General features: G+C 34.1%; 6 protein-coding genes across 11 annotated transcripts; 1 reads left to right on the top strand and 5 right to left on the bottom strand.

Annotated features, from left to right (window-relative positions):
* LOC18613499 (cullin-1) lies at positions 7,720-14,440 on the top strand. The gene is made up of 20 exons (XM_007050768.2): positions 7,720-7,948; positions 8,440-8,610; positions 8,728-8,827; positions 9,349-9,534; positions 9,673-9,720; positions 9,809-10,012; positions 10,123-10,200; positions 10,585-10,674; positions 10,780-10,860; positions 10,962-11,021; positions 11,487-11,516; positions 11,602-11,688; positions 11,783-11,932; positions 12,010-12,065; positions 12,210-12,330; positions 12,413-12,577; positions 12,678-12,821; positions 12,958-13,176; positions 13,268-13,435; positions 14,024-14,440. The coding sequence occupies exons 2-20, from the start codon at positions 8,480-8,482 to the stop codon at positions 14,123-14,125; spliced, it is 2,220 nt and encodes a 739-aa protein (XP_007050830.2). The 5' UTR covers positions 7,720-7,948; positions 8,440-8,479; the 3' UTR covers positions 14,126-14,440.
* On the bottom strand, positions 14,736-25,598 carry LOC18613498. 2 transcript variants are annotated; one of them, XM_018126552.1, is made up of 15 exons: positions 25,265-25,598; positions 24,969-25,129; positions 23,826-23,898; positions 23,589-23,719; positions 23,049-23,447; positions 21,631-22,907; positions 20,990-21,429; positions 18,966-20,899; positions 18,702-18,862; positions 18,342-18,502; positions 17,482-17,642; positions 16,201-17,045; positions 15,921-16,064; positions 15,714-15,832; positions 14,736-14,949 (listed from the first exon to the last, which is right to left on the bottom strand). In XM_018126552.1, the coding sequence occupies exons 2-12, from the start codon at positions 25,077-25,079 to the stop codon at positions 16,851-16,853; spliced, it is 5,043 nt and encodes a 1,680-aa protein (XP_017982041.1). In that variant the 5' UTR covers positions 25,080-25,129; positions 25,265-25,598; the 3' UTR covers positions 14,736-14,949; positions 15,714-15,832; positions 15,921-16,064; positions 16,201-16,850. The 2 variants fall into 2 exon arrangements, with proteins under 2 accessions (XP_017982041.1, XP_017982033.1); XM_018126544.1 differs by having other exon boundaries at positions 24,969-25,598.
* On the bottom strand, positions 34,047-41,391 carry LOC18613497 (peroxisome biogenesis protein 6). Of its 4 annotated transcripts, XM_018128261.1 has the most exons (16): positions 40,744-41,391; positions 39,651-40,286; positions 39,307-39,550; positions 38,862-39,003; positions 38,309-38,483; positions 37,499-37,690; positions 36,897-37,178; positions 36,660-36,731; positions 36,097-36,183; positions 35,864-35,986; positions 35,632-35,742; positions 35,503-35,541; positions 35,291-35,412; positions 35,037-35,181; positions 34,792-34,869; positions 34,047-34,347 (listed from the first exon to the last, which is right to left on the bottom strand). In XM_018128261.1, the coding sequence occupies exons 1-16, from the start codon at positions 40,999-41,001 to the stop codon at positions 34,258-34,260; spliced, it is 2,796 nt and encodes a 931-aa protein (XP_017983750.1). In that variant the 5' UTR covers positions 41,002-41,391; the 3' UTR covers positions 34,047-34,257. The 4 variants fall into 4 exon arrangements, 3 of the variants coding, with proteins under 3 accessions (XP_017983750.1, XP_017983752.1, XP_017983755.1); XR_001929589.1 differs by having other exon boundaries at positions 35,291-35,541; positions 35,632-35,750; XM_018128263.1 differs by lacking the exon at positions 35,864-35,986.
* On the bottom strand, positions 41,590-43,266 carry LOC18613496 (transcription termination factor MTERF8, chloroplastic). Its single transcript, XM_007050759.2, has one exon. It carries the CDS (start codon positions 43,145-43,147, stop codon positions 41,939-41,941), a length of 1,209 nt encoding a protein of 402 aa, XP_007050821.2. The 5' UTR covers positions 43,148-43,266; the 3' UTR covers positions 41,590-41,938.
* LOC18613495 (spermatogenesis-associated protein 20) lies at positions 44,246-50,578 on the bottom strand. Of its 2 annotated transcripts, XM_007050757.2 has the most exons (15): positions 50,089-50,574; positions 49,827-49,899; positions 49,691-49,712; positions 49,505-49,583; positions 49,314-49,346; positions 48,883-49,031; positions 48,491-48,647; positions 47,761-48,001; positions 47,274-47,515; positions 46,310-46,573; positions 46,105-46,215; positions 45,292-45,516; positions 44,995-45,198; positions 44,709-44,885; positions 44,246-44,626 (listed from the first exon to the last, which is right to left on the bottom strand). In XM_007050757.2, exons 1-15 carry the CDS (start codon positions 50,368-50,370, stop codon positions 44,423-44,425), a joined length of 2,463 nt encoding a protein of 820 aa, XP_007050819.2. In that variant the 5' UTR covers positions 50,371-50,574; the 3' UTR covers positions 44,246-44,422. The 2 variants fall into 2 exon arrangements, with proteins under 2 accessions (XP_007050819.2, XP_017985462.1); XM_018129973.1 differs by having other exon boundaries at positions 44,995-45,516; positions 50,089-50,578.
* Positions 50,849-56,608, bottom strand: LOC18613494 (peptide chain release factor APG3, chloroplastic). Its single transcript, XM_007050755.2, has 15 exons — positions 56,318-56,608; positions 56,159-56,215; positions 55,509-55,589; positions 55,338-55,395; positions 55,145-55,248; positions 54,659-54,710; positions 54,342-54,391; positions 53,923-53,988; positions 53,488-53,652; positions 53,162-53,234; positions 52,909-53,041; positions 52,591-52,648; positions 51,994-52,041; positions 51,648-51,731; positions 50,849-51,482 (listed from the first exon to the last, which is right to left on the bottom strand). The coding sequence occupies exons 1-15, from the start codon at positions 56,465-56,467 to the stop codon at positions 51,411-51,413; spliced, it is 1,251 nt and encodes a 416-aa protein (XP_007050817.2). The 5' UTR covers positions 56,468-56,608; the 3' UTR covers positions 50,849-51,410.

Below are 59,113 nucleotides of genomic sequence, written 5' to 3'. Positions count from 1 at the left end.
AATGCATCTCACATGAAAAAATCTACCTCCTAAAATACTAGTTCCGACAACATTAGATTTTGCCTTCAAATGTTCTAATGCAACATCATTTTAGCTAGCATTATCAACAGTGATAGAAAAAATCTTTTGGATCCACCAATCAAGCAAACATTTACTAATTGTTTTCCCAATGGCCTCACCTTTGTAACTAGTAATGGGACGAAAGTTCAAAATCTTTTTGTACAACTTTCAATCATTATCAATAAAATGGACAGTCAGACACATATAATCAATTCTTTGTACCAAAGTCCATGTGTTAGTGGTGAGACATATTTTACTAAGACATGATTTTAACAATTTTCTTATCCGAGTTTTTTCATTAGTATAAACTTTATAACAATCCCTAACAATAGTCTATCGTGACGGGATACGAAATCTAGGACATATTTTTTTATGTATTTCATATATCCTTGATTTTCCATAAACTTAAAAGGCAATTCATCTAAAATGATCATCTCTGCTAAACTCTTCCTAATTGCCTCTTGATCAAACTTCCAACTACCCAACCCATATCCTCCCAAAGTAAAAACTATTTACATTTGCTTATTCTCCTCACTAGCACAGACCAATTTCAACTTTGAACAAACTTTAATATAATTATTCAATGAAGATGTTTCATTTTTTTTTTTTGTATCAAGACACAATTCTTTATCACAATGAGTACATTTAGTCTTGTTATTACCTTTCTTATCAACAAATTTGATGAGTGATCCCACACAACCAATGTAAATTGAGGTGGTTCCCTTTGCTTAGCACTTTACTTACAATTTCATATATTTTGTTGGTTTCCGTAGAACTAGCACTAACATGAGGTGTAGATGTTGATGGTGTTGGTGTCTCACTAATTGCCAATTTTGTTTCCTTATTAGTTGACATCTACAACAAAAAATAATATCTAAATATTAATTCCAATCATTAATTCTAGCATATTATCAATCTTTTTAATTGAATACCCAAATATCAATTCTAAACATTAATTCCCTAATATAATTCCTAAACATTAAGCTCTTTAAAATGTTCAATGTCAAGCAAGGTTCTCTTGTCATTGGGTAATAAAACTTAATCTATGGTTGAGAAAAAATATTAATTCCCAAACATTAAAAACCAAACATATCATTAGGTAATAAAAATTACCTTGGTGCCAAGAATAACTAGAGGAAGCAATGGCTAACTAGCTACTCTCTAGAGCTACGTCATAGGTGACAAATGGTGCTGGTCAGGCTATGACAGGTAAGGGAGATGTTGATTAAGAGAGTTAGGGTTTAAAGAAAGGGGAAGGAAATTTGAATTAGGGGATTTTATTAGGAGAGTGGGTTGGCCGACTAGGGGAATGAATTGGAGGGGTTTAATGAAGGGTATAACAAATATTTCACCCCCCCCCCCAATTTAAATATATAGGTTGATCAATTGTTCAGTCAGTTCGGGGGAGAGAATCCCTCTTGGCGATTAAACCGATCAGCCAACAAGGCTGATGGTTGAAATTGTCGTTGCACAAGCCTAACTATTGTCTCTTGGATATGGGGTTTCAAGGACCAAAGTTTGCATGGCAGAGAAGTTTGGTTTCTTAAAGATTGGATAGAGCGTTGTGTAATTAGGATTTGAGGGTGAAGTTATAAGATGCTACTGTCCAACATCTCCCTTGTATTTACTCAAACCATCGCCCTTGCTGGTTCGACTGAATGATAATAGGACATCACAACAACATATGAGTTTTAGATTCCCAGCTACCTAGGTAATGCACAATGACTTTAGTTATATGGTTTAAAGCTCGTGGGATGGTTCAAGAAGCATTCGTGAAGCTTTGGAAAGTTTTGCGACTAAACTTAAACAGTGGAACAAATCAATGTTTGCCAATATCTTTTTTAGAAAAAAAAAGATTATTGGCACGGTTGGGACGTATTGAAGAAGCTTTTGAAAATAGATCCTCTAGATGGCTTATAAAAGCTTGAATTTAATCTTTGTTTGGAGTATGAAACAATGTTACAACAAGAAGAATTATTTTGGATGTAAAAATCCATATTAGATTAGTTGAAGTTTGGTGATCGAAATACCAAATATTTCCACCTTAAATCAACTTGTAAGAGCAATAAGCTCAAGATTCTTAGGTTACGGTTAGAAAATGGCGAATGGTGCAATGATAAGAACACACTTAAATTGCATGCCACTAACTTCTTTAGCAATTTGCATTCTAAATAAAGGGAGGTGATTCCTATGTACCCTATTAGAAATACTTGTCCACGACTTGATCAATTGGCTTGTGATGAAATGATTAAAGCTGTGGAATATAAGAAGGTATATGATGCTTTGTTTGAGATGAAACCTTTGAAGGCATCAAGGATTAACGATTTTCCTGCTTTATTCTTTCAATCCTAATGGAATACAGTAGGACCTAATATCGTTAAATACGTGAAGAATGTTTTTGAGAGAGCAAATGTGGGTAAAGAATTGTGTAGATCAATAGTAACTTTGATTCTTAAAAATAATGTTCATAAAAATATTTTACAATTTCAACCAATTAGTTTATTGCTTGTGGTATTTAAAATGCTAATGAAAGTTATTATCAATTGCTTAAAATCTCATATGAGTGATTTAGGTGTAGAAACATAGTTTAGCTTCATTCCTGAAAGGCATATTATAGATAACATTCTCATTGTACAAGAAGTAGTTCACTCTTTTCAAAAGAAACAAGGTTGATTATGGTGGATGATTAAAATTGATAGGGAGAAGGCCTATGATAAACTTCATTGGGAATTCATCTACTATACTTTAATGAAAGCTAGAATTCCTAACTCTTTGATTGAAATTATAATTCGAAGTTGGAATTGTAGTAAGTCGCAAATTATTTGGAATGGTGAATTTTCATATAACTTCATTTCTTCTAAAGGCGTATGAGAAGGAGATCCTTTTATCATTGTATCTCTTTGTCTTATGCATGAAACGTTTATCCCATGAAATTAAGAAGACAGTGTCCCAAGGGTTATGGAAACTTGTGCAGTTAAGTCGATAAGGGCCCCCATTTACTCATCTATTTTTCATAAATAACTTAATTCCTTTTGCAGAAGCATTAATTTCACAATTAGAGATTATAAAGGGAGCTCTTAAGGACTTTTATGTTTGTTCTAGTGGAAAAGTTAGCTTTGAAAAATCCCCTTTCTGTTGTTCCGAAAATGTATTTAAGAATCTTATTGATAGTGTTGCATTTAAATGTGGTGCGTCCACATGGCATGCAACTTTATTAATTATTTTTGGATAATTAACTAATATTCAATTGATTAATATTAGATATTGTTCTGATATAACTTAATTGAATAATTAATAATAAATGTTTGAGATAGGATAAATTTAAATTATCTATCCATTGTACTTAAATTTAATTTGTTTAAATTTAAATAATGATTAATTATTTTTAAATTTAATTTATTTAAATTTAAACATAATATCCTATCTCTATATCCCTAATACGTCTATAAATAGTGAATAGACATACTAGTTTCAACACATAGAAAAAGAGTGAATGCAAGTTCTTCTGTAAGTTAGAAAAACCAAAAAACTCTTTTCTCACTTTTTCTTTCTCTTCATTCTTGAGGCACCATCAAAAGTCAGAGGGTTTTGAAACGTGTAAGTCCTTGTGGAGGACTCTAATAGCCACTCCATAACAACGAGAGTGAAGAAATTGTTGTGTGCACGAAGGAAAATTTGTAAGGTAAGCTTTTTCGATCAGAAATGGAGTGGTATATTCTGTTGAAAAGGTAAGTCCACATCCCAACAGTGGTATCAGAACAGGTTTTGACTTGCTTTCATCCTATTAAGTTGTGTATATTTTGAAAGTTTGTTTTGATTATAATTACCGATACTGATTAATTTTGAAACTAATATGAAAAGGAGTAGGCTTTAATCCAATGTAAACAGGTGCATTGGTCTAAGGCCACGTGGTACCTTATGGATGGCAACAAAAAAAAAATTGAGAAAAGAAAATGCAACAAGCAAGATTCGAACCTACACTAAGAAAACGTCATTAAGACTTTAAAAATATCATTCAACCACTGCACCAAGAAAACATCCTTAAAATAAATGTGCAGCAAATAATAAAGACCAAAAGGGTTCAGATATTGCCATAAAAGGCCTCATGTGGTAACCACATGACACCAAATGATATATTTTTCTTAATTACATTTTTACCTCATGAGTTTTTGTTTTTACATAATGACCCCAAAAAAATTTTTTTGGTAAATTTAAAAAAAATCAAAATATTATTTATGCTTTTAGCATGTTACTATTTTATTAAATTCACATGCATTATAACTATAGTTAATTAATATGTTAATTAACCACATTTTTTTAATATGTTCTATATATTAGAAATTATTTTTCTTCCAAAACATATATATATATATGAGTTTAGCAAATGTTTGTTAATTCAATTATTTTACATATGTTGTAAAATGCTATGTACCATATAAATATATTTTGTATGATTTTACTTATTTGTTAGGCAAAATTTATGAAATGCATTGTGTAATTATTTTACTTATTTGTTAGGTAAAATTTATAAAATGCATGGTGTAATTATTTTACTTATTTGTTAGGTAAAATTTATAAAATGAATAGTGTAATTATTTTACTTATTTGTTAAGTAAACTTATATGCAAAAAGACAGCACAGTGATTATATATCTCAGTAGTTTTGTCAAAGGAGACTGAGTTTTAAGAGAGACAATCTACTAATGTGTCTACAAAAAAGGCTGCTTACAAATAAAAAGCATGTCAGGCATCATTTGTTTGTCAAATGACTCATTTTGTCCATAATGCAGCATAGAAGAGGAATCCACTTTGCATTTCTTAATAGACTGTCCTGCAACGAAAGTGATCAGGACCAAGTTACTTCTAAATGGTAACGTTGGGCAATTTAATATTTCTTCTATAGTTGAGTGGTTACTGCATAATTTAAGTAAGTACAATTGGTTAGTAGACAGAATACCAGGGAGTGTAATCTTTGGAACCATGTGTTGGTTTTTATGGAAATGGAGAAACATGTTTTTGTTTGAAGGTAGAAGAATACCAACGGAAGGTCGATTGACCTTGATTAAGAGTTTTTCATTGGCAGCTCATAATTCTTACTTGGTGGCAGCAGATTGTATCAATTCCTCCAACTCTAGACATAACGAAATTCTGGTAAGATGGTCGACTCCACAAGGGGTGTGGTGTGCTCTTAATATAAATGGTGTAATTAAAAGAAATGTAGGTCAAGCGGTATCAGGAGAAGGAAGCATAAAAATTCAACCAAAGAAAGGTTGGTGGCTTTGCAATGAAACTAAATATTTGCATTGCATACCACGAGGAACTGTGGGGTGTATATAAAGGATTGAGGTTGGCATGGGAGTTGGGATTTTGCAAGATTGATCTACAAATTGATCGCCTGTTAGTGGTTAATACCATTTCTTCATAGTTGACGAATCCATGTGTCAACTTGGACCTTATAAACTCTATCAAGATGCTTCTTCAAAGACAATGGGATGTTCATATAAAAGATGTATACAAAGAAAAGAATGCCTTAGCAAACTTTATGGCATATAGAAGGTTCTATTTGGAATAATCATTTTTTATTTTATAATGACCTTTCTACGAGTGTTAAAGAGATTATCACGTATGACATGTTAGGGGTTTGTCTCTTCAGATTGATTTTAATATAAATAATTTCTTTCAAAAAAAAAATTGCTATTTCATACAATTCAAAATGAGTTAAAATTTTTTTAGACAAAAATAGATTTTATTTTGTGAATTATCATTTGATATTATAAAATATAAATTATTAATATATTAAATAATTATAAAAAATTAACCTTTTAATTATAAATTTAAAAAATTATAAAATAAATTATTAAAAATATTAATAAGATAAATTATTAATATTTTCATTATAAATTATTGACAGTTAATACTAGTAAATTATTATTTAATAATTAATAAATTATTGAAAATTATTAAAAATTAATTTAATAAATTATTAATAGTTTATATAAGTTATAAGAAAATGAGATTTTAATTATAAAATAAAAAGTATAGGAATAAATTATTAATAATTAATTATAAAGCATTAAAACCATTAATAGTTTAAATAAATTATGACAAAAATAATATTTAAAATTAAAAATCAAATTAAAGTTTTAATGATAAATTATAAATTATTAACATTTGATATCTTTAAAAATTAACACAAAAGTAAATAATTGGACTAAATTTTTAATTAAAAATTATTAATATTTTTTTATAAATTATAAAAAATTAATATTTTATATAAAAAATCATAAATTATAATAAAATACATTTTTATAGTTTTATTACTAATTTCTTTATTATTCTAAAACTATTTTTATCAATTAAAATTTAAATATGTCATATTATCAATTTCAAGAATCAAGTTACCTAATATCTAATTTTATTTTATTTTATTTTTAAATATATAAAAATAAAAATACTTTATTTTATTTTCATAAAATAATTATCTTATTTTACTTTATTTTGTGTCGTGAACCACGCGTCACCATAGATTTCTTGGTTGACCGCGATTAGCTTGCCGGAACCCACAAGGTCACCTTGTTAAAGAAATTTCTGCCCCAATGCCACGTTGTAGAGCATGAGCATTAATTGGCGTGGATATCCAATAGTATTAAAAGATCGCCTAGATACAGACATCACACATGTAGTTTCATTCTACTAATTAAAGGAAATGAAAATTTACCTTAAAATTTGGATGTCACTGGATCTTCAAAAAGAAACAAAAAATATTCAGATAATATTTTTGTGGCACCTAATTTGGCTTTAATTCATTTTTTTTTACTATTTTTGTATACACATTGGAGTCAAGAAGTTCTTACCAGGGCACAATCTTTTAGCAGCAACTAATTTGACTTTAGCTAATTATTTTTTTAAAAGATTTATGGGAATGAAGAATTTAGTAAAACTCATTATAAAAAAAAGTAAAATTATATTAAAAAAAACGAAGAGATCGAACACCATTTAAAAATTTTGTTTAGATATTTGTAAAAAATAAATTTACATACATGGACATGTATATACACAAGTAATGTAACACAAACATAGATCACAGGTACAAACGTACATGCAATGTATACATCCACGAGGGACAATTATAGTTAATTAGTAATTTAATTTTATGATTGTCCATTGAAAACAGAAGAAGCATTTTCTATATAATAGACATCCTAATAGAAGAAAGAAAAAAAACAAAATACTTGATGCCTAAGACATATTGAGTCAAAAGGCTTAAACTTGATTATTATTTTTAGCTAAAGTTTGCTTTTATTTTTTGTGTTATTTTTCTGAAAAGGAAAGAATTAGCTTTTGTTATATTCAAGTAGAAAAAAGGATACAACTCAAAATGTGAAGCTAATCACATCCTAACCATAGTTAACCACCCTAGAAAAGAAGCAAAAGAGACTTTGAGATGGAATTGGACGTATCCCTACTTCCCTACTAGGATTAATGATAGGCAAGTCATGTGCATCCAACAACATTATTGTACCATATTTTATTTTTCATACTATTATTATACATATTTAGGAGTAAATAAAAGCAAAAAAAAATTAAACCTATATACTCTTTTAAGAGTCCATTCCATATGGAATTTTTCTTTGTGAAGTGAAGTAAAAGAGTCCTTGCTAGAATTTCATTACTCTTTTATTTAAAGCCACAACACAGGTCGCAGGCAAGAAAATCCCATCTCTCTCTCTCTCTCTCTCTTATTTTCCCATATTTCGCAGACTTTTTTTAACCTTTCCTCTCGTATATAATTATTTCCCCCCATTACCTTCTCCGATTCTCTACTCTTCTTTAGCGCTAGGTTTAGGGTTTCTTTTGCAGAAGTACTCTCAAATTCGATCATCTTTCTGGTACGTACTTTATGGTTTTTTTTGGTTCGTTAGGGTTTTGCTTATATCTCTTCGGCTTATTTTTTTTAATTTGTTGATGATTAATTAATAATTGGTTATATGTCACAACGGCATTGATCGTTGCGTGTTTGTTTATTATAATCGGTAATCTCAGTTCAGCATTTTTTTTATTGTTTCTTTCGAAAATCGTAATCAATTCTATTTTCTTTTCAATCTTTTGCGTGATCGACTGTTTGAGTATGTTATTCGGTGGATTGCCCTGACTTCTGATATTTTGACGTTGTTTTAAAATTATATGTATTTTCGCCTTTTTTTTTTCCTCCTACCGATTTCTTTGTAAGGGTTTTCATCAATGTTTGGCCTGTATGATATGAAAATTTTGGTTGCTGAATTTTTGTTTGCTAGTTTTCATGCTAGGGTTTTGTTAATTTATGTGGTTCGATTGTTTGATTTTGAGGTTTTGATGGTTTCCTTGTCATTTGCTTTTGCAGATTTTAATTTGAAGAAATCTTTAGCTCCTTCTTTACTGCAATGGAGCGCAAGACTATTGACTTAGATCAGGGATGGGATTATATGCAAAAGGGGATCACAAAGCTTAAGAGGATTTTGGAAGGTTTGCCAGAGCCGCCATTTAGCTCAGAAGAATATATGATGCTTTACACGTATCTCTTCTAACTTATTTTTAGTTTTCTTGATTTTTTTTGAGCTACTTACTTATTATTCTTAATTATCTGGCATTTTTTATCCTTCTCATCTTTTTTTGATTGGAACTACTGCAGGACTATCTACAACATGTGTACTCAAAAGCCACCTCATGATTATTCTCAACAGCTTTATGACAAGTACCGAGAGGCATTTGAAGAATATATTACTTCAACGGTAAGGAATTTGGTGTTGTGTCAGCCATCATTGGTTGCTGACTACTGGTCTGTGTAGATACAAGTGTTAAAAATTCAGTTTTATTTTGGAGGCATTATTTTACTGCTATGATTTCAAGGATGTTAATGTAATTGATACTCTCTCTGTGAAATCTTACTGAACCCTTGTATGTTTTACCTTACGACAAAGGGATTTGACCTGCATCTTTTACAATGCATATAACAAGGGCTGAAACGGCTGTTATGTTTCATATAAACTCTGATTCAGCTTTTATATTTAAAGAACTTTCATTGCATTTGTTTGATGTTTATAGATTATGTTGTTGTTTAAAGATTGGAGTTACTCGTTTTTTTTTTTTATTGTTTTTAAAGCTCTATGGTTTTATTGTTGGATACTTCTGTAAATTTCTTTTTTAATAGTTTTCTCCTTAATAGATTCAATATGAAAGCAATTTATGACTCCATCTACTTGTGGGAAATTTGCTTTTTGTTTTAATTTTCCTCCATTTTTTTCCAAACCAGGTGTTGCCATCTTTAAGGGAGAGGCATGATGAGTTCATGCTGAGGGAGCTTGTTAAAAGATGGGCGAACCATAAAATAATGGTTAGGTGGCTATCACGCTTCTTCCACTACCTTGACCGCTACTTCATTGCCCGTAGGTCACTTCCTGCTCTTAATGAAGTTGGGCTGACCTGCTTCCGTGATCTGGTTTGTTATTGGTTCTTATAATGACACCCTTATCCAATACTAATTATTCTGTAATGAGTTGGATTTTTAGAGTTTTGCTGCCCATTGTTTCAAATATACTTTTAACTAATTGTTCACTGTCTGTTTTACTAATTTCAGGTATATAATGATGTGCATGTCAAAGTCAGAGATGCTGTAATTACCCTTGTAAGTTTACATCATTGCTTCATGGTTAATTGTATTTTTAGGCCACATTTTGAATAAAGAACTAAGAGTAATGGTTACTTCTTACCAGATTGATAAAGAACGTGAGGGAGAGCAGATAGACCGAGCATTATTGAAGAATGTGTTAGATATTTTTGTTGAGATTGGCATGGGACTAATGGATCGTTATGAAGAAGATTTTGAAGCACACATGCTTCAGGATACTGGTGCTTACTATTCACGGAAGGCATCAAACTGGATTCTGGAAGATTCTTGTCCAGATTACATGTTAAAGGCAAGTGATTAAGTGCTTCTGCATTTTTTTTATAGGTTAAAATTTTTTAACCGTGATGGTTCTAATATAATGGTTCTAATATAATACTTTAATTTTAATGGCAATTGCAGTCTGAAGAGTGCTTGAAGAAGGAAAGGGACAGAGTGTCTCATTACCTGCATTCAAGCAGTGAGACAAAATTGTCTGAGGTTAGTTGAATGGTTGTAAATTTCTAGGATAAATGAATAGCTTGCTCTCTGAGCTTAAGTTTGGCTTGATGGTGCACCTTTTTTTCCTTTCCTTAGAGAAAATTCATTAAACTGATGCTATAAGAGGTGACTTAAATGAATAGTGTTTGATGTGTCAAAGTTGTTGCTAAGATATTACATTAGAACTTGTGTGAATTCTCTTTATATGGGAAGATCTGGTTATTTTATCTATTTTCATCAAGGTGATTGAGATTGCTTGATTTTAATATATTTGAAAGACATGAAATGATTTATGCTTGTGATAAGCATTTGCATAGTCATCCTATGAAGGCAGCTCTGTAATTCCTAGAGCATTCTACTTATATCTGTTTCTTCTTTATCTAGAAAGTGCAACATGAGTTGTTGGTCATGCATGCTAATCAGTTACTTGATAAGGAGCATTCTGGATGCAGGGCCTTGCTTAGAGATGACAAGGTATTGTTCAACCTTGTTCTTTGCTAGCAATGTTTACTCTTCTGGGTATTTCTTTGGCAAAATGTATGCATTAGATAGTTATTTAGCATTCTTTACACTCTGTAGGTGGAGGATCTTTCTAGAATGTACAGGCTTTATTGTAAAATACCTCGAGGCTTGGATCCTGTTGCTAATATATTCAAGCAGGTTTGACTTTTCTATTTACTCTATTCTGCAAGCTAAATGGCCATCTTTCTCATGTTATTTTATGATTTTACTGACTCTTTCTGAGTACTTCCTTTTTGCAGCATATTACTGCTGAGGGTACAGCCTTGGTTCAACAGGCAGAAGATGCTGCAAGTAACCAGGTTAATTTTGTTATTGTCCTTTCTGATAGAAAGTGTAATTGTTGGACACAGGATACATATATTGATTTCCTTCTGTAATAAGGATAATGCATGCAGATTTTTGCTGGATAGTAATTGTGTGCTTGTGAGGGGATGAAATCTTTTTATTTTGAACTAATTTAATGGGTGCAAGAGTAGTATTTAAGCATCAGTCAGGCATGGTGTTTTTTATCTTCATTTGTTATTGTGGTTGTGCGCTTCTCTTAACAGTTAAGTTTGATATGGCTTTGACATGCCAGTTGCAAACTTTCCCTTGTTATTTCTTGTTCTGAAAAAGAAAAGGGGAAAATGAACTAATCCCAACTAGTATGAGCTGAAGTTTTCAGCCATTTAGGGAAAAAATAGATGATAATCTACACAATTTATTTTGTTTCTAATTCTCACCTGTGTCCGGTTCTAAGTGCTGATAGTCACTCATTTCCACAGGCCTCAAATGCTGCAGGTGTGCAGGAACAGGTGAATTTCCCAACTTATACAGCTATATGGATTCTCTTGAAATCAGTATAGATGTTGAAAATTGATGTATTGTTGTTATTATCAGGTCCTTATCAGGAAAATAATTGAGCTGCACGACAAGTATATGACGTATGTGACTGATTGTTTTCAAAACCATACTCTGTTCCACAAGGTTTGTGTCGGAATACCTAAACTTGTAGTATGGATTGTTTTCAATCATTTCAACTAAAACATGTCTTTTTTTTTGTAAAAAAAATGTTTAATAGGCCTTGAAAGAGGCTTTTGAGGTATTTTGCAACAAAACTGTTGCTGGCAGCTCAAGTGCAGAGCTTTTGGCAACTTTCTGTGATAATATCCTCAAGAAGGGTGGAAGTGAGAAATTAAGTGATGAAGCCATTGAAGAAACACTTGAGAAGGTAGCTTTGTCAACCTTTTGATGCTAAATTTATTGTGATCTGAAATTGATTCTGAACTCTCTGTTTGGTTTCTGCAGGTAGTTAAGCTGCTTGCCTATATTAGTGATAAAGACCTCTTTGCTGAATTCTACAGGTGAAGGTTTTATTTTTGTGTCAATTAATTTCATGTTTTCTTGTTATCTTTTTTTTTTTATGATTATTATTTAAAAAAATTAAATTGTAAAGTCATTTCTGTGGTACATTTTGATCCTAACTTTTTGTGTTCAATCATTGACAGGAAGAAGCTTGCTCGGCGACTGCTTTTTGACCGAAGTGCTAATGACGATCACGAAAGGAGTATTCTGACTAAGCTAAAGCAGCAATGTGGTGGACAGTTCACTTCGAAGATGGAGGGCATGGTGAGTTGGATTGGGTTTTACCTAGTTAATTTGTCTGCATTGATTATGGTGTGATGTGAGTTGTCTTCTACCTTCCTAACAGGTCACAGATTTGACTTTGGCAAGGGAAAACCAGGCCAGCTTTGAGGACTATCTTAGAAGTAACTCAGCTGCTGCACATCCTGGGATTGATTTAACAGTTACTGTTCTTACCACAGGATTCTGGCCAAGTTATAAATCATTTGATCTCAATCTCCCTGCTGAGATGGTAATGACTTTAAATGTTATTGCATGATGACACTATTAAATTTCTTCTTCTGTCATGTGTTCAGAAATTTTATTTATATTTAATACTGTCATTGTTTCAGGTCAAGTGTGTAGAAGTTTTCAAAGGATTTTATGAAACAAAAACAAAACACAGAAAGCTTACATGGATATACTCATTGGGAACTTGCCACATTAATGGCAAGTTTGAGCAGAAAACTATTGAACTCATTGTCTCAACTTATCAGGTAAACAGACTCTTTAGACTGTGCACTTTTTATATTAAAAAATTGTGGTTAGGTTGGATTCATGTCTTGCCTCTTGCTGGGTTCTTGTGTTCAATTTTGATTTTGGGAACTAATTTCCAGTTGCCAATTTGAACAGGCTGCTGTCCTTCTGCTCTTTAATGCTTCTGATCGGCTGAGCTATTCAGAGATCATGGCTCAGTTGAACTTGACCCATGATGACTTGGTCAGATTACTACATTCGCTGTCATGTGCCAAGTATAAGATTCTAAGTAAAGAGCCGAACACAAAAACCATCTCCCAAAGTGACTACTTTGAGTTCAACTCTAAGTTTACTGACAAGCTGAGGAGGATAAAGGTGTGGGACAGTTTTGTAACTCTCTCTTTTATATTTATTGTTTTGGGAAGATTTCAACTTTGGTAATAAACTTGTAAATTATCCTATGTAGATTCCTCTCCCTCCGGTGGATGAAAGGAAGAAAGTTGTGGAAGATGTTGATAAAGACCGGCGTTATGCTATTGATGCTGCAATTGTGCGCATAATGAAGAGTCGGAAAGTTTTGGGCCACCAACAGTTAGTTTCAGAGTGCGTTGAGCAGTTGAGTCGCATGTTCAAGGTATTAATCTATGCTTCCCCTTGGTGGATGAGAGAAACATTAGATGTATGAATGTGGATTTCTGGTTGCCTAACTGACATAAAAGACACACAAACATGCATGCTAGTTTAACATACACTGTATGAAAATAATTATTTAAAGAATGCAAAGTTAGAAGATAAAAAGATGTAGTATGAGTTTTGGGTAGAAAGGTGAAAAAAATGAAAGTGGTACCTTATGTAAAGGGAGTATGCTTTAGGGATTGATGCATGTAATGTAATACAAGATGAGAGGTGATCCATTTTTTAGCTTAAATGAAAAGGGAGGTTATCAAGTAGGATTAAGAGCATAGACTAGACTTTCGTAGGTGTGATTAAATATGTTGTGTCTGTGAGCATGGAAATCGGAAAGTAGTAAGTAGGTGTGATTGGTTGTTTAATGCGAAAGCAAAAAAAGAGAAGCAAGGGGAGGTGATGGGAGTTATGAGTTTAAAACAAGAAGAACGAAATAAAGGATATAACTGAGAGCGTTTTACTGCATCTTGTTTTTGGAATTGTTGGCACCAAGTGAGCAGCAATAACATATGCTGTGGTTTTGGGGATTACGCAGCCTGATATTAAAGCCATCAAGAAGCGGATGGAAGATCTCATCACACGAGACTATCTGGAGAGAGACAAGGATAATGCAAACATGTTTAGGTACTTGGCCTAAATTCATGGTACAGTCGGATTTAGCAATGGGGGCACGCACTTGCCCCTACCGAAATCCTAAATTTTTTTTGGCTAGTATATGTAAGTATGTACAAGTTTAACAAAGTCCTTTTTTTAATTTTAATTTTAATTTTTGTCTCCATTGAGTATTTTCACTTCAAATTAATTAGTATTTACGTAAGTCGTAGTTTACCTTTTAAAACAAGTTTGCTTCTCTTTTTCCGCAAAAAATAATTCTAGTAGCAGTGGCTGGATCCAAACGTTGTAACAGCAATTCTCAAGAACGAAGCAAATGAGATATATTAAGTTTCAAGTACCTTGTTGTCATAATGTGTTATTGCACTCGATGATTTAACAAGTAGGGTGTAAATAGAAAGTTAATATAATCTTTATAAAAATAAAGGATAAAGGTTTAATTCAAACCTTGAATTTTTCTAAATAATTTTAAGATATAAAACAAAACAGGGTGGGAATCAGATGATTATGGGTTGGAATAGATAAACATGAAGGGCACATTCTATCCTTAAATTTCTTTAATATGTTTAAAGGTTGTCGTTAAAGGAAAGGAACAGTGCCCCAGCATGCGAGAGGAGCAGAGTTTCTGAGATGCATGACCAAAAGCAGAGGCTCAAATTTTATTCAAGACTTGAATAAATGTTATTATAGCTATGTACATACAACGAAGACGTGCAGTAATCAGATCAAAATTTTTGTCGTATAGATGTCACCTAGATATAAAAAGAGGGAGGATAAAGTAGCAATTTTGCCATCGCAGTCGATCCATAGCCAGCTTCGCTGTTGATGCAACTGCCCACATTGTTCAACCTGAAACCATTCCCATATATATTGTGTCATTAGCAGAAATCATGCGCCTAACCACATGGAACTGCTAAATTCAACAAGCAAACACATGTCTCAGCTCTCGTTAATGCCACTTAATAATTGTTCACAGGCAAGTCACATATTCAGTCATCCAGACATATCATCGATTAGCATAAAAATTAATCAACCATCAAACAGTGCCACATAGTAGTAAAGGCTCAGCTTCCCAGTAATATAATTCAACAAAGACGTGTCCGCTCTGATTAATGCACAGTCAATTCTTGTGACTCACATATTCAATCATTGAACGATCTCATTTTTTCAAATTTTGCTTCATAAGTATAATCCCTAAACTGGTATCTTGTGTAAAAATGAGTCAACCACCCAACAGTACTACACAGTAAAAGGCACAGCTTCCCAGTAATATAGGGACATGCACACAGGGAACGTGAGGCTCATGCCCCTTAAATATGGATTACTGGCTTGTTACCACTATGCCCATGGTAGATGCAATTCAGCTACAGCTCAAAAGTCTGCTGAGGTAGCTCTTGCGGCCTGTGTCAGGCCTCCTAAAATAAAGGCAATTGTCTGCAGATTTTATAGACTCTGATACCAATTGCTAGCAAAGGCTTTTTTAGTCCACTAATGAGGATTAGTAAAACTGTTTGCACCCTCCTAAGTCCAAACAAATTTAATGTTGCAAAGACATTTAAAAGAGAATTGTCATTCAATAAAAGAACAGTATGGGCCACTGAAAGAGTTTTTACCTATCAGCATTGAGACGGCCAAGTTGAAGATATTAGAATGATCTCTCCCACAAACAAAAGCACTTGCCACGTTCCAAAATGGGAATCATACAGAGATGTGTATGCTACATAAATATTTACTGCCACAAAAATAAGAACGGTTAGAAACAACTATATGCACCAAAACAGTACATCATGCAATAAATAAACAACAAAAAGTACACCAACCTTTAAAGGGAAAAAAGAAAAAAATTTGCAACCTTGCTTGGATCTCTACCACTGTAATTTGCACCAAATAATTTTTCCTATATTCTTTCTACTCATCTTGATCAATCGGAAGTATATACCATGGCAGGTTCTACAGCAGCTGATCTGCACAAATACAAATACTGAAGGTGAAACTGAAAGAATGGAAAGGCAGATATGGAAAAGGATAAGGAAAACAGAAAGAAAATTGACTCGACGTGGTGATTTTTATATTTTAAAGCAGGCTCTAAGAGTAGCAAACCTGAGACTGCAAAGTAGAGTGCCCTGCTTCATAGTGCTTGAACTGAGAAAACAGCAGTCACTGTGGCAAAAGAGCAAGCACATGCTGATGCACATCCCAGTATTTTCCTAAAGAGGTCTCCAAGTAAAATAGTATTAACAAATTAACTAGTCAGGTGAACTAAAACTGCCTCTGGGGAACAATAATGTCAAAACAATGGCAAACTCTACTATTAGAATTCTACCACCCTGCCTCAATCTATAATTGGCTTCTCTATCTTTATACAAAATTATTTCTTCAACCACTATCCTTTTTGGAGTATAATCACCTATTTATACAACTTAGAACAATTTCGCATAAACCTTATGAATTACATGTCCTCAATACCATCTTGAGAAGGACATTAACAGAGGACATCCCATTGCTGTGTCAGAATGCAGTTGAAGCTTCTGAAAGAATACACTGAAAACCCCAGATTTATCTAGTATTGCACACATGTACAGTGAGTGTTGGAAAGCAGGCACTTGTCGGTTTTACAATGGAAGTGTTAGGGATTGCAGCAGGAAGAACTGGCCCCTTTTCTCCATTAGGACTTCATACCCAAGGACAAACCGTCAAAATGAAATTTCCTCCAGTATAAAATCATCCTCAGCAACCACATTTTTTTTTTCTTAATGGCTAATGGCTTCCATTGCCAGGCGTACCAAACGTAGCAGTCCCTCTACGTCTTGGAAGTTAAAATCAAGAGCCTTTTTCACAAAAGATATAACCTCCCCACTTTCAGCCCCTCCCAAACTTAAATTAGCAGCTGCAAAAGCAATTCGTGATTTCCTGGAAGCTTCCATTGCATAATTTACATCCTGTGCCTGCAAATAATCACATTTGGTTTTGGTTATGATAAGACTCTAAAATAAGAGATAAAAGCTGTAGATCATAGAGTGACATGATGTAGTAAGAGACAACAGACACAGGTCACAGGCAAGAATATAAATCTTCTTGTGCTTCGAAGCACAAAGCTGCTAGGGCACATGTGCAATTTCAACATACAGAACCAGTAGCCTTTGGGTCAAGGATATAGAAGGGAGAAAAGGTATGGGAGAACTGAGAAAGCAAAAAAAGCTTTTGGGGATTAATACCAAAGAAAAACTGTTTTGAGCAAAAAGGGGAACTGGGGGTGGGGGGAGAGGTGTTCAGTAATGCTTTCACTCTCATACCATATCAAAAACACATGAATTACAATTTCAAAATTAAATGTGAAGCTTTATAAAAAAAATTACATAGGAAGCAAAACTCTCAACTTACAAAATTGAGCAACCGCACAAAGTAAGGACGGTTTCGAGCAGAAATAACATGATTTCCAGCAACCTGAGGAGAAGTAACACCTTTCGGAAAAGCAACCTTGTCTGCTGTTGTTGAGTGGTTTAAGTTATCAACATCAGAGGCAGAAGAAGAAGGAGACTCACCTGATATGAAGACAACAATTATTAAAAGAAGAAGTTAAAAGTAACTTTGTGTCATTCAGTGCCATATTAACATTATTCATAGAGACATTGAATGTCCATAAAAAAACATACAAAAGAAGAAGGTGATAAAAGGGACTGGAAAAACCGAGAGACCGATGAGTAGGCTTACTTGAAAATATCTACTCATATGCATGCATACCAATAAGGCCTGTCCTAAACTTAGGTCCAATGCCAAATTTATAAAAATTGGTAAACCTTGCATGTCAAATAGCAACTAGAACACTGATGATATACAAACTCAAGTCGACCAACTAATACAGAATCTGTGTCTGCGTGAACAAAACAACACCAAAAAAAAAAGTGACCAGAAAGACATTATGTCTGAAGCTCCTCTGATTTGAAGATACCAAAGAACACATTCACAGTATATAAGAAAAGAGACACACACAGGAAGCAAGTAAACTAATCATTCATGTAGAGCAATCAATTTTGATCTGCTTCTAAGATGCAACTTTCTGATGCAGAGATCTTTTCACAAATTAAGCAACTAAATTCCAAAGTAAATATCAGAGGCCGGTGTTCTCTGATCACTGCATAGGTGCAGAAGAGCCACTAAACAACAATTTCAATGTTAAACGCAACACAGACTACTAGCAAGAAGGATTTCAGCCAGTACAATCACTGGGTCCTTTGAATTACCAGGAGGAACCACTTGTAAAGCTGTCTGCAATTCATGTCGATCTCTACTTGCACTGGCATGAGATGAATATATGACCCTCATATATGCCACCTCCATACACTTGTAGGCCAAAGAAGCAGCAGCCATGTCCTTTAATCTCTCATACTCGTGGGCACAAAACCTGAAAAATTAATTGATAAACAACAACAAAAAATCAATAACCACAAAAATGAAATCATCCCAAAACAAAATGCAATAACAGATGATTCAATGTTGCAGGAATTTTTTCAACTAAAACATGATCAGCTCCAACAAAGTGTAGCAACTTAGGATTACAAAAGGAAGAGAACAAATGCTGGAGCACCTAATATTTAACTTACTCGCAAAGCTTCGCAGTGCTACTATACATTTGCATACTCTGAATCATCTCTCCATGTTTGGCACTATCACTGTTGCAAGATTCAAGTAGAGAGGCACCATGAAGAAACTTCAGTGCTGCCTGGAAGTAAAGTGCAGTGCTCTCCACATTTGAACCAGAGTTCTGAGGGAATTTTTTTAACAAATATTAAAAAAAAATCAGTTTGCTAGAGGTTAGGAAAAAGGGGGAAAAAGGCAACAGATAAGATAAAAGAGCAAGGTAAAACCTTGACACGATCAGCTAAATGCTTTAAATCTGTAGCCTCCTTCAAGGCATTGGTAGCTGCCTGGCTTGAGGAATCCTTTCTCAGTGGACTTGGTGCATCAACATCCCTGATCCTACGTCCACCTGATGTAGTATGTCTTGAACTACTGTGCTGAGTTCCATTTTGAAGATCAGCCTTCTTTATTTGTTTTTGTATCTTCAATGCATCATCACCTTGAGATCCATCAACTCCATTTCCCTTTTGGTACCCAGAAACTGGGCGGGGGCAACGAGAAAGCATCTCATTTTGAGTTCCTCCAGAGGGTGGTAATGATACTGACTTCCCTCTCCCAGAAGCAATTTCTGCATGATCAGATTTGTCAGGGTGGAACCTCTTTGTATATTTTTCACCATCACTGTCCTGCACAATATTCTGCTTCACAGTAGACATTACATCTTGAACTCCTGTGGCATCTGGTTTAGCATCCGAACGGCCCTGAACCCCAACATTTGATTGACTTTCTCTTTTGCTACTCTCACCGGACAATTTTCCCACAGATTCTTTATTATCAACAAATCTATTCTCACTTTGATCGGACTTGACTCCAAACCTCTCCTGAAACTTATTTCTTTGATCCCTAGGTTTTACCTCATATGACGGTGCACGATCTTGCTGTTCATCAACAGAATCAGATTTAAAACTACGACTTCTATCCTTTGACCGTGAGGATCCCTTGCCTGACTTTCTTGGACGAGAAGCATCAGCAAGAACATGGTTGTTATTCTGATTTTCTTCATCACAGTGTTCATCCATTGTAGCTAATTTACCAGCATATTGAGCCTCTTGGCCTAAATAATCAACAGTACCATTCATAAATTGACCTTTTCTAATATCAGGAGAAGATTCAATTGGTCCCTTAGCTTTACTGTCACCTAATTGACCACCGTCCTTATACTGCAAATGAAGTGCAGAGGACGCAAGGGACCCATGTTGAGCTGCAGCAGAAGTTTTGTCCTTCCTTCCTATCCCTGACCTGTCACTCCCATCATTATCTTCACCATCTGAGCATCTTCTTGGGCTACCTGCAACCAAAAAACCAGCATCACGAGACTCATCTTTCCCTCTAACATTCCTCCTTGTTGATGAAAGTTTATCTGGATTAGCAATTCTCATAGGTGATGAAGAAACTGATTCTACTGGTGAGCCTTTTGTTTCATGGAAGCCAGTTTTTGATTTATGCGAACCAGATTTTGATTTATGTGAACCAGAAACCTTAGATGAGCTTGAGGTAGCTGCTAAAGAAGGTTGGGCAGATCCAAGATCCTTTTTCAATGAATCTGTACCATCCAAGCTCCTTTGGGACAGAGTGATATCAGGATCTTGCCCACTTCGGTGATTCTTTGTATGCCTACTTTTTTTCTCCAGTTTACCACTGCTTTTACTGGCAGAGGAATCCTTACCCCCAGACTTAGATACCCTGGCCTTCTTTTCCCTTCTGTAGTCATTCTCACTGAACTCTTCCTTTACAGACACTCTGCTATCCTGGAGGTTATTACCCATACTTTGGAGGGAACCTGTATTTAATTGACAATCAATACATTCATCAACTTTCCTCTTTCTTGAAATTTCCCCACCATCACAATTTGCCATATCCAGCGATCCATCAGTTAAGGAAACCTGAACTTTGTCCTTTAGTCTTTTACCATAGGCCTGTTGTCGGTCCTTATCTAACTTTGAATCCCGATGAGAAGAACGTTCACTGTGTTTAGGCTGATCCTTTCCTACCAATGTGGTAGGCAAACCATTACTTGTGCTAGGCCCCCCCTTAACAGCATGCTCAAACACCCAATCTTCATCAGCTAGATGCAAACTTTCAGTCTTAATTTTCTTGGAGGCCCTTAAAGAATCTTGATCAGTGACCCTTTTGCCTTTCATCTTCGAAGTTTTGTCATCACCTATTTGCATGTTTTATGAAAGCAACACATTAAATAATTTATGAAAATGAAGTTTAAAAAGTACAATAAATATCTGTTTAAAAAGAATACCTCCATCAGAACTGTGCTCTGACACTTTATGCTTCTCTTTCTGCTTATTTTTATGTTTCTCGACAGATAAATCAGAAGATCTGCTTAGGTGCTGTAAACCAGGTTCACCTACCACAGGAGATCGAGTCACATCAGTTAGGCTTCCAGATCGGGCTGATGACTGCACGTTCTTCTTTGTAGGAGTTGGCCCATCTTTATCCATTGCATTTGATGTTTCTTTTAAACTATGTTTCTTCCTTCCAGCACTGGGCATGGCATTTGAACCAAAACTCCGTTGGTTTTGGTCAGGTTGCAGGGCATCAGCTGAGGGTAATCTGGACATTATATTGCCAGGATTATTTTGCAAATTATTTTGACTCTCTGCAACAGGAACCTGATACAATGCGAAAACAGCTTTTGTAGTTTCCTCCTCATCAACACTGCAGCGATTCATTCCAGGCCTAAACATTTACAAGACAAAAAATGTTAGAAATTTGAAAGAGGAGAAATAACATTCGACAATCCATCACAAAGTTAACTATCAACACAAATGGTCACATGTTCAGTCCAACACAATTCTAACAATACAAAAACTTTAGGTGTCTGACCCACTAAACTTACATTCATAAAAATTTTCAAAGTAGTGCTGATAAAGAACTTACAGCCAGTTAAGCATGCTGCATAACCACTTCTCTGGTAAGTCAGCTGGATTTATGCTTAATGGAAGAAGACGCCACTTATGGCACTTGTCACAAGCAACCCAATTTTCTTTTATCAATATAGGAGCTGCAGATGCATGGGAAGTTCCAGCTACATTCACATTGGCAGAATTAGAAGCACCATCCATAGTTGGTTTAGGGTATGATTCGGATGCCAATAGATCCTCAGTTTTCTTAACACTTAGTCTATCATTATATGCACTGTTAATGGCTGATATATTTCTTTCAACCTTATCCGCTTCTTTCAGCCGATCTTCAGAAGGAATCTCCAATGAAATTTTTAGGTTCTCTTCCTGTTCCGGTTCCCCCATATCTCCGAAAAAATCTTTATATCTATCTTCAGCCTTTCGAAAAGGCCTTTCTAACTTTGGTTCTCCTGATTCCCTTTTGATTGTATAATTGTTAACATGAGCAGTCTGCTTATTTTTCAGCATCGATGAAGGACCAGCCCTCAAGCTTTCTTTTGGTACCTCTGCAGCTAGACTGCCATGACCCTGACTGCCTTTTGATTTTCTTTTTCCACCAGAAGAGGTATGCTGCTTTGCAGGAGGTAACTTCATATTGTCTTGTTCATATGATGTAGCTCTCTGGCTGACCTTCTGCTTGGGAGGATCTACTGGTTCACAATTTAGAGCTTTGCTACCCTTAAGAGTATAGGAGTCAGCTTTCATGGGATCATAAATTTTTTCTGCTTTACTACACCCATCTTTTCTTGCATATCCTGAAATATCATTGAGAACACTTGTCTTTTGTTCCTCCAAAACCTTTCGAGCTGAACCAGCCCTTGGTTTATCCCAGCCAACCTCTTGGGTAAGTATTGGCTCCAGTGATTCCTCCATTGCTACATCATGGGCACCTCTGTTTCTTGCTATGCCCTTATTTTTTACCCTGTCAATAGCAGAATATGAATTAGATAAAAGAGGAAGCTTCAATGTTTTAGAAACAAGCTCCTCACAAGCCAACGTGTCAATATCTGCTTCCTTCTTTGACATGATACCATTATCATTCCTTGTTTCCCTGTTATTGCCACTCTTCCTTTCTGCTGGGAAATTCTTTTTCTCCATTGACTTAGCTTTCTTGTCTCCCAATATTATTCCATCAACCTTGCCAGAATCAGATCTGTTCTCTTTTGAAATCTTTTCCTTTATAGTGAAGTTAAGCAGATCATCAGGGAGAGGTGATAGTAGTGCCTCTCCAGGCACTGGGAACGAAGTCATAAACTGCTCAACAATATACAGAAAAAGTTATATATAATCTGATTATTTCAGGTACATAAGATGTAAGAAGATACAAGATTACAGGAAAAAAGAGAAAAATTCTTGTAAGGAGGAGATTAATGAAAATATTACAGGAGGATTTACCCGAAGAATACTGGTTGGAGATTCAAATAATGGCTCTTGTGTCTCCCGATACATCCCTTCACTTTCAGAAGGGCTATCATCTAAGGAGGAAGATGGTGAGACATCAAGGCCAACAACACTGTAGAATTCAGCATTTTTTCTCGTTGACAAGTTATCTGACCCCATTTTGATTCGCACCTTCAACGGTTTCTGGTCTGGCAGATTGGCAGCTTTCTTGTTTGCAAATTCGCACCTAGAGGCAAGCTCATCAGCATGAGTGGATGTTACACCAACCTCTTGTTTATTCGAGTCATTCGAAGATGGTGCCTTCAAAGCAGGGAGGGTATCAAAATTTGTAGGAGGTCCAGGCCTCAATGCTTGTGAACCACTTGCCCAACCTGCTGAGCTATTACGACCATCCTATATAACAAAACAAACTACGTGCTCACTTTAACTTGGACTTCTCAAATCAACCAAGATCCAGTGAAGTTTCCTTCCTTATATAAAATGAACTATATTTCCAAGGGGGGAAAAAGAGACAAAAAATTGTAAAAATTCTACCTCCAATTGCATATTGTTTGGGGATCTAGGTGCATTGCAACTCTGAACTTTTGGTGGACTCTTCGGATGAGACCAACCAGGAGAACGTGCATAAGTAGGTAAGAATGATCCATACCCACCAAATTTTGCCCCTGTGGCAAAATGTCAACAATCCCAAAATCATCAATTTCAAATTAACTCCAACTTATGGTGACTCTTGACCTCACAAGAACCATGATTCTCTTCATTTTAACTTACCAAGATTCTCTGCAGAAACTCCACCTTCAAAATCTTTTTGAAAATGTCCGAGAACATGTTGGATTTTCTCGTCCTTCAAAAACATTACAGGAGCCACATATCACTAAAAGATCATAAAACACATGGAGAGGGGCTAAGAACATGCATCGGACAAGTGAGAAAACATTGCAAAAGGTCTACTTACATTGAGTCCTATTTCTTACAGTTAGCTGCTGATCCTCTAGAAGCAGTAATAACACACTGCAACTCTATAAGCCACCTAATGTGCTTGAATCTTACTCTCCTAACTTCCAATTACGAAATCCCTAGCGTTACATTCAAGATTACCATAATCAAACCTCACCAACCTTACATGGAACAAACTTACCAACAACGCCTTCGCCTTCTGCAATAACAGGTGTCAAACTCACATCCGACAACTCACAAAACCCTAAAACCATTAATACACAACTACACGAAAAAGCTTCATTTATGACCGCACAAGACAAGAAAGCTTCATTTATGACAGCACTAGACACGTTGTGGAAAATAATTTTCCTCACTTAATTAAACGACTTAGGCTACCTAATGTGCTTGAATCTTACTCTCCTAACTTCCAATTATGAAATCTGTAGCGTTACAGTCAAGATTATCATCATCAAACATCACCAACCTTACATGGAACAAAAGTTACCGACAATGCCTTCTGCAGTAAACATGTGGTGTCAAACTAACATCCGACAACTCAAAAAACCCTAAAACCATCGATACACCACTACATGAAAAAGCTTCATCTATAACCGCCCTAAACACGTTGCAGAAAATAATTCTCTTCCCTTAATTAAACCACCTAAAAACTAGATTCTCTACATACCTCCATCATAAACCAAACATAACTCAGCTACATTAGAATTAAAAAAAAAAAAACTGAAATACCAAATCCATATCTTATATTTCTATAAGCAACACAATTAAACATTAAACAAATTTAAATTCAAGATACAACATCCAACATTGCAATTACTCAGCATAAAAATCTTAACTTTGGATCTAAAACCCAACAAAGACAAAACAAGTCAACAGAATATAATTAAACATTAACTCAAAAAACAAAAGGAAAGCTTTTTGCAGATAAGAAAAAGAAGAAAAGCCAACATTTCTTACTATGTAAGCGAGAGAAGATAGATCATTCTCAGGGTCGGTGGTGGTATCATAATCATCGTTATTGTTATTATAAGAGCAAGCCTCTCCTTCTTCAAGCTCAGTATCTTCCATTTCTCTCCCACCAAACCCTAGCCCTAGCCCCTTCCTCGCATCGTTACTCCCTAAAGAAATCATTCAACAGAAAAATAATAATAAAGTAAACCTCACCCCAATAATCAAGTTCTCAAACGAAATTTTCTATTATTGAAAGCCCAGAAGTTTCTTCGAACCATTATTTACAACTCCCTAAAACCCACCAAAGGGAAAGGGGGGCTTCTGCCCTAATTTCGATAAAAACTGAAACTCGATCGCGAATCCAACACCAAACCAAAATTTTAAAACGGCTCAATTTCAGAAAAATAAAATAAAGCGACTTAAACACATGGATCTCTCGAAATTTTATTTTTTGGGGGGCTTTTTTGGATTTTTTTTTTTTTTTTTTTTTGGTGCGATCTCTTTAGCTGGAATCGATTAGCACAGAGAGAAAGAGAAAGAGAGAGAGAGAAAGAGAGGGACTCCCTCTGGTTTTGGTGCACAGGGCAGCCGCGTTTTTTTATTTTTTTATTTATTTTTGCTCTCTGTTTTTTTTTTTTTTTTAGGGGGGGTTGTTAATTGCCCTTTCTTTCTTTGTCTTTGAAGGAAAATATTTTATTGTTTTAAAGTCCACATGAAATAACCACAGAGAGACAAAGATGAGAGAAAATGGTTTTCCTTTTATGTTTTTTCCTTTTTTTTAAAACCGAGCATGAAATTTTGAGTTTGTTTTTATTTACCTTTTGGTCCCTTTGTTTTTTCGTTTTTACTCAAGCGTCTTGTCCGAAGAATAAACATATGGTGATTGATGCCAGCGCCGTTTTAGCGCGTGGAAAATAAACTTGTCGCAGAAGCTATCGGAATTGAGTAGCAAAAGTTCAAATAAAGGGAAAGTGCGTCACAAAATCCTTGTATCGGAAAAAAAGGTTTGTAATCATTCATAATTGCCTTTCTTTTTTTCAGTTCTTGATCAAGTTTATTCCTTATGGTCCAAGTTAATTCAGATATTTCTTTCTTTTTCAAATAAACATATTAAATAAAAAGTAAAATATTATTTGATACATTCTTTATTCGATCTAAACGTGATCTTATGATTGAATTTGAAATTTATTACGTGATAGACTACTTTAATAACAATACCATATATGAATTTATGTATGAGATTCTCATATCCAAATCATATAATGGTTTCTATTAGTGTATGGATATTTTTGCACATGATATATTGTCTATCAATATATGCATATAAATGATAATTTTTTTTAATCTTATCATTAAGTTTTTAATTATTATTATTCATAAGTGTCTGTTTGGTTTAACTTATCAAATAATTTTTTTTCACTTCACAAAAAAAAAGTAAAATGTTTGGTTATTAAAATTTTTATTTTACATGAGAAATCAAAATTTTTTCAAACAAATATTAATGTCTGCTAATAATGTTTAATAAGACTTCTTTGACTACTTACTTTGGCCATCAATAACTCATAAATTACAAGAAAAATTATGTTCATTTTTTTTCTCTTGATTTAATTTATTTTATTATTTTTAATTAATAAATTTTATTTTTTCTTTCATCCTCATATTTAGGATTTTGTTGAACAAAGTTGAGCTCTTTCATTTTTAGTTATTAAAAATAAATTAAAATATTATTAAATATTTTTTATGTTCAATAATACTTTTACATTCAATTTACCTAATGCTATTTTAGTTTCTTTTTATAGTAATTTTAAGCATCTCTACTTGAACCATACTTCTTACTACAAAAACTCTAATCAAACCAAATAGATCTTTAAGATTGCACTTGAAAATTTTTAATGAAATTTTTTTTATTTTTATCCCTCTATTTGTCATAGTTTGATAATCAAGGATTTTGCTTTAACCTATGTTTAAACTTCTATCTTAATTAAGTCAATAATTTTATATTCATAATATTAATGAAAATTATGAGAATTAAAATAATACGTTGCATATAATGTAAAAACAATTTTTTGAAGGCAAGTTAAACTCTCCCTTTTTTTTTTTTGAAGAATGGCAAGTTTAAATTGTTGCTAACTTTTAGACAGATATATCTAATGATGAATCCTTGACTCACTTAAATGTTGTAATAGAATGATTTACTTTCACTATAGCACCTTTCAAATTAATGAATGATTAAAAACATGCCTAAAAATATTTACAATTAAAATCCAATTCATTAATAGCTGATTAACCCATGCTGTGGAAAAGGAGCTGGGAAAACGCTTTTCCGGAAGCGCGTGGGTTTCGATGACTGCTTGGCCGCATGTGTGTCAGGCGGCTAAATCCAGCATGTCACAAAACATTACTACTATTTTTTTTCTCTTTCCTCCTTGGAAACTTTATATATATATATATATAATTTATGGATAATTTCTTTTCCTTTTACGTATTTCATTTCATTTTCTTCTCTATTTTGGAAATTTTGACGAAATTGATGTTACCCCACGGTTCGCACTTCAGAAGTCGAGTTGACCCGAAAGCAATCTGTATTGACAATTTTGCCCTTATGCCTGTGTGGTTCTCGTGGCCAAACCCTGGGACCCTCAATTTTTCTATTTTTTTTTTCCGTCATCTTCCAAGTTTTGAACAATAATATTTGTCCTACTTTTAAGACCATCATTATTGCTTTTTTTTTTTTTTTTTACTTTGATTTGAACTTAAAACTGGAAACTGATGCTTAGATAAAGTGAGAAAAGAGAAAGAAGGGTTGAAGCCATTTGAATTTTAAATAGAAAACACATGATTATTAAAAAGTGATAAAGTAAATGGTTTTTTGTTTTCATTTCGATGCTTTGAGAGAGGACATAAAGATGTTTGTGGATGGATAATATTAGAATGTTTCACCTTTCAAGCTTATCCGATATTCTCAAGCTACTTAGAGTCAACCAGCTTTGATCATAATCCACATTCTACATAGTAAATTGGATGGAATAAGTGAAAGTTGCATCTTCACTAGGATTTTATGTCAATTGAACTTCAACCCATTGAAATCCATGACCATGGTTTTCCTGCTTTTAAATTAAAAAAATAAAACAAGCTGTGACACTTTAATATGATACATGTGGTTATTTTTGTCATTTTCTTAAAAAATATATATATAATATTTAAAAAGGTATAAAAATTATTTAAAAAATTAAATAATTTTTTATTTTTTATTATATTTAATCAAGTTGTTGTATTTTATTTTAAATAAAATAAATCTTTATAATTAATAGTTGATCAATTATTGTTAATCAAAATTACAATCATTCTCTCTAGTTTCTTCATCTCGTCTTCTTAAATTGTTTTTATAGTGCTTTATTGCATAAAAACTTTGTAGTGTCATATTTTGATGAATACTCAATGTAGTCAATCACTAGATTTTATTGTATTTTTAAAATTTATATATCAATATCTTATTTTTACACTATAAGTGAAAGTGAATAAAATCTTAAAAGGCACTAATATTGATACATGTCTTGAAACCTTTTTCTTATTTTACAGTTATATGTTTTAACACTATCTGATACGAGAGAAAATAACTTATTTAAGATTTGATTTTTCATCGTAAATTTTATCTACCATGATTTTTTTTTGACCCATTATTGGTGTAGGTGAAATTGTTATTAGGCTAATACAATATGGCTTGGTCAATCGGTGTTCTAACTAGGCAAAGTAGAAAATTACACATGAGAAGGAGACAGCGTGTAGACATTAACCACGTGGGGGGAAGCGGCTGGCAACAGCGGCTAAAAGACTTTCACTGGAGTCTGGAACTGGAAGGTGGAAGGTGGCTTTGTTTGACTCGTTGAGTAAATGTCAACTTAGCTGGCTTTTGACGTGCAGAATTTTCTAGCTGTACTTACAAAATAAATAAAGACTAGTAATATAACTATTTTCAATTCATTTCATTTCACGTGTACTTACCAAAAATTTTAAATAAATGTTTATTTTTTTATTATTCAATCAAAATCTTATAATTTTATTTTAAATTAAATAATTTTTTATTGTAACTAACTGTTAATTAACTATATTTGTTAAAACGTTACATATCACTTTATATTATATAATACTGACATAGTATATTGATATGTTATAGTAAATGATGATATGACAACGTGTCATTTTTATCATTTAATTTAATAAAACATCAGTATCATGTGAGTAGAAAAATAATAAATAATATTTTGATTAATGACAGTTAATCAATCGTTAATCATAAATATTTATTCGATTCAATGTAAAAATATAAAAAATTATTTTAATTTTCATAAATAATTTTGAAACTTTTTAAACCATAATGCATTTAAAAAAAATACTATAATTTAAAATAAATATTGTTTTAAGATACTATTAGGAACATTTAGATTTTAACTTTATCTCCCTGTAGTTTTAGATGAATTTTGTCAAATGTCTTTCATTTAGTGCATTTTGCTAATCATCTCTTTCAACATGTAAGAGCTTGGAAATAAATTATGAAAAGCAAAGAAAAAATATTATGATTGTTGCCTCACTAACAGAGATAGTGGTCATAGAACATACGTACGAACTTTTGTCTTGTGCGAGTGATGTTATGATAAACAGTAAAGGGTGAGATGAACTTTCAGATTAAAATGAAAAAAGGTGTTGTAATGTTAAGGTGGGAAATTGAAAACATCTCAATCATGAAACACGAAAAGAAATTGAAGGACCCACTGCTAGAGTAGAGACGGTGTGGGGTAAGCTTTCTTTCTTGTATATTGCTTCCGGATTCATACTCGTAATAATAATAATAATAATAATAATTTGTCAAGTGATGTCCAGGCTAGCCATACAGAAATCTGAAAGGATAATCTCAAACTCAAGAAACTAATATTTTTGGGTCAAAATATCCACTAAGCCTTTGTATTCATATATTTTATTTTATTTAATCTTTGTCCTCAAAATTGAAATAATTTAATATTTTAATTTGAAAAATTGCTATAATTTAGTATCTCTTACTAACATCATTTAATTTTACCGTTAAAATGATAACGTCAATGTTGACATCAATACTGATGTGATATATTTTGATGACGTGACATGTCACGTGGTACCAACTTGATGACGTGATAATGTCACGTGACACTAATGTGATAATGTGGTACTGACATGTTGACGTGTCAGTGCCACATGACAAATAAAAAAATTTTCAAGAAATAATTTTTATGCCACGCCATAGAGATTAAATTAAAAAAAAAATATATAGTACAATGACTAAATTGATTGTACAATGACTAAATTAAGTAGATGGTAAATATACTTATTAATAAACTAAATATTTAAGTGTAAAAGATTTTTGGTATTTAAAAAAATATATAAATATTTTCATACTTAATTATTTGATTGTAGAATATGTACATTAATTTATTTTCTTTGCAAAAATTAAGTTTATATTCTCCTTTTATAAAAAAAATTGAAAAAAACTTCATACCTAAATTCAAATTTAAATGGATAACTTGCATTATATTAGATAAAGAAGGGAGATATAGAGCTAGCGTTAATTATAAAAATAATTATTCGTTGTGACTTGTTTAATTTGGATATAACAAACCTCTTATTACAACCATAGAATCTGAATTACTTAACCCTTTCAATTTTTTATTTATTTTTTATATTTTTATTTTGTTTAATATTTTAAGTTATATTCTTTGGGTTAAAATTTATTAGATTAAATACTGCATTTATGATTGATAGAGTTAAATATAATTATAAATATTTATACAATTTTATTTTGTATTTACAAATTTTTGATAGATCTAAATTAATAATATAAATTTAAATTTAACAGAATTTGATTATAGTATTTGAACTTAGATAAAATCGTTTTATAAGAAACTTTGAGTAAATTTAAATATAAAGTAAATTGGATAAGAGTTAAATAATTTCAAAAGAATGGATGTTTAAAAATTGTGAAAGTTGTAACTAAATCAACTTATGTTGCTTATTTGAGTTTAAATCAAGTTAAAAACTAAGTCTAATAAATTTCAAATTTTTATGCTATTACAAATAGAAAAAAATTTCGTTTAGTTTTTTATATTATTTTATTTCAACATAATACAAGTTATTTATTTAAATTTGACTTTAGATAAGAAATTTTTTTTCAATTTTTTTTACAGAAAGAGAATTCAAACTTAATTTTTACAGAGAAGATAAATCAATGTATATATTTTAGAATCAAATAATCAAGTATGAAAATATTTATATATATTTGTTAACATCATAAAATTTTGACACTTAAATATTTAGTTTATCAATAAATATATTTATAATCTATTTAAAGATTTGTATTTTTAAAATATTTTTTTCAATTTAGTATCTCAACGTCTCAATTTTATTCAATTGAGTTCCTAGATTATATATTTTTATTTAATTTAATCTCTATGACATGTCAGCATTACCACATCATCGTATTAGAGCCACTTGGCACTACCAAGTCATCAAGTTGGTGTCACGTGACATACCACGCCATCAAAATATGTCACGCTAATACTGATGTCAACGCTGATCTCATTTTTTTAACGGTAAAATTTAATGTTGTTAGTGGGAGAAATTAAATTGAAACAATTTTCAAAATCAATAGATTAAAGTGCTTTAATTTTAAATATAAAAATTAAATTAAACAAAATACATAAATACAAAAACTTGATAAGTACGTTGATCATAATTTTGTAAGTCTATTTGTACCTCATGCTTCAAAACTATTTAAAATGCTTTGAAAATTCTCAAGAAATTAAAGACTTATGATACACTAAATTAACACGACTGTGCCACGTGGCAGAAACCCAAATCAAATCCACAAAAGGGTGTTGTTAGCCTCTTGGATACCTTCCGGATCAATGGATATGCTCCGATTAGTGGCCCTCTGTTGGGATTAATCTAGTATTTTGCCAATTGCTTTCTACTACCATATTGATTTTAAGTTTATATCTTAAGATCAAAGAGCATGAAAAATTATGCCTTTTCTTCCAACAAACTTGGAATATCTTTTCGCTTTTAAATGTGCAACAAAAATTTAAGGCAAAGGTTTCAATCAAGTCCTCGTAAAATTATGAAACTAACATTGAATTTTGGAGGTTGTCAACTGCCAGTTTGGTTGGGATAACTCGTCCTAACAGACAGAATATATTATAAGTATGTTGGAACGAGGAAAATAAGAATCACAATTATAACTAGGGAGTTGGGAATTATTTGCTTCATCCTTAAACTTTATACATATCTTTCTTTTTTTTTTAATGATAGGAAAGATATTGAAAGGGAGTGGGTCCCGTACATCTCATATATTCTCCCTCTTTTTAAGAAAATGATGAGAAATAATTTTTCTTGATAAAGATATTTTAAAAATAACCATATAAATAAGTTTAACTGTTTTTAATTATATTTAACTATGATTTGATAAAAATACACTTAAAAATATTTTAAATAAATTAAACAATTCATCACAATTTTTCTTCATTTGTGTTTCTGATTTCTCTCTCATCATCCCAGTCTCTCAAATTTTATCAATTTCTCTCTTCAGCATTCGTCTGCTATGCTTTCGATTTCTCTCTCTCACATTTTCAGACTTCTCTTTCTTGCGCTTTCAAGACACCAAACAATAGTTTTGATGTGCTTGGGTGGATAACTATTGGGAAAATTTGATTTTTAGGTATTTTGAGTAAAACTAAAACGGTAGAAATGATCATAGATGTTTGAAATAGCTTTTAATTGAATCAATTCAGTACCTAGACATCAATAAACTCAAAAAATTGAAATTTATAAACCTAAGTTTTCAAAGAATTTTTTTTTTATTTTTAGTTAAAATAGGTGTTTTAGATAAGAAAATTTATGTTTTGATTTATGAAAATATGTTGGAAACATTTTAATCAGTGTCAAATTGTTAAAAAAAAAAAGAAATATAAAGAGTTGAGAGAATTTGAAATTTTGATTCGTAAGTAACAACAATATTTTAGATATTAAAGTGTAACAAAATGTTTTTAAATATGACGTGTAATAATAATTTTTTTTCAACATACCGTGTAACAACAGTATTTTTTTTCAACATGGCGTGAAACAACCTTTTTGAACCATGACTTGTAATATATTTTTGTACATGGCGTGTAACGACAGTATTTTTTCAACATGACGTATAACAACCTAACCATGGAGTGTCACATGTTTTTATACATAACAACCTAACCATGACGTGTCACATGTTTTTGCACATGACGTGTAACAACCTAATCATGGCATGTAACAATAGTATTTTTTTTCAATATGACGTGTAATATGTTTTTGTACATGACACGTGACAACGGTATTTTTTCAACATGACGTGTAACAACCTAACCATAACGTGTCACATGTTTCTGTACATGGAGTGTCACATATTTTTGTACATAATATATAACAGCCTAACCATGACGTGTCACATGTTTTTGCACATGACGTGTAACAACTTAATCATGATATATAACATATTTTTGTACATGACATGTAACATATTTTTGTACATGACTTATAACATCATAACGTATAATTTTATTAAAAGTAATTTTGTCCAACTTGGTTAAAAATAATTAAAATTATAAAAAAAATTATTTTTGAAAACATCTTATCTTTAAAGTTATTTTTAAAAATACCTCTATTTTCTATAAAAAAAGAAAGTAATTCAATAGTTTTAAGAGTCAAAATCCTAATATTCTTTTTGTAATATATTTTTTTTAAAATTAAATACATTCACGCACTTGCTCGACGCCAACTTTATCGATGTGGTTTAGAGAAGATTACAACAATGAGGAATCAGAGTGGAAAGTGATGTCCCAAAGTCCAACGTTCCAGCACAATCTTAAAACAGCACATGAAGGAGCTCACGGAATGACTACTTTTAATTGTCGTACCCCATCAGCCAAACCCAAGCATACACAATACAACCGTGTTACAACTGTACAAAGCCAGCATGTTGTACCTATATATATATATATATATAAAGAATTGTTGCAATGCGAAACATGGAATCTGAAATACTGTTAAGAAAATGAATGCTCCAATCTCTAGAATCAAGCATTTTATTTGAATATTCTACTGTGTAACATTGACAATGATACAAAATTTCAGCTTTGTATACAGTTTCATCTATCATAAAGATTGATCTAAACTATTGGCTTTTTTTTCTTTTTAGCTTGTATTTTTGCAATACATACTTGTAGAATTGACCACAGATTCAGCTCGAAGACCCCTCAAACTGATCTCGAAGCATTTCATACTTCTTAAGCTCGGCCATGGAAAGGGATGGGGAAAGCTCTCCCAACACCTGCACCCAGTCAGTAATTAATATTTAGACATTTGACGCTTGTCCAAGCCAAGGAGTCTAAACAAGACATTCTCATAAAAACTATGAGAATTATTATTATTTTTCTGTAAATATCAAATTAAAATGCTGAAATGTCTGCAGAATCATGTAAATATGGCCATCCAGTAATTAGACTTTAAAACATGCTTTGAATCATTTGTGTTAAGGCAAGATTTGTGATTTAAAGTGCACTTTAGCTGCATCTTTCATCTTAGTAACTGAAACTTAGCAAGCAGTGATAACCATGAGGTTGCAGTTTATGCTAATTTAATCACATCTCTTCATGGTTTATTCACCTCATTTCTTTATTAGCTTTCAGCTATTTAATTGCCATTCAAAATTCAAAATCTTATTCACACGTGTTTCTACCAAAGCTCTACTTGTCAGCAAAGATGCACATCATACCTTCATAAAATCATCATATTGTACAACAATGGAGTCAGCTTGACCTGTGCAAGAAGAATCTGAATCTGAACTCAACACCTACACAAAAAAAACCAGTCTAAGCAATGAAGAGAACAGTTTGTTGGCAGTGCTTGTAGTATCTTGATACACGATAAGCTCAAATTCCTCAATGTACATTGCATTGACATTGAAGATATGACACTTTCACTGGGTTTCTTCAGTGAAAAGCGCTGATCTTGACTCACCTTGCGCTTTGCAGCATGAAACCAAGCATCTGCACATAAGGCATACATATCTGCACCAGTGAAGTTTGGGGGGCATCTCTTTGCAATTGAGTAAAGGGATACATCTTCGTGCAATCTAAACTTCCTTGTAAGTGCTTTGAGAACTCTGGACCAAGAATGGAATTTGGCATATAAAAGAACAAAAATCAAATTCAAAAGTAGGTATAACATACAAGCATGAATAGAAAAAAAAAGGGCCAAAGGTATAAACTAACCGCTCTCTGTAAGATGCATCAGAATTGACTCCAACATATAGCAGTTTGTCAAATCTGCCAGGCCTTAGAAGAGCTGGGTCAATAAGATCTGGTCTGTTGCTTGCTCCTATAATAAATAGGTCCTGGAAAACCGGACAGAGGACTAGTTTCAATGCTATTTGGACAGAAAGCAGTGGAATATAGTATTTCTAGTAACAAGTAGCATAAACAACCTGTGTAGAATCATTAAGGCCATCAATCTCTGCAAGCATCTAGAAACAAAAGGAAACTGTCATGATTAGTAACAACAAGTGAAAGCAAAGAGAGCTGATCAAATAATGCCATAGCAATAATGTCATCACCTGAGAAACCACTCTGTCCATAACACCCCCAGAATCCCCAGAAGCACCACGAGCAGGAGCAAGAGAATCAAGTTCATCAAAGAAGATGACACATGGCCGCGCTGATCTAGCCTGCAAGACTTACAATATCACAACACTGGAGTTACAGCATAACATGCACTAAAAGCCTGTATGCAACCCAATTTACCAAGAAACGGAATTTTATACTCAAAACAAGTTTATTTTTGTTTACCTTCTGGAAAATGTCTCGAACATTCCTCTCTGACTCTCCTATGTACATGTTAATTAGTTCAGGCCCTTTTACACTAAGGAAATTTAAGGAACACTCAGTTGCTACAGCTTTTGCCAACAAAGTCTGACATTTAAAGCAACAATAAAAAAATAGGAAAAAGAAAAGTTATAGAAGGTATCTTAAAATAACAATTTGGAAGGTCGAGAATAATATTTTGATCCATCAGAACTTACTTTCCCTGTTCCAGGAGGACCATAGAGAAGAACACCAGAACGCTTGCGCAAGCCAGATGAAAACAAATCCTTATGCAGGAGAGGTAACTGCAGAGTTAAACAATAACATTGAGTAATTGAATTCAAGACTAGCAGGCTTCCAATTCCATAAAATATTAAGCAAAATGGACCACCCATATGCATAAACTGAATAGAAACCTGTTTGGGGACCAGATAATGTGCAATTGTAAAACCATTCTAAATATCTTTTCCTTAGCATTTGATCGATGGCTGACATACTCAATCATTGTCACCATTTAGCAAACATGTCATTTCATGTGTATTATGAGCAAAAATGTACCATGTTTTTCCTATAATCTTTATATTTTCAATTGACAAACATCCTATGATCACAAATAGCATTTTTGTCCCCCTAAGGGGAACGGAGGGATTAAAATTATTCAACAAATGGTATGCTTTTAAAATTCAAGGGACATTGGCCAAAAAACAAAAGCTCAAGACATATTTTAGATAAATATGATCTATAATTGGTAAAAAGTCATCAGAAATACAGGAAAACCTACCTGGACAGTGTCCAAAATTGATTTCTTCACATCCTCCAGCCCACCAACATCTTCCCATTTCACATTAGGAACCTGCAGCAAATAAATTGAGGTTTAAATCTGTCCTACAGTCAGCAATCTAAATAATTACTTCACTGCGAGTTCACCAAAATACTAAAATATGTAAAACATGAAGAATCTTTACTACAATTAGCAATTACATGACATTATGTTCTATATTTGCTTTGTACAAGTTACCTTTGGAGCACCTAATGCAGAGGCATTCCTCTTCTTCGATCGTTCCAATGCTTTTGCCAAGTCCTCTTTCCCCATAGTATAAGCTGCAGTATTGCTTGACGTACCCTGTACTGCTTTAACTCTAAGAGGACCATCTGATTGTGACGATTCTGCTTCGTCAGTTTGAAAATTGCTCCTGGGGACTAAGTTTGCACCGGCATCAGCAATTAAAGCATGCAAATCCCGAGGCATGAAGCCAGATGTCTGTCCTACTATGTCCTTCACAAATTCCTTTAAGCAAGTCTGCAAGGAATCACCTCAATTAAAAAAAATTACAAATGCTTTTAGCACATGTGGAGATTTTACTTATTCATTTATTCATTCCAAAAAACATATACAAGTTACAATTTATTTTTCCATATTCGATAAACTTAACAGGTTATGACATCCTTGTCAACCTTTATATAAAATTTGAACGTTGGGGTTCAGTGCTGGTGTAAATATGTTACACAATGAGGCATTCAAGACATTAACCTTTTACCCTGCTCAGGTTCAATTTATTCATAAAGAAATTCAGCCAAAGTTATAAAAAAAGGGAGATGGAATATGTTTTCTTTGCTTACATTAGAAAGGAGTTCAGCAACACCTTGCAGTGACTGGGACAACATTTCAGCCCTTTGTTCTTCAGTCAAGGGATCCATGCTTACTTCATGGGTGAAACAACGCCTAATAGCTGGTGGCAGACCTTCAGAACCATCAGCAGCTGCAACTAACATCACTTGATGCCTACCCACATTTCCAGTGTCCTTTACAGGCTGCATCAACAGCATACAAGTGATAAGCTTAAAGCATTATTGTTCTAAGTTCTGCAATGCATAGCTAGCAAAATTCTCAAAATCAATTTTCTGTTCCTTGATTTCAATTCTTGAATGCAAGTTCTGGCTAGATATAACAGATCTAAGTCGCACTCAGGAAGTGCATAAAGCATGCCTCATCAAGATATAACAAATCATGAGAACACACAAACCTACAGGGGGGAATAACCTTCTCTTACAGGCTGCATCAACAGCATACAAGTGATAAGTTTAAAGCATTATTGTTCTAAGTTCCAGAATGAATAGCAAGCAAAATTCTCACAATCAATTTTCTGTTCCTAGATTTCAATTCCTCAATTCAAGTTCTGGCTAGATATAACAGATCTATGTGGCACTCAGGAAAGTGCATAAAGCACACCTCATCAATTAAGAAATGACAAATCAAGAGAGTACACAAACCTACAGGGGGGGATACTTTAAATAGACAGTGAAAAAAAAAATAAACATCTCATCAAATAAGAAATGACAAATCATAAGAACAAAAACCAATAGAAGATAATAAAAGCATGCCTGAAAATCTAATCAACTGAAAGATATTGCTATTTAGTTGGGTCTTACAAAATCACCATTTGATATGTCTTCAGCATAACCATCTTCATCTGGCTCAGTGAACTCTCTGATGACTGATGCAACTTCAGAGGAAAGCCCAATTTGATCACTTGGGGAACCTTCATGAGAGGCCAAATTCCGAAAAACATCAAAATGGCGAAGTAGAAGTATTGTTGGTGAGTATCTGCCACCAAATATATAAATAGAGAAGTGAGCCCATAAAAAGCCTACAGAACAGCCATATCAACTGCAGTTATTTTGCGTGATATGAGTCATCATAGAAGCATCAAGTTTGAAAGGAGTGAAATTACTCTGTTACCTTAATTGAATAGTCAGAGAAGCTAACATATCATGAAATATTTCCAAAACTAAGATATTTATACATATGATGATAAAATGTTAGAGATGCAATATTACACATTCTGATATAGGACATTTATCACAAGGAGCTGCAATTGACACTTTCGGAAATTTTGAAAATATATGCATTTGATTTTCCATCTATAGGCAGCAGGATAACCATAGGCAATTGGGCATGTTCCCAAGAAGTCAGCTGCTTCACCTTTGCGCACTGTTGAAAGCTTGAGTCAATGCAGCAGAGGTTTTCTTCTCTGAAGATGCTGTCAGATTGTGGCAGCTATATTCAATTACATGTAGACCCAGTCTCTTAGCAACATATCTAACAACGGTCCTCTTCCCGCACCCTGCAATAAGCACTTGATCAGGACATAGCTACACTATACATTAACATGCATACAAAAGCTAAAAGCAATCCTCCTCTCTGCAATCAATCTTGTATTATAACTTATTGCCGTCACTAGGAAAACCAAGTTGCGTCATTCAAATTAGTAACAAGTTTGGCCAGCATAGTTTTAGCAGTTGCAAAGAGGAGGACCATAAAATTGTGTCATCAATCAAAGATTTCATTTTCCGATAATAAATATTTATGAACTAAGGAAGCAGTGCAGTTTAGAAGCCAGGAATGTATCAAACAGCATCAAGCACACCTGGGAGACCATGTAGTAAAACTGAAACTCTGAAGTTCAAGGAAAGCGGAGAGAGGCATAAAGGTGGTGTAAGAATGGATGCTAAAATCTTCACTGTGTCCCCTTGCAAAGGCACAAAACCTTTTGTTCCAGCAATCAACATATCAGGGGGAACAGCAGATGGAGCACTCCCTCCAAGAACTAGAGCAGTCTGAGTACGATTGACTCGAAGAACTGCTTCATCTGATGGCTCCATTGCAACAACCTGAAGACAAGAATTACCATCTGATGACAGCCTGGAACATTGTAACGTTCCTTGTGTGTATGGTTCCACTGGTTACATGTACACAAACTAAAACTATTACCTTGAAATAGATGATATTATTACTCCTGTTTTGCAATCTTGAACAGCAAGGAATGCAAATGAATGAATTGCAGTTCCAATTTAAGAAAATGCTGAAAACATCTCCCCCTGCTAAATATCTATCAACTTCAAAGTACTTGTGTAATGCTGAATCAATCATTTCTTGGCGATCTTCAGTTTCAATAGAAGAAATTCCTCTCAAAGATTCCAGGGAACTGCATTCTGGTATCTTAACAAAGGAAACCCTCAAATGTGATGCATATTTTGGCAGTCGACCCAAAGGTTCCAACCACAGACTGACAACAGAAGTATCAGTGCCTTCCCTGCCAGCCTTATCATCCACATCAGCTTCAAAGAGAGATGCTAAAGTCTCTTTCCCTTCATGGACAAGAGATCTCAAGCATGATATGTGCAGGTTAAGGTTAAAAGCTAATAAAGGAGATATATAGGCAACGTCACAGTCTAATAATACAGAGTCATTTTGAGGAAAACTGTACGCAGGAAACTTAAGCATTACATGTGGAGAATGGGATAGGAGTTCTTTGCTTTGAGATGTGTCGACATGGGCATTTGGAGGATCCAAAACAACAGCATAAGCAATTCTTTGTATCTTTGTCTCCACGTTTCTAACAATCACCTATAATTTTTAAGAAACACAAAAAGGGAAAAAAAAAAAACTGAGGTCAGTCATTTTAACATTATTAAGCACATGATTTTTTTTTTTGCAATCATCATCATCATCATCATTATTACATTAAAATTATTGTATATTAATTCCACTTTTTACTGATAATCATATCAATTTCAAGATTCAGACTTTGATTTTGAAGCAAGAGAAATCTTGAACGCAAATAAAAAATTGACATCATGCACCTTAATAATTTCTAAAAAAAAAGTCCAAATTTCATTTCTGTTTCAGTACAGCATTTTCGTAGCAAACAAACAGAGCTAAAAAAAAAAAGGTTTTGATGCATAGCCAGATAGGAATTACTAGTAAGCCTAAGCTACAAAGGCAGCAACTAGAATTAAGCTAAAAGCTCAGTTATTTTCTTTTCCCATATTTTCTAAGCAACCAAACAGAAACTTATACCCACCAGCGAGCCGGATACTATTGACAGTCTCTTCAACACGGAAGTAGAGAGCCCCACCAAAGCAGAATCGTCGAGAGAAGCTAACTTGGGATCAGAAATGTCGTTTTCGTCCTTCGAAAACCTAAGAATTCCCGCCTTTAAATGCAAGCCGTCAGCAGAAAGATTGGTTGGGCCGGTTTCATCGAGTCGCGTGGAACTCAGTACCGAGTGGACGAGAATTTTAGTGGAAGAGAGCACCAGCGGCTTCCTTCTTCCCACCATCCTAAAAACACCGGCAAAATCCCTAATTCGGATTTAATCATAGAAATGAGTTAGAGGGGAGAAATGGGGAAGTTAAGGAGACATGGTTGTCTAGTTCCAGTTCCAGAGTCGAAGTTGGATGAGACCGTGAAGTCTGAAGTACACAAATCGATGAAAGCCCCTTTCTTCGTAAGTTGGTCTCATTTCGTTGCAGAGGTTGACGCCATTATATAGCGGTTTCAAATGTCAGCAATTCGGTTGGGCCGGGCTTTAACTTAAAGCTTGATAAAAAGCATTAAAACTTTCAGGGCTTGTTTGGGCCTGTGACCCAATACGGGGTGCCACAGAGCCACTCACTATGCCGCAAAATGGCGAAAATGCCGTACCTTCGTTCCTTTTCTCTGTGTGTCTCCCAAGGGGTTGTATTGCCCGAAACTCCAGCACCACCTTCTTTGAAAATGCTAGTATTTTTACATGTTGTTCATCTTTCTCCAAGGCTCTAGTTGCAACTTATCAGGGAGTAGAATTAGAATATGAAAATTTTCAAAACCTTCTACTTTTACTTGCCACATCCCTAGTAATGAATTTCTTCTTTTCTGAGGGAAGGTAAACTAATTGAGATCTTTCAATACATTAAAACTTATATCAGGTTCAAGAGTAAACTTCCTGGCATCGTCCTGCGTGACAGAAGCCAGAAAAATTCAAATAAACAAGCATCTAGGACAGCCATTTTGTTTACCTTACTGCAAAAATATCTGACAACAACAATAACCAATATATACATGAAAAGCAAACTTATAATACACACCGCAAAATTCCATGCACTACTCCAGGTCCAGGCACTGTATACATGAAATGCAACTTCCAGTGAGACTTAGGTGCCCAGAACCACCAATGCTTAGTTAATATAATGAGAATGAACTGATATTTACTAGCAATTGATAAGTGAAGATACACTTCATGCTCCCTCAAATTTGACCTTCCCTTGATACACACTCAACAAGTCAGGTACCTCCTCCTGATATTTGGTCACAAATCTCTCCAAGAAGCGCTTCTCAACAGGCAGCAATACAGTAGTTAAGCTGAAATCTTCTTTTATCAATCCCTTTGACAACAAAATCTGAAAAACTGAACACCTAGGGATTATTCTCCTCTCCAAGCTGAAAAACAAGACCACAGGGCATTGAGCTATCACTCGTGATGGCCACCCCATCTTATTAACAAAATAATCCATACTCTTCATGATTTTCTTCTCTGACAACATCATAGAATGAGGGTGCTTCTTAAATGCTGTAAGAATATCATCCTTAGACCAACCCCATCTCTTGTAAACCTCAAAACACTTTTCCCATATTGACTTATTGCCCTTCCCTGAAAGGGCATGCACCGCTAACACAAACATAGATTTCCGTGGCTCAAACCCAATTTCTTTAACCTCTCTCACAATTCCACAAAAGTCTTCATGCTTTTGCATCACAGCCTCAGGGAAATGAGTCAACAACAGAGAAACACACTTTTGGGGCACACCTAATTCTCTCAAAAAAGCAACATTGGGCATAAGATTCTTTGAAGGATCTTCTAGGAAAATCCACGTAGTGCGCTTTAAAGCGGAAACAATTTTCTCATTGGATAGCAAGACACTCTTCAGAAAATCATAAGAAGGTATAATCTGGTTCTCCAAGCTTCTTGTCAGAAGGGTTGGGTCTGACGAAAGAGTCCTTGCAAGGTCACAACTTGACAGCCCTATAGACTGAAAAAACTCAAGCTTTGGCAAAAGGATATTCTCAGGATTAGCTAAAAGAAGCACAGGGCGCTTCCTGATGAGATTTGAGATCTGGATTTTGGAGAACCCGTAGTTTTCTAAAAGGGCTAAAACCAAGTCAGGTCTTTCTGGAGACTGAAACCGTACCTTTTGGGAAGCTGAAATGGCAGACTCCGAGGACAGCCCACATGAGTTTATAAGATAAGTAATAGTGAAAGAGTGTTGCTTGGTAGTGGTTTTGGAGGTGATGGGTTTAACGGAAGCCTCGTTTTGAAGAGAGACGAGTGTAGGCTTGAGCTCAGCTAGGGGGCTTTTGAGTTGGGTTGGCTTTTTCGAAATGAGTAGTACAGAAGGGATTGAAAGATAGTTCAGTCTCACGGTCTGAAAATTTTGGTGTACTGCCATTGTAGAGTTTGAGTGGACGGTGAAGGATGAAGATGACGATAACGATCAGTATCTTTGGACATTCCAGAAACAAACCATTTGCGACAACTCTCTTCCGACCTTCGCAGTGGGCTTCAACTTTGGACCATGGAATGCCCAAATTATGTATTATTTTATTAATATATTTAAAAAGTTTAACTTAAATAAAACACATTAACTCTCTAATTAGTTTGTGAAGTTTAAAATTTTCCACTTTACCTTGAACATTTATAATGATAATATTTATTATAAATTAAAAATTATCTTTCAGTCTCAGTATGTTCTTTATTATTTTTTCTTGATAAAATACATTTATTTACAATATTTATAATTACAAACATCGACACAATATTATAAGTGTTTGTATAACTAGCCAAAGCCAACAGCCCAATTAATAGATCCATCTTTTTTATGAGAGAAAATTAAACTAAGGGTCAAATCTTATGATTTTTTTGATTTTTAATTATGATTACATATGAATTTATTAATTTTTAAAACAAATACTCAATCATAAAAGAATATTTTCATTAGATACATAAGTCTCTTTGTTAGTCAACTGTCAATATTTTCGTTAATTTGATAAGATGATAATATTTTTGGATAAATTTATTCTTCATTAATTTTAAAAATTATTACTATATAAACTGTGTTTTTTTTTTATAAATTTTTCTTTTTTTTAAAAAAAAAAATTCGATCTAGTGCTCCTTCCAAGAGGAGCTCGAGATTTAGGATGTGCAGCCAAATCTCATGCTCCCTTAGGGAGATCCAATCACATTTGGCATTTCATGATCAAATTCGGCCGTGAAGTAATCGTAAGTGTAAAACAACACCATCAATCGACTTAAAAGAAAAAAATAATTTAAATATTTTATATTTAGACATTAACACCGTTTACACATTTAAGATGAAGTTTTTATTTTAAAAATTAATAAACTCAAATATAATTACGTATCAAAAGTTGATAAAAGTATGTGTGTTTTATTTTATTTTTTTAACTAGACTACAGTACGGAATTCTTAAAAGGTCTAAACCCTCGGCACAGACGAGATTTTATTCAGAAAGTTCTTACTAGAAAAGAGAGAAGCAGAAAACAGAATGCAATATTACTATGAAAAAAGTATTCTATGAAACCCTTTCTTCTGTTACAATTATTCATTCACTCGAGACGGTGTACTACAAGTGAACCTGCCATTCTGTATGTTGCAAGTTTTGATCACAGTATTAAGACAGAAGCTTTCAGAGAAGCTTCTGATTGACTCATACAACCGAGGTGGTCTTCTTCGAGAGCAGATCTTCTAGGGATTTAGAGCTGCTTGCTGGGGGGCTGCAGGTGAAATTTTGGCATACAAGAGCAACCACCTTGTCAGCGGCAAAATTTTGTCTTGCCATGAGGGCAACCTTGCTATTATTCGCTTCCCAAAATTCCATCTCTCCTGTGTTGGTTGGATCTATGGGAATTACCTGCCACGTATGGAATGAGACCAAGGTCAGAGTAGATAACTTACTACAAGATCGAGAAAAGGTATTTAAGTATTGTATTTACTGTTTTGTTGGGATCATATGAGGCATGAGCAGCAGCAAGCATGTTTTCAAACTCTACTGAAGACTTATGGCCAACCAATACAACTTGCTTCCTGGAAGGAACACACAGCATATCGGCTGCACAACACATCAGCGGCACTGCCATTGCCATATCCTTCAATCTTGTCTCAAAAACAGCCTGCAAAACATAGACACAGTCCCAAAATCAAGCCACAATTTATAAAAGCAAGTTTAAGTCGAGGAAAATCAATCAATCAATCAATCAATCTCAATGAAGTAAGACAGACCAGAAGATGCCCTGCGTTCTCCCTGTAACGATCAGATTTACTGCCAGAAACCATGGAGGCCAATCTCACGAGATTGATTGCAGAGACTGAGTTTCCTGATGGTTCTGCTCCATCATGATCTTCCTTTACACGGAGAAGAACTGAAGGGTCTTCTCCTGGTGTGTTAAAATAGGCTCCACCTTCTCTATCAAGGAATAATTCATCCTGGACCACAAAAAGTGAAAAGTAAGCTAGAAGAATATTGGGGAGGAAAATAGTAGAAGAATCTATGGAAATTGGACCATCTATAACACTGGCCTGCATATCCTGCAGTTCAGTTGCCCAAACTAGCCAATCAGTACTACCACCACACTCATAAAGATCCAGCAACCCTGAAATTAAGAAAGCATAATCATCTAAAAACCCAGGTGCCTTGGATGGGCCATTCCTAAAGCTATGCTGAAGCCTGTGTGTTTGCTCATTGTACAGATGTCTTCTAATAAAATTTGCTGCCTTCTCTGCAACTTCCAAGTACTCCATAGGCTGGAATTATCAAATTAGCAAAATTAATATTCAAATAAGAATTACCCAGCAAAAAGATATAATAATAAAAAATGAATAGCAAGAAAATACAGCCCCTGCTGTCAACGTTACTCATGGAGTTTGAAAATCATTGAAAATGTAATTAGATTCCTGGGATCTTCATGTCCCAATCAAGAGCTGGAGATAACTTTTTGGCTAAGCATTTGAGCCATAACCAAGCTCCAGCATCAGATGAACTCACTAATCACTAAGATAATACAAATAGAATCTAATATTTAGTGACAGTAGACAAAATTTTTAAAATGCATATTGTCCCAGAGAACTAGCTCAACAACCACTTAAATGCAGTTTTATTAGCATGTTTGCTGCAAAAGGTCTTACATGCATAGTTTACTACAAACAAAATCAACCGCATTTATTTTCCTACTGCTATAGATTTGATTCGGTAAATGGCATGATGCATCTGAGCTGGGACATGAACTAAACAAAATAAGCATGGTTGAACCATTACCATGATGCTAAGCTCAACCGCTACTAATTCAAGTATGACAATTCAACTCACTTCTCTGAGTGAAAGTAAAATCTTACATCACAGCCAACTACAGGAAAGTTGACACACATGCCCTGTGATTCACCTTTGAGGATTTTAGATCCTCTTGCAAAAGCTGAAATTGCAAGTCCATTCCATGATACAATCACCTAGCAAGCACATAATGTAAGTGTGCATGACCGGTAAGAAAAAAGGTAATAGATGAGTCACCTAACATTATTTCACAATTTATCAGAAAAATACCTTATCATCCAAATGTGGCCTGGGTCGTTTTGACCTTACATCAAAAAGCTTCTTTCTGCTTTCACCTAGAATATCAAGATACTCCTGGATTGGCATATCAAGTTTTGATGCCAGTGCTGAAGAATCATTCCTTTCAATGAGCACATTCTTCCCTTTGAATTCATTGTGTGGGTCACTCATTCTAGAAAGATCACAGTTTCCCGAGGGCTTTACGTAGTAGTGTTCCCTAAAAAGACTAGCATGCTTTCCAAGAATGTCATCAATCTTAAACAAGAAAGATCAACAATATTGTTCAGAAATTTAGGATAAGGAGGGGGAAAATTTTCAAACATTTGATAATAGAAAAGAATATACATTACCCAATGCTAACCGCTATGGCTAATCACAAACACATGCACAGCTTGCATACACAGCTCAACTGAGAAAACTATTTAGTAGATGCCGAAAGGGTTATTTGACATTGTCCAACAACAAGAATGACCATCTTTTATTCAACCATGAAGTTTGAAATTAGAGTAAAATGAACTTACCCATGTAAACAACAATTTAATTGTTTCTGAGCATGTATGCTTAAAGCAGATAGGTGAGAGATGAAGTGGGAGGTGTTAGACCGGCAGATAGAAACAATGATGCAGCATACACCTAGAACCTCTTCAATTAAGATATGAAAAATACAATAAAAGGCACGGTCATTCTAACCAGCCGAAGAGAAATAGGTAAAAAACAAACATTCAAAATAATTCAAAACCAAATTCTCATCATACTGAGACAAGAATCATGCTGAATAAATAAATTCTTTTTCTACTATTTAACCGAAGCACAGGAATGCTAATGTTAAAATCCTAATCATATTGAGACAAGAATCATTGCTGAATAAAATCTTATTTTCTCCCACTATAACTTAAGCACAAGAACTCTAATCTAATGAATTATGTGTGCACAATCAAAATTGATGGAAAAGAACCTCTTTGCTTGTCCATATGTAGAAGGCTCCCTCCTTTTTCTGGGTTTCACCTTCAAATTCAGCACTATCAGCATCCTCTGCTGAAAAAATTTCACCTTCTGACCCAATCATATCCCTCCTCAAATAATCAAGGATATCACGGGAGACAAATGAATAGAATACATCTTTAGTGATGGAAAAAGCATCCAAGTAAACATTGACAAGTTGCCCTTGGTCATACAGCATTTTCTCAAAATGAGGAACTGCAAGAAAGGATAACAGTTACAATGATGTCCATCATAACAAAAGAAGAAATAAAAAAATTTTACTATTAAAAAAAGTTGCTGGAACAATTATACACCATAAAAAAAGTAAGAACAAAAATAGATGATGTGGTAATTATGAATAGTAGACTATGAAATAGAGATAAATATGTAGCAATCATGTTAATATATTTTCGTTATTTGGAAATCAAAAAGGAAAAGACAAAGAAAAAAGAGAAACTGACCATGCCAGAATTCATCCACACTATATCTGTGAAAACCGCCTCCAACGTGGTCGTGAATACCCCCTCTTGCCATACATTCCAAGCTAAAGAAAACCATTTTCTGACTTTCCTTTGCACCTCCTGGTTTTCCACTTTCCTCTAATTTTTTGGAATGATAGAGCATCAATTGAATCTCAACTGGTCTAGGAAACTTAGGAGCAGATCCAAACCCTCCAAGCCTTGAATCATAGCTTCTAGACAGCTGAAAAGAAATGCAGTAAGACACTCCAGAAAAGTAAAATATTGATCTATATGGTACATTATTGATGGTCAGGAAAGAATAACAGTTTCATACCCATCAAGTCACAAGATTAAATTCCCTTGCAAACAGGACATATAAAACTGAGATAACTACACTGAAGTTTCATCTTCATCAACATGAAAAATTGAGTTTTTTTTTTTTCTTGAAGATGGCTAAAAACAAGTTCCTCATCAACAAATGTGTACTTATACATAAAAAACTTTTTAATCTTTTTCGTCCTATCAGATGAGTGTAAATGCTGCAAATGGTACAGTAAAGTGCTTACTCCATTTTTATACAAACAAAGTTTGTAGAAAAAGATAAGGTGACTCAGACAATTACCAGATCAATAAAAATCAACTATTAAGTTATACCAACACTACTAATTTCGATTGAGCTATGTGTGTTCCTGAATAGGCCATGTCATGTTCTCAAAAGATAGAAGCATACCTGCTCGGCACATAAGCGTAGTGCGTTTTGAGGGAGCCCATCTGGCAATTGATTTGAACCTGCGCTAGTTGACAATGCTTCTGACAGCTGTTCAATAGCAAAGGCTCCACTCTTAACAAGCATGTCTCTTTTATTATCCCAAGCATCCTTCACCTTTCTGAAACAGTCGAAGGAAAGGGAAGGAGAGGGGAGGAATACAATGAGCAAAGCAGAAAAATAACATACATTATTGAAACAATATGAAATTGAGAGGGAAAGTTTAAACTCAAATTTTAGCACTACCACCTAGAAGGGTCACCAACCACTGCTTACAACCCAACCGAAAAGGAAGTAGTAAAGAAGATAGAAACAAAAAAAAAAAGTTTGTGTTTCAGGAAGAAAATATTGCTAACCTTAAAATGGTCTTAAATCCAGGTCTTCCATACTTATCCTCAGGAGGAAAGTAAGTTCCACCCATTAAGGGTTTTAAATCAGGTGAAAGGAAGACGGACAGTGGCCAACCTCCACCAGCATACAGGGCCTGCACATATGTCATGTAGACCTAGAAAAATGAAATTATTTTGTTAGCATGATATATATTAAGCATGGGATGATAATCTGACAAATGTTCATGATCAACATTTAGCTTATGACCAGTTGTCAAGCAATACAAATCATATATAACATCCTAACTGTAGTATAAGCATATAAGTGCCTCTCTGGTACATTGCATCTCTTCTTTCTTACAAGGGCATTCATTTGTGTTAAACTATGTAGTCACTAATCACAAACAAACAGACCAACTGTGCAAAAGAGCTAAATAATTCCTTTAGATCACATTTACCTTGTCAACATCTGGCCTTTCTTCTCGATCCACCTGTAGCAGGGGCATGGTAGAAATTAAAATAGTATGGGAGATCATATGCTTTAGAAGCCCTTCTGGTCAGTTCATGACTTACCAATGCAGAATTGGACATTAGATATTCAAAAAGATGTACAAAGTACAAAAAGAAAACTAACTAAATTCACACTCACCTTAATACTCACAAACCAATCGTTCAACAACTTTGCTACCTCTTCATTTTCAAAAGACTCCACCTCCATAACATGACACCTTCACAAATGATTTCAAAACGATTCCGTGAGTCATAATTTCACTATTTACATTAAATGACAAAGTAGTCCAGATGTCAATTTGCACAAACGAGTAAAGACTTTTACCAGTGGCAAGTACTGTATCCAACTTCAAATAGAAGACCGGCATCAAGTACACGACCAAATAACCAAAATTAGTAAGATATTGGTAATGATAAAACTGCAAATTATCCAAAGGACACTATGTATGAAAAGATTCTACTTGATAAGAAAATTGGCACGTCTTTTTTTCTTGCTTCTGCGAAGGCTTCTTCGCTCCAAGGATACCAATCAACCTTCAAATTAAACCAACATATAAATAACATAAGAAAGTGAAATCTAGAACAAAGCCGTGATTTATTGAAATGATATTTATTTATTTTGCTAAATTTTATAAAATCAAACAAAAACTAAAATCTGCTGAGCTGGAATGTTAAAAATCTCATTAGTCGCATATCCCAAAATAAATGAATTGATAGAATTACAGGGTTATGAGCATGTTGAAGAAGATAAGGACTATGCTCAGCTGCGAGACGATTAGTGTAGTTATGTGAGTGTGAACTTGAAGTCGTGGTCCCTTCAGCCATGGCAAGGACCTTGAAGGCGTGAATGGGTCGAGGGAAAACGCTCGAGAAAGGCCAAGAAAGTGAAGGACAGTGAGCGTAGGTATATGGGAATTTTCTTGGTAATGAAGAGAATCTATTATGGCGCGAAAAGAAAGCAGGAGGAGGAGAAGAAGAAGAAAAGAGAAGCAGAGTTTTAAGCATAGATTATGGAGAAAAAGAGAAAAAAAAACCGAAAAAGAAGGAGGATCTTTATAGGGAGTAGGGGAGGTTGAGGTTGCGGTGGGGAAGCGGAAGACACAGAAGGGCAACGATTTTGGAGGAAGTGACATATGGTGACGAGAAGGATGTGACATGTGGAAATCTCAGTGCTGGACGGGGTTTCAGGTGTGACAACTGCCCACGCGTCCAGCAAGTCTCCCAGTGGATAAACTTGCGCTGAACTCTTTCTTCTACGTAGCGGATGTTAATAATAACAACAAGCTTATAATAATAATGCAACCTCTTGGATTGGTCCTTATGCAAAGCACTTTTTCATAACAAAAATTCCAATTTAACCAAAAAAAAGTTAAACGAGTCGTAGGGTAGGACCGAGCTCCACAAGTTCGGTGGGGAATAGTACAACTCTATTTGTTAATCCTATATTTACTACAAAAAAAAATTCACATCAAATTCATCATCATACAAAGTAAAACTATAAAGATTAGATTAATGTGTCATCTAAGAATTAGTCTAAACTTTAAAATCCCCTTTTTGGACCGCACATCAGCTCCGAAGTACCTGCCTATTAACTGGCCAATACTAGATGGGTTTAGCCCATCTCCCCACTTCATCAGTTAATACTTGCGATCTCAGAAATGCGAAATCTAGTCTATTTGTCATTTCGAGGGTACAACTGGACAACAACCATGTTAAATGGGTGCTCCTTGAACTATTGGATCTACGGGCATTGAGTGTATAGGATTACAATTACAATAAAATTCATTCCAGCGTCTAAATTTTACAAATGAAAATGGTTTGCCTTTCGATCTATCAAGATTAAACTATTGGTAAACCCGGTCATTGCATTTTTATATGTGAAGTTGCCCTTATATTTGGACGATTTTCAGCCACCTAAGTGAAAGCATTGGTATTCACCAGCTGACTCTTTGTTGATGGGTAATTTCTTGACTTCTTCAAAGTTTACGCCATTTCTTGCCTTACATCCAAATACTCCAAATGCACAAATCACAGAATGCTGCAGTTCAGCTGGGTGTTGCAGTGACAGACTCGGCAAGCTCTTCCAAGAGTTCCTTCTGTTCCATAGCAGTACAAGCCTGCAAAAGGCAAGAATTAGCAGTGCAATTTCAATCATTCTTGAACGGAAGTAATGGAACCTTATTCTACTAATTTTCTAGTTTATCCAGAAACAAGTTTATTACAAAATATTGGGAACAAAAAGAGAAGGACTATGGAAACAGAAATGGAGATAAAAATAGTACCTGAACTGCATTCTCGATATCACCTTCAAGAAATGACATAAGCTCAAAGTTCATCTTTAACCGATGGTCAGTAACCCTATTGTCCTGATAAATGGTAGCATAATATTCGTAAGTTTTCACAAGTGACATAATACTAATGTCTTGTACTAAGCCATTGGATTCTAACTAAGGCAACAAAACTAACCACTAGTCATATGAGCAATTATATGTGCGTCTGTGTGTGTGTGAATTCTTTTTTCAAATTGCGTAAATTTAGCTCAAATGTTCATATATGGTTTTAATAAGGTGAAAATGTGGTATCCAGTGAGCTAAAAGCAACTTAGCAAAAGCAATGTTGTAGCCAGACCTTATAATTGTAGGTTCGAATCTTTTCAGCACGAGCACCAGTACCAACCTACATATAAACATACATACATAAGGCACTTCAATCCACTCCCTGACATTTAATACCCAATAAACAATCATAGAAAAGTAAATTCCATTTTAAAGAAAGCAATTACACAAAATCAACTCAATTTTCCTATGCATAGAAGTTTATCACTCAAAGAATATCCTGATATTTAGAGAGAGAATATGAAACTACAAACAAGTAAAGGCAAAACAATGACCAGCAAAGGATGTTGCTAACATACATAAGTGAGCATGATGTCCATATACATGGAAGACTTTCAAAACATTCCCCTAGGTTCTCTTAAGAAAACAATAATTGCAGTGTTTAGTTGTATGTGTTAGCTACTGCCTATAACCTAAAAGTTAATGATGACGATGATAATCCCACCAACAATTGAAAATTGCCAAGTTGCTGTCCAACAGTTATAATGTACATGCAAAATAAGAAGGGAGGGAATGGGGGCAATTTGAAGCTGACATCAAAAACCATTCTAATTAGCTCCCATGAAACTGCAAACTCGTGTAACAAGCATCAACAAAAACCAGTACATACCTGTGATTTTCGTTGACTCCTTATCTGCTCTTGCTGCTCCCTTACTTTTATTTCATACCTGTAAGGATGACATGGATCATAAGGAATGGACCAAAGAGGAAGATACAAGCAAATTTTGAGAGAAAAGAAACCCAGGATGCTGACTACTTATCTCAGGTAACAATTTATAATTATTGAGTAAAATAAATAGTACTGTACACAACAAAAGCACCTCATAAGAAATTTCATTTTTCTCCAAAATATTTTTAAGAATAAAAGTAAAGTAAACATAATATGAATATTTAGAAAATAGCAGTAGATGGTTAAGTTGAGCCTCACAATTTTGCTCGTAGTAGCTGAAGAGCACGATTCTTGTTCTGAAGTTGGGTCCTTTCTTCAGTACAAAAGATGCGGATCCCTGTTGGTTTGTGGAAGAGATCAACTGCTGTCTCGACCTTGTTGACATTCTGGCCTGCATGATAACTGTGTATAAGAAAATCTTCACCAACACATGGGAGAAAGCAAGGGAGACAACATGAAGAGCTGCAAATTTTCTTGATCATGATACAATCCATATTCTGTGAATATATACCTCCAGCGCCACCAGATCTTGCAGTTGTAAGTTCAATGTCTTTTGGATCAATTTCCACCTCAACTTCATCGGCCTAACCCAAGATTCATCTTAATCACAAGTGAGTTCAAATGAAAAAAAAAAAAAGTTGTGATGAAATATATAGAACACAGCAGCTAAGATTCAATGTAACATTACAATATTAAACAAATGCAGGCAAACAATAACCCTTCAATAGGCTTAACTAATAAACATTTATCCCTTGACTCGAAACAACATGGAAATGACATCTCTCACAAACAAGATGTCTCAAGGCAAACATGATTCAGGTCTGAAATGTAAACTACCTCAGGCATGATGGCTACAGTTGCAGTAGAAGTGTGTACACGGCCCTGTGCTTCTGTCTGAGGAACACGTTGAACCCGGTGAACACCTGATTCATATTTCAATTTGCTGTAGACCCGATTCCCTTTGACCTCTATCACACAGGTTTTGAATCCTCCCTTTTCAGCCTTGAAAATATAAGACATCTCTGACAGTCATATTGAGAACAATAGGCTGGATATTTCTGCTGGTCTTTGAAAATTATAAGTAGTGACGCTAGAAAAATTTATACACAAAATTTTAACTAAAAATTTTTGGCAATAAGTACCAAAGGTCATGTTAACCACTAGTCATGGTTTAATAGAATGAGTTGCTAATGACACCCATAGTATTTTAGTAAGAAATTATTTTTTAAAAATGTAAACTTAATATTATTGTAATAAGACGTATAGTAATACCTCAGAGTATGAAACTAGGGTGGATTTCCAAGAGTTCCGCTCACTGTACTTTTGATACATCCTGACCTGGGTATTTAGAAAAAGGATATTGAAGGTCCATTAAGATGTGTTTAAAAGCAAGGTTAGCCCATTTCTATTCAACAATATAGCAGAAAATTGGTCAAGAAACAAGTAAAATATCTCATGTAGCCTAGTTCCATGAAGCTGGTGATGCTGACAATAAGCAGATACAGAAAAATAAATGGTTTCCTGTTTCAAGGCCATGAATTTTTTCTACATATTTTAACTGTAAAATTTTCTTTCCACTTCTTTGCCATATAAATAATAACTGCATTTAGACTGCCTTACATCATTCAAAACAATGATAAGGCATGATTCCAAGCCATAAATTTGAAAGGATAAAAGAAACATGTACCTACAAGATCACCGGCCCATAGTCCAGCCTCATCACCGCCAGTACCTGCCCTCACTGGAAAATGGACAAGCATAGTTCAGATGATGCATCTATAACTATTATTTGTATCACATGGGATGCTCAACTTGACCATTGCTTAAGTAGATGGAACCATCCACCCAAGAGGAATGAAAATCGTGCCTATTTCTGCGCATGAATATTGCTCACAATGCAGCACAAAAGTGACAGATAGGTATTGCTAAAGCCTGAATGTTGTGCACCCTACAAATTTGGTTACTCAAATATCTTCTCAACAAGATTAAGAAAGATTGTAATAATTACCTTCAAGCATTATATTCCTCGCATCAAGAGGATCACTTGGAAGCAGCAGCACCTGTCAAAACAGAAAGTAACTTGTAGTTTGAGAAACAATTTATGAGGAGCAAAAAGCAAAGATAACATGAGCAGCAAAAACAGGACATATTCAACCAAGAAAAGATGAATGATAATTAGAAATTAGAACGACAAAAAGCACAGGGTGATTCCTCTACAAGGCCCGATAAGGGTTAATGCTCATCAATGAACAATATTATATAAAATATATCCAATCAGAAATAGTTTAAGTATAAATCAAATCCAAATTGTTGAAAACCAAAATAGTCAGTGAAACATTTTTACAATGCAAAAAGAAATAATCGAAACTACTAATCATGCACTTGACCAAGCAGACAATACACACAACTTATTTAATGGGAAAATGGCTCCAAAATATTGAAAATAATTATAGAGATGCAACTCAGGTATAGCGCAAAAGTTTTTGCCAAAAACCTTAAGCTTCTCCTCAAGTTCTTTCAATTGACTGGATAAAGAGTTGATTTCAGATGCTATCATCTCAGCCATATCTTCATCAGTGCCCTCCTCTTCTGATAAAGCTGCCAAAAATTACAAAGAAGAAAGAGGATGTTGAATAACTTTTATCATACAGTAAAAATTTTTTAAAAAAGATAAATGTAAGAAAAACCTTTGGTCTCTTCTAACTGCTTCTCACAATCCTTAAATCTCCTAAATGTTGATACAACCTATCCATCAAGAAAATAGAACACAAAATCTATTTCAATGAAAACTCTAATTACCTATGCCAGAGATTGAGTACAATAGTCAGCATAAGAGGAAGCAAGATGAAATTCAGTACCTCATCAAGTTCTGCCATAGATTGTGCCAGTTTTTGGTATTCAATGTGATTTGAGACAACATCTGGATCAGCAAGCCTAACCTACAGTATCATTGTTTCAAGAAACACAAAACTTACTTAAACAACTGCATGAAGTGACTACATAAGGGCACAGAGACAACATTTCCATGCCTAAGGTGGAGAAACCATAGATAGGTAGTTTTACTCCTCTGCCATACAGAAACACAACCGTTCCCATACTTGTGCCTACAAATATCAGAAACAGTAGATGCCTAAAATGAAAAACTTCCTAAAGAGGTAGCAACTTTTATGCTTTATGATAAGGTTAGAAGACAGACCTTCTATGTTAGTCCACAATGGCTGGAATAAATTTGCATTTATGAGAATAGGTGAGACTATAGGCGAATTGGGATTTCCTCTTTTCTTTTTTCAGCAAATTTTATGTTTCCTTATTACTGGATTAGTGGCTAAATGACTAACTTCCATTAAGCATTTTACATTCTCTGCCAAGCAAGCCAACAAAAACCATGCGGAAAACATTTTAAAAATTATAATAAATCTAACACGCTTGGAAATCAATAAATCCAATCCTAATTTTGATATAAAAAACTAGGTAATCATAAGATAGACCAAAAATTTAAAAATCGTACCGATAATTCCTTCCACGTCTTCTCTGCAGATTCCAGTTTGGTTATCAAATATGGCTCCTGTAAAAATCAACCCAAAAGAAAATCAGCAAAAATTTTACTTCTGCCATATCTCTGCCAATATTTTTCTCTTCAAAAAAGACGAAGTTCCTGTCAACGCACCGCTATGCAAACGATTCTTGGAGCTCTAAATGTAAGCCAAGGTCTGGCCACCACCAAACCTCTCGACTGAGGAGCAAGACGGTGTCTCATTGGGAAGTGGTTGAAGCTAGTAAACATTCGAGCTGTGGAGCTCATCGCAAGGCCGTTCATTGCTGCGGTCGCAGCTAATACTTCTGAGAGAGAAATTTGTTTGAATAAATGACGGATAAAATGTGAAGTGAGCGACAAAGGTTGGAGGGCGGGACCGAGCGGCTAAGGAAAAGACACGGTGGCTCAGCGGAACTATCCCAACTGATAACGTTCCACGCTTGTTTGCTTTTTGGCAAGTTAAGGGGCGCGTTTGGAAATCTCTCCTACTCTACTCCCACAGCAGATAACGAATTCCTGTACCAGTTAGAATTATACTCTGCATTATGTCATTCATGTTTTTAGATATAATACCCGAAAAAAATTTTAAATTATTTAAAAGTTTTTAAATAAATATTATTTTTTTATTACATTTAATTAAATCTTTATTTTAGACTAAAATAAGTTCTTACGACTAACTTAACTAATTATCATTAGTCATAATATTACTTATCATTTTATGTGATGATTTTGACTAATAATAATTAATTAACTATTAATAATAAAAACTAATTTTACTAAAAATAAAAAGATATAGTACTTGAAAAAGCTCTTGAATTATGTAAATATTTAAATAAGTTATTGTTTCTATTGTATTCAATTAAACTCTTGTACTTTTATTTGAGGTTAAATAAATTCTTATAAATAATAGTTGACTAATTGTCATTATTCAAAATGTCGTTTATCATTTTATATTTATATAACATTGATATGAAAAGTAAAAAATATTATATAATCATATTATCGTGTCACATCAACATGTTACGTTATCATTCATTATAACATGTCAATATATCACATTAATAACATGTGACATAAAATGATAAGTTATATTTTTATTAGGTAAACTATTAGTTATATGTGCTTATTTGACTCAAAATAAAAATATAAAAATATAAAAATATAATTAAATATAATAAAATAATAAAAATTTATTTAATTTTTTTTCGAATAATTTAAATTTTTTTTTTAGATATTAGAAGCTTTTAACTTATCTTTATTTGCCAATCAGAGGTGGATCTTGCAAATGAAAGAAAATACTTTGGCTTATAAGATGCTTAAGGCTAGATACTTCCCACAAAATGATTTTATGGAAGCTCCAATTGGGACTAATCCAAGCTACTTATGGAGAAGCTTAAGAGAAGGCCATCACGTTCTTAAAAGGGGTTTAATTTGGAGGATTGGAGATGGTAAAAATATAAGCGTCAGAAGAGATTGCTGGATATCGTATAAGTCTCCTAGGCCGGTCATGATACGTGATGATGCAATAGATGACTCGATGCGTGTGATTTAATGGATGAAGGCTTAATGAGTTGGAATGAAGACAAAGTAAGGAGCGTTTTCCTTCCATATGAATGCAGTTTAATCCTATCAATACCTGCGTTTTCCTTCCAGATGAATGCAGTTTAATCCTATCAATACCTCTTAGTATTCGAAGACTTGTGGATAGGTAAATATGGTCTGGTAATAAACAGGGGGTATACAATGTTAAATCGGGTTATAATTTAATTTGTTTTTCCATTATGAACACGGATGGAGGTAGCTCAGCAAGACTGTATCGGATTTATGGAAGAGGTTACGGTGTTTAAGGATTCCCAGAAAATTGACTATATTTGTGTGGAGAGTAGTGCATGGTAATCTTCCTACATGTCGAGCACTAAATCAGAGGAAAAAATGTGTCGAGTTAAGATTGCCCCTTTTGTGGTGAAGACTTGGAGACTGGGTATCATTGCTTGTGTTGCTGCCTCTTTGCAAGAGCAGGATGACATCAAGGTGTGGTTTCAGGCAGGTGTTGCTACTTTAGTGGATTGGTTACAACATCTGTGCAATATACTGGAAGAGACTGGGTTTGAGAACTTTGTGGGAGTTTTATGGGCCATATGAAAGGCGCGAAATTTGCTGATTTTAAAAGTCAAAGGCTGAATCTTGTGCAGGTAGTACAGATGGGATGCAATATGATCAGGCAATACAGAAATGCTAACGTAGGAAGTGACTGTGGGATCTCCTTGAAATTGGATAGGAAAGTCTTTTGGTGTCGACCACGCACTTGCAAACTAAATGTGGATGCGGCGATATTCACGGATGATAGTGTAAAAAGGGTTGGTGCAGGTTTATAGTTCGGAACTCAAATGCTGAACTATCTCTTGTAGGTGTGAGCAAATTTTTATATGATGCTAGCATTGAGGAAACTGAATTAATAGCATGTTTGGTTGGGGGAATGGCTAAGCCATTCTCCCTTTATTCCCAAGGAATTTTTATTCCTTTGTTTGGTTGAAAAATGATTTAAGGAATAGTCATTTCATAAAAATGGCTATTCCCCAAAATCTTTTAAAGTTAAGGAATAGCTAATACCACCCTCCCCCATGGTATTAGCTATTACATGGTTGAAGAATAAATTTAAAAATTAATAAAAACAAAATACCCTTTACAAGTTTGAAAAATTACAATTTTATTTGTATAAAATATTATTTTCTCTCTCTCCTCTTTCTCTCACTTGATTCCAACTTTTAATAAAATGTTAATGATTAAATTATAATATAATATTAATAATTTTTACAATTAATAAAGAGTAAAATTATTATTTTAATAATATCACATCATTAAATTAATAGAAATATTAACAGTTGGCTAACGGTTAAATTTATATGTTTAAAAGAATATATTTTTTTT

Source organism: Theobroma cacao, chromosome 1, assembly GCF_000208745.1.
Source record: "Theobroma cacao cultivar B97-61/B2 chromosome 1, Criollo_cocoa_genome_V2, whole genome shotgun sequence".
Taxonomy (NCBI): Eukaryota; Viridiplantae; Streptophyta; class Magnoliopsida; order Malvales; family Malvaceae; genus Theobroma; species Theobroma cacao.
This window is presented reverse-complemented; position numbering and strand designations above follow the sequence as displayed.

Bases quoted from the DNA above. Each gene is read 5' to 3' on its own strand.
- LOC18613499 (XM_007050768.2), top strand. From the start codon at position 8,480: ATGGAGCGCAAGACTATTGACTTAGATCAGGGATGGGATTATATGCAA. The intron at 8,611-8,727 runs GTATCTCTTCTA...GAACTACTGCAG, and splicing joins GAATATATGATGCTTTACAC to GACTATCTACAACATGTGTA. The intron at 10,201-10,584 runs GTTAGTTGAATG...TTCTTTATCTAG, and splicing joins GTGAGACAAAATTGTCTGAG to AAAGTGCAACATGAGTTGTT.
- LOC18613498 (XM_018126544.1), bottom strand. From the start codon at position 25,142: ATGATTTCTTTAGGGAGTAACGATGCGAGGAAGGGGCTAGGGCTAGGG. The intron at 22,908-23,048 runs GTAAATCCTCCT...ATTGTTGAGCAG, and splicing joins CTCCAACCAGTATTCTTCGG to TTTATGACTTCGTTCCCAGT. The intron at 17,046-17,481 runs GTAAGTTGAGAG...GATTATTTGCAG, and splicing joins TTGTGCGGTTGCTCAATTTT to GCACAGGATGTAAATTATGC.
- LOC18613497 (XM_018128261.1), bottom strand. From the start codon at position 41,001: ATGGTGGGAAGAAGGAAGCCGCTGGTGCTCTCTTCCACTAAAATTCTC. The intron at 39,551-39,650 runs GTAATAGTTTTA...TCTTGTCTTCAG, and splicing joins ATAATATCATCTATTTCAAG to GTTGTTGCAATGGAGCCATC. The intron at 35,182-35,290 runs GTTAGTTTATAC...TTCTTGGTCCAG, and splicing joins GATGCATCTTACAGAGAGCG to AGTTCTCAAAGCACTTACAA.
- LOC18613496 (XM_007050759.2), bottom strand. From the start codon at position 43,147: ATGGCAGTACACCAAAATTTTCAGACCGTGAGACTGAACTATCTTTCA.
- LOC18613495 (XM_018129973.1), bottom strand. From the start codon at position 50,370: ATGCTTAAAACTCTGCTTCTCTTTTCTTCTTCTTCTCCTCCTCCTGCT. The intron at 49,347-49,504 runs GTGAGTGTGAAT...CCCCTGCTACAG, and splicing joins ATTGGTTTGTGAGTATTAAG to GTGGATCGAGAAGAAAGGCC. The intron at 44,886-44,994 runs GTCTGTCTTACT...TATGTTTTGCAG, and splicing joins AGAACGCAGGGCATCTTCTG to GCTGTTTTTGAGACAAGATT.
- LOC18613494 (XM_007050755.2), bottom strand. From the start codon at position 56,467: ATGAACGGCCTTGCGATGAGCTCCACAGCTCGAATGTTTACTAGCTTC. The intron at 54,711-55,144 runs GTTTTTGGCAAA...CTGTTTTGACAG, and splicing joins AACTTGAGGAGAAGCTTAAG to GTGCTGCTGCTTCCAAGTGA. The intron at 52,042-52,590 runs GTATGTACTGGT...GTTTATATGTAG, and splicing joins GGAGTCAACGAAAATCACAG to GTTGGTACTGGTGCTCGTGC.